A 72,089-nucleotide genomic window follows, 5' to 3' on the forward strand; every position below is an offset into this window, starting at 1 on the left:
GGGATGCCCTAATAGCTCGAAGGTTCAGTTAGTTACCCACACTGGACCAAAGTAACTATCACATCCCCCGGCCCCTCCCACTCCCCCTCCCCCCACTGACACAAAGCATTCCTCTAATCAACCATCACCCATTGCGCATCCCCAAATTTGTCCCATCAATTCATGTCTTTATGTTCATCACCAACCAACTGAAAAGGCGATTTGATACCCGACACGCAAGATTGGGCAACCCGGGGAAGTGGTGCAAATTAATACATTTTATGTGAGGTCATATAAAAAGGAACGTAATGGCAATGTAAAAATGTTGCCACTCAGCTTAATTACGCTTATCATATTTCACTCGTTGCTAAAATCATGTCAACATGATTCAGTCTTGTATGTGATGCAAGTTAGAGATATTTAATTCTGACACCAGGCAGCTGCGAAGTCCCAGTCTTTCATCCCTCGTGCAGGCAATTGGGACTAGCTTAGTGGTATAAACTGGGCGACATGGACATGTTGGGCCGAAGGGCCTGTTTCCATGTTGTAACTTCTATGATGTCACTGATCTCCATGGCTTCTTCCTCTGCTGATGTCAGGTGCACTATCTGTAGCGGGCCACCTTCAGTCCTCTCCCTCTCTCTTGTATTTTGTGCTTGCTTCTCCTGAAACAGGGGAACAACAAACCTATGAGTGCCTGTAAGGCATGTGTTCACCCGACGGATGCAGTGCCTTCGGTGAGGATGACTATCCGGCAAATGCATTACATTGCATAAGGATTGGAGTGAGTGGCAGCAGTGGATGGATAAATGGGGATGTGCAGAATTGCATAGAAAGCGAGCGATGGGTGCTCTTGAAACTTAAATGGATGTAAGGAGTGATGTGATGGATTACGCTTGACAAGACAGAGTGAGAGGGGGTGGGGGCTGCACTAAATGATGTAGGTGAATCTTCAACTGTACTCGCTTTTCTTGACCCGGTTAGGTCATTAAACCACTTCCTGCACTGGATCCAGGTACGGGGACAATACTCCTGCTGCTGACCTCCTCAGCCATCTCTAACCACATCTTCTTGGTGACACCAGCAGGTTTCTTTTTCCCGTTGCTGGGGAAGATTACCCTTTTGTCTCCAGTATAATAATGGCTGTGCAACTATTTTTATAGCCAGTGATGTGTCGTTAAAGCGGGGTGCAGCCTTTGTGCATCCTGAGTCCATCTGTAAAGATTGCTTTATCTTTACAGAACCTCCCAATTCCTCCAAATTCCATCTTTGAATTGACCCTTTTAATAGTCAGGTACGCATCACGCCTGCTGACATGCACTGGAGACACAAAACCCAGAAGTAAAATGATAATGAGGTATCCATGTTGACATTGGACTTTCTGACGCGCCAAATCTTCCTCCGAGCTTCGCTATCGACCCTCCTCCGCAACCCCCCACCCCCGCTCAGGACCCGCTGCTGTATTATTATCGGTCCCTTTGTGTTCAAAAGCTTTTTATTCCTTTAGTAAAAGTATACCAAATTCAGTGAACACGCTCATAGTAGCTCCAGAGTTGTGGTTTATAACGTCTTATGTGACAAAACTTGGAAGAATACACCGAGCCCATTTGGAAAGGGTTTATTAAGCTACCCCATGACCTCCAGGCTCGGCTATTCCAATTCTCTTCTGGCCGGCCTCCCACCTTGCATCCTCCGTAAACTTGATCTAATCCAAAACTCTGCTGCCCTTATCCTAACTCGGACCAAGTCCCGTTCACATGTCACCCCTGTGCTCGCTGACCTATATTGGCTCCTGGTCCAGCAACACCTCGATTTTAAAATTCCCATCCTTGTTTTCAAATCCCTCCATGGCCTCACCCATTCCATATCTCTATAACCTCCTCCAACCCTACAACCCTCCAACATCTCTGCGCTCCTCCAAATCTGGTCTCTTGCGTATCCCTAATTTTAATTGCTCCATTGGCAGCCATGCCTTCAGCTGTCAAGGCCCTAAGCTCTGGAATTCCTTCCCTAAACCTCTCCACCTCTCTACATCTCTCCTCCTTTAAGACACTCCTTAAAACCTACCTCTTTGACCAAGCTTTTGGTCAACTGTCCTCATATCTCCTGATGTGGCTCAGTGTCAAATTTTGTTTGATAACGTTCCTACGAAGCTCCTTGAGACATTTTACTACATTAAAGGTGCTATATGAATGCAAGTTGTTGTTATTGAATCCACAACAGTAACATAACGCACAATATTTTATATTTTCAGTCGCTATCTAAGCTATCCCTGTACTTTTTGATTTTCTGTGAAATAAACTTTGAAAAATCTTATAATAAGTTATTAAATGATGAAAATGACAAATACTCATTTCCTAAATTCTATTCGATTATAATCAGTAGCAGATTTTGAAATTGAACTCATTGGCAACAAAGCTCGGCATCAGGGATTGGGTCCCAACGAAGGTGACGTATTGGACAAATTTGGTCAAAAGCTAAAGGAATATTTGAACATTCAGGCTGATTTTCTGAATGCAAACTCCACTGGCAGAGCCTCACCCATTTCAAAAATTGCGAGCATGCTCACCACCATATTCTGTCCATTTGCATGGCTGGAGACTGCATTCGAAAAATTGGCCTATATTATTCAGAATTCCACTTTCTCGTCTCTCTTAGTTGATAGCCAGCAGGGGAAATTTCAACCCTGAGGTGACATTTTAATCTTTACTGCTTTTTTTTCTCAAAACAAAGTGCCCCAGTTTTACATCCACCGCACAAAGGCTTGATTTTTCAAGCTGGGGAAAAATTGCAAGTGCGGCACTCCAGGGATCAGTCTTGGGGCCTGCCATTTATAAAAATAAACAACTTGGATGAGGTTATCAAAAGCAAAATCTCAGTTTAATGAGAGCATAAAACTGGAGGCAGAGTAAACAGTGGGGAACAGTGCAACCATTCCAGAAGGATTTTGACTTTTTGGAAAGCTGGACCACTAGACAAATGTAAAAGGATTGGTGAGGGAATAAGGAATCAGAGCATGTGTTGAATACATCTGGGTTATAGTGGAAAATCATTTAAACCATCAGCCCATCTGCAGTAAAAAAAAGCAAGCAAGGCTTTGTATTTCATTAGCAAAGATCTAGAATATAAATCAAAAGTGGTGTGTACTACTGGTGGATCCCACCCCGAGTATTGTTTGTAGTATTGTGGAGATGCCATCCTCTATTTGCTTTATTTAGTGACGTAATTCTGCGGATTGGTATTTCTAGTATAATCATAAATGTGTTTAAAATGATCAGAGAAAATCCTCACTGGCCATCAGCTGAGATGCTGACTATGGTTAAATAGCTTGCTGACACTTAGGAGCCAATTTTACAAGATTCTGATGGCAGTGGGCAACTTCACTGGCTGGCAGCATGTTTGTGAGACTGGACACACAGACCAATATTCCTCATTTGCAGTGGACCCTACTTTGTGGCGAAGATAAAGGCTGGCAATTTTGAGACTGGATTGAAGGCCAGTGCAAGCTTCATAAAAGCTCCAAATTAAACGTAGATGACTCCCTGCTGGATCTTGTGGCTCTTTTGTTATAATCTCTCCTGCAGGGTTGCCCACCTATTTGAAATGAATTCTGCAGTGTGTGAATGGCTGGCCTTTTAGAGCAAGACTCGCAAAGGTGTCGGTTTGGTTGGCAAATTAGATTTTTTTTTTGCCTATTACATTGTTCTGCCAGCATTTTTACTGTTGCATTAATTTTTGTTGCTGTTTGAGGCTGATTTTTTTTGCATTGCATGATTTTTATTTACAAATCCAGTTCTTACAACCATCTTCTTTCCAGCTGCTGTTTCAGTTAAAGTAACCAAGTTGATCAGAATATGAATTTTATTTTGTTGTCGGGATGTGGGAGACACTGGCGAGGCCAAAGGTTTTGCCCATCCCAAGTTGCCCTGGGAAGGTGGTGGTGAGTCTTCTCCTTGAATTACTGCAGTTCTTATGCTGATGATGTTCCCACAATGGTGTTAGGTTGGACATTCCAGGATATTGATTCAGCAATGACGAAGGAACGGCAAAATATATCCAAGTCAGGATGGTGTGTGACTTTTAGGGGAACATGGAAGTGATATTGTCCTTCACAGTGTTAATGGCCGCAGGAAAAGGAAGTGCTGTTGAAGTTACCTTGGTGAATTGCTGCGGTGCATCATGTAAATAAAATATACTACAGCCGCAGAGGGGTGGGTATTGAGTCCAGTGGCAGGGGTACTCATCAAGTAAATTTAATTATTGGAGGAGTTGTGATTGAAGCTGAACACTATGGAATTGTCAGTGAATAGCCCCACTCCTGACCTGATGAGCGTGATTGATGAAGCAGCTGAAGATGGTTGAGCGTTGGGCTATTCCCTAAGGAACTCCAGCAGTGATGATCTGGGGCTGTGATGAATGGCCTTATATAACCATAACCATTTTCTTTTGTGCAAGGTATGATTTCAAGCCTCTGGAAGGTTTTCCCCTGGACCCCCAGTAACCTCAGTTTTGCTAGGGCTCCTTGGTGCCATATTATGTTGAATGCTGCCTCGATGTTGAGGGAAATTGCTCTCAACTCTCTTTTGAGCTTCAGATCTTGTGTCTATGTCTGGATGAAGGCTTTGATGAGATCTGGAGCTGAGAGGTTCTGCCGGAAACTGAATTGAGCACCAGTGAGCAGGTTAGTGGGAAGTAGGTTTCGCTTGATTCCTTCAATCACTTTATTGATGATTAGGAGAAGGCTGATAGTGCAGTAATTGACTGGGTTAGACATTTCGGGGGAAAAATTCGATAAGGGCCTATTATTGGGCGCGGTTAGCATGATCCGCTATTAACCCACGCTAGATGGCTCCTATCCAGGCAGCATGTGAATTTCGAGCTGCCTGCTATTTACCATGATAGCCCTGTGCAGCCAGTGCTACCCGCACTACTGAGAGGCCGCATGGTGAATGTGGAAGCCCGAAATGGGGCGTGCTCAGCGCACGTCATTGGCAGCCTTTACCTCTTAAAGGTGGAGGTACACGTTTTAAATGGGACATGCACAGTCCTCTGGGAGGAGGGAAAAATGGCCAGAAGGATGGCAGGACCGGCACGAGAGAGGGCCCCCATGATTCTCCGATGATGCACTGGAGGCTCTGGTGGAGGGGGTGGATGAAAGTAGGGCCAACATGTACCCGCAGAGTGGCAGGAGACCCTCCAGACGCCAGCTTCACAGGCATTGGGAGGCTGTGGCCCAGGAAGTTAACTCCAGGAGCATTGCACCACGTACGTGGGTGCAGTGCCGAAAGAAGTTCAACGATTTGACACGAGTGGTCAAGGTGAGTGAATGCAAGTGTCATATGGCACATCCTACCAACTGCACCACTGCTCCATGCAACACGCCCTCCATCACCCATCTACCAACAAACACTGCCCATCCATACGCAATGCTGCACTTGGCATGCTGCATCTCACCCGCACATAGTCCTACACTAACAGGCCACACAATCACCACTCAAGGGTCACACACATTGGCAGCTATTCAACCATGACAGGCACATCACCCATAAATCTTGCAGGATACTTAGTGACACGTTCTGTCTTGCAGTAGATGGTGGCGCATAACAGCCGGCAGCAGGAGAGACCTGAAGGAGGACAGGCATGCCTATACGTCCTTACCCCCTTGGAGGAGACAGTGCTTCGGATCATTGGTCGGGCCGGCGCTGCAGCTGCGATCACATGCCGTGCTGGAAGTCCCAATGAAGGGGGTCTCTGCATATCTAATGCTCCTTCTCATTTCCCACATCTCCCACCACCCATAATCTTTTCTGATTCACCTGCTGCAGATGTTGTCAGCACGCACATCTTACTTGCTCCTCTCCCCGCTCCACAACTCAACCTGTTTTCCTTTGTCATTGCAGATACCAAGAACACATGGCGGCACCGTCCGAGGAGGAGGAGGAGGAGGAGGGGGACACTGAAGGCACACCATCACTCCGTCTGACATTCGCATCCACCAGCTCAGAGACTGACAGGGTGCGTCCTTTAGAGGTTAGGTTAGAGGAGAGATCTGCAAGTGATGAGACACTGGGCACAAGTACGCGGGAGCCGGGGTGGGTGGAAAGGAAACCACAGGTACCAGCTCACCGGAGGGCGAGGCTGCTCACTAGTTCCACTACAGAGGAGTCAGATGAGGACTTTGATGGTCCAGGCTACAGAAGACAGCTGATTGGTGTACACCACCAAAAGTTTGGGGCATTGGAAAGCCGGCGCACAATGTCAAAGGGCATGGAGGAGTCCAGCTCCAACTTGGCACAGGGCTTTGCGCAGAGCTTGGAGCCCATCCTTTCCAGCTTGAAACGGGTGGTCACCTCCATCAGCACACCTGTGGAACCCACCATGATGCAGCGCCTGATGGCCGATGTCACGGTTTCCATTGCAGCACAAACCGATATCATCAAAGGTCTGCAAGCTACGGTTGCAGCTCAGACTGCTGAAATGGAAGCCCAGACTGCTGCTTTAGAAGCTCAGATTGCTGCTATCGTGGCTCTAGGGACCACTGTGGAACGGGGCTTCCAGGGCATCACAGTATTCCAGCAATCCGTTCTCCAGCTGATCACCGGGATTGCTGAGGCGCTGTCCCGGGAGAGTGGCAGTGGCGCCATCGCAGTCGGACCTATTGTCCTCTCTCACGACGACAGCATTCCTGCTCCCACCCCTGCCACTCTGCCAGGGTCCTTGTTGTTGCCTATCAGCCAGCCAGGCCAGACTGTTGCAGCCCATGCTGAGATGGTGCAGTCTGAAGCTGGTCCCTCCAGACCCAGAGCTGCTCGAGGTCATGCTCCAAGGCCAACTACACGCTCCTCCATCGAAGGCCAGCAGCCTCCCACCATTCATACTCCAGCCACTGAGGATGCACCTTGTAGGAGCACTAGGAAAGGTAAAGGTACATGAATGGCAGGCACTGAGGGAATGCACAAGGGTGGATAGTTCTGTTCTGTTTCCATAATTTTATTTGTTAATTGATAAATGTGTCTTTGAATTTGCATTTGGTAGTGGTTTTTATTTGTGCGATGAGTTGAGGGGGAAACCAACGTGTAATCAGATGGAGGGCGATTTGATGGTCATGTGGGAGCGGACAGGTGAGGAGTGTAGGACTGTTGGTGAGTTCAGTGATGCAGTTGACATTATTGATAGCGGGCACAGATCGGGTGAGCACACAAAGCCTTTGCAGGCAAATAGTGTGTTCCCTGTTGCGCCCTTGCATCTTCCTCCTCCTCCTCCTCCTCCTCCTCAGTCTCTTCCTCCCCAGCCTCTTCCTCTTCCTCCTCCACCTTTGGCTCAGGACCTTCTCCGATCATTGGTGGCAAGGGCTGGTCCCTCATGATGGTGAGGTTGTGCAGCATGCAGCATACCACCATGAATCTTCCCACCCACTCTATGGAGTACTGGAGGGCTCCTGGAAGAAATGATAATCAGAGAGTGGCAGGAAGGGACAGAGCTTGCAAACTTAAGAGTGTGCCAGCAGATAAGGCTAGAGGTTGCAAAAATAGTAAAAAGACAGCACTAAAGGCTTTGTATCTGAATGCACGTAGCATTCGTAACAAAATGGATGAATTGACAGCTCAAATAGAAATAAATATGTACGATCTGATAGTCATTACAGAGACATGGCTACAAGATGACAAAGATTGGAACTTGAATATTCAAGGGTACTTGACATTTCAGAAGGACAGGAAGCTAGGAAAAGGTGGAGGGGTAGCTCTGTTAATTAAGGATGACATGAGTATAAGAGAGAGAAATGACCTTATTTCTAAAGACCAAGATGTAGAATCAGTTTGGGTAGAGATATGAAATAGTAAAGGCAAGAAGCCACTTGTGGGAGTAGTTTATAGGTCCCCTAACAGTAACTACACTGTAGGACAGGGTATACAGGAAGAAATAATGAGGCTCGTGAGAAAGGAACAGTGATAATTATGAGTGAATTTAATCTACATACAGATTGGAAGAATCTGATTGGCAAAGGTAGCCTGGAAGATGAGTTCATAGAGTGCTTTCGGGACAGTTTCTTAGAGCAGCATGTTCTAGAGCCAACCAGAGAGCAGGTTATTCTAGATCTGGTAATGTGTAATGAGACAGAATTAATTAATGACCCCATTGTAAAGGAGCCTCTAGGTAGCAGTGATCACAATATGATTGAATTTCACATTCAGTTTGAGGGAGAGAAGAGCAAGTCTAAGACTAGTGTTTTAAACTTAAATAAGGGCAATTATGAGGGCATGAAGATGGAGCTGGCTAAAGTGAGCTGGGAAATTAGGTTAAGGAATAGGTCAGTAGAGATGCAGTGGCAGATATTTAATGAGATATTTCATAACACTCAGCAAAGATACATTCCAGTGAGAAAGAAAGACTTTAGGGGAAGGACGTATTATCCTTGGCTAACTAAGGAAGTTAAAGATAGTATCAAATTGAAAGAAAAAGCATACAATTCTGCGAAGATTAGTGGCAGGGCAGAAGATTGGACAGAATACAAAAAACAACAAAGAATGACTAAAAGAATAATAAGGAGGGAGAAATAAGAATACGAGAGAAAGCTAGCTAGAAATATAAAAACAGATAGTAAAAGTTTCTACAGGTATTTAAAAAGGAGAAGAGTAAGTAAAGTGAGCGTTGGTCCTCGAGAGAGTGAGTCTGAGGAATTAATAATGGAGAATAAGAAAATGGCAGATGAATTGAACAGATATTTTGTGTCCGTCTTCACTGTAAGAGGATACAAATAACATCCCAGAAATAATTGTGAATCAAGAGGTGAAAGGGAGGGAGGAACTTAAAACATTTACAATCACCAGAGTAAGGGTTCTGAAAAAAATATCAGAACTAAAAGCTGACAAGTCCCAGGTCCTGACGGACTTCATCCTAGGGTCTTAAAAGAAGTGGCTGCAGAGATAGTAGATGCGTTGGTATTAATTTTCCAAAATTCCCTAGATTCTGGAAGGGTCCCATCAGATTGGAAAATAACGAATGTAACTCTTCGATTCAAGAAAGGAGGGAGACAGAAAGCAGGAAACTACAGGCCAGTTAGCTTAACATTTGTCATAGGGAAAATGCTAGAATCTATTATTAAGGAGGTAATAGCAGGGCACTTAGAAAATCTCAATGCAATCAGGCAGAGTCAACACGGCTTTTATGAAAGGGAAATCATGTTTGACTAATTTATTAGAGTTCCTTGAGGAAGTAATAAGCAACGTGGATAAAGGGGATCCTATGGATGAGGTGAACTTGGATTTCCAGAAGGCTTTTGACAAGGTGCCACATCAAAGGCTACTACACAAAATAAGAGCTCATGGTGTAGTGGGTAACGTATTAGCATGGATAAAGGATTGGTTAGCTAACAGGAAACAGAGAGTAGGCATAAATGAATCATTTTCAGGTTGGCAAGATGTAACAAGTGGAGTGCCACTGGGATCAGTGCTTGGGCCTCGCTATTTACAATCTATTTCAATGACTTGGATGAAGGGACCGAATGTATGGTTGCTAAATTTGTTGATGACACAAAGGTAGGTAGGAAAGTAAGTTGTGAAGAGGACATAAGGAGTCTGCAAAAGTGAGTGGGCAAAAATTTGGCAGATGGAATATAATGTGAGAAAATGTGAACTTGTCCACTTTGGCAGGAGGAATAGAAAAGCAGTACTTTATTTAAATGGAGAGAGATTGCAGAACTCTGAGGTACAGAGGGATCTGGGTGTCCTAGTACATGAATCACAAAAAGTTAATATGCAGGTACAGCAAGTGGTTAGGAAGGCAAATGGAATGTTGTCATTTATTGCAAGGGGAATGGAATATAAAAGTAGAGATGTTTTGCTACAGTTGTACAGGGCATTGGTGAGATCACATCTAGAATACTGTGTGCAGTTTTGGTCTCCTTATTTAACAAAGGACATAATTGCTTTAGAGGCGGTTCTGAGAAGGTTCACTCGACTGATTCCTGGGATGAGGGGTTTATCTTATGAGGAAAGGTTGGACAAGTTGGGCCTGTATACACTGGAGTTTAGAAGAATGAGAGGTGATTTTATTGAAACATATAAGATCCTGAGGGGACTTGAAGGGGTAGATGCTGAGAGGATGTTTCCCCTTGAGGGAGAGACTAGAACTAGGGACCACAGTTTAAAAATAAGATGTCTCCCATTTAAGATGGAGATGAGGAGAATTTTTTTCTCTCAGAGGGTCGTGAGTCTGTGGAACTCACTTCCCCAGAGAGCGGTGGAGGCAGGGTCATTGAATATTTTTAAGGCTGAGTTGGATAGATTCCTGATTAACAAGGGAGTCAAAGGTTATAGTAGATTGACGGGAAAGTAGGGTTGAGGTCACAATCAGATCAGCCATGATCTTATCAAATGGCAGAGCAGGCTCGAGGGGCCAAATGGCCTACTCCTGCTCTTAATTTATCTGTTCATATGTTCAAATGTCGTCCAAAACGGTCCAGGCAGCAGAAGCATCGCTTCAGGAGGTCTATGGTGTGTTCCACATTGTTGCGTGTGGCAGCATAGCTCTCACTGTAGGCCTGCTGTGCATGTGTGCGTGGGTTCCTGACCAGAGTCATGTGCCACGGTGTGAGGGGATAGCCCTTGTCACCCAGTAGCCAGCCTTTGACTTGCCGAGCTGGATGAAAAATAGCTGGCACATGGGCTGCCGCGTAACAAAGGTGTCGTGACTGCTCCCAGGATAGCGGGCATCGACCTCCATGATTCGATGCATTTGGTCACACACCAGCTGCATGTTCAGGGAGTGGAAACTCTTTCAGTTGACAAATACAGCTGAGTTGATACGCAGGGCATGGAGGGCAATATGCGTGCAATCAACGGCACCCTGCACTGTGGGGAAGCCAGCAATGCAAGCGAACCCCTGTGCTTGCTCATTCTGCTTGTTTCTGTCAAAAGAGGTGATGAACCTGTTCCTCGTGGTACAGTGCGTCTGTGACCTCCCTTATGCAGCATTGCACTGCATACTGCAATATGTTGCACATGTCACCAGCAGAGGCCTGAAATGATCCTGAGCCGAAGAAATTCAGCACCACAGTTACCTTCACAGTGACAAGCAATGCTGTCCTCGCCTTGCTCTGAGGCTGCAGTTGTGGCCACACCAGTTAACAGATCTCAGTCACGGCTTCCTTGGTGAACCCCAGCCATCGGATGCAATGCTCCTCGCTCATGTTGAGGTAAGAGAATTGGTCCTGGAAGGCCCTCATTAGATACGGCCTCCTGCTCAGTGCCCTGCACCTCCTCCACCTCCCCCTCCTCGTAGCTTGATCTGCAGTGCGTGACCTCTCTGCACGCTCCCAGTCGGGCTCAATATCCAGCGGGAGCCCTAGCAGACCACCCATGGTTGCCATGAATGTTGTTCAACTACGGTTGTAACTTTCCGAACCATAAGGCAGTACCTGCCAAACCACTCTCAAATGTACTGTAACAACTCTTAATAAGTATAGGGAGCTTCAAAAAACACTTCCTATTCCATCAGCAGCCTGAAGTAATAATCCAGCAACTAACCCGCAACACTTGCATGGTCCCTTTAAATCATGCTGATCGGGGGTCCTCCAGGCACTCCAAGACATGTTCAGGTGTGCATGGTTAAGGCTGTGTGTTGAGTTGAGCATTAAGATCCAAAATGGTGTCTGTCACTTTAAATCAGCATTGCAAAATGATTGTATTTTCTCCTTACTTTACGTGCTGCCGACATTCGGTATTTGCGCATGCACTAATACCTATACCAAGATGGTGTCCAGCACATGTCATGCTAGAAACGTGCAGGCGCTGCCAAGAAGCCATCTTGGCACCTCAGGAGGCCACTTAGCACCGAATCAACAGGTGCTACACGGCCCAATTTCTAGCCCATCCTGTTTCCGTGACTAGGACATATTTGAACAATTTTCCACATTGTCAGGTAAATGCCAGTGTTACAGTTGTACTGGAATAGCTTGGCTGGTTCTAGTACATAGGTTTTCAGCACTGCAGCTGGGATGTTGTCAGGCCCCATTGCCTTTACTATATCCAATACACTCAGCCATTTCTTAATGTCATGTGGTGCGAGTCAAATAGGCTGAACACTGGTACTGATGATGGTGGGGAAATTGGAAGGCAGCAGAGAAGGATCATCCACTTGGGATTTTTAACTGTCGACATTTGCAAAAACTTTGGTCTTGTCTCTTGCATTAGCGTACTGGGCTGCACCATGGTTCAGGACAAGGATGTTCATGGAGACATCTCCTCCTGTTAGCTGTCTGGCTGTCCACCACCATTCTCGATTGGATGTGGTTACATCGAGTTACATCAAAACTACAGCACAGAAACAGGCCATTCGGCCCAACTGGTCTATGCTGGTGTTTATGCTCCACACGAGCCCTACTGCATGTGGTAGGGCTATAGAGCTTTGCTCTGATCCAGTGATTGTGGGCCTGCTTAGCTCTGTCTATGGCCTGCCATTTTTGGTGTTCTGCATGTAAGTAGCTCTGTGTAGTAGTTTTACCAGGTAGCTGCTTCATTCCTGATGTCTGATGATGCTCCTGGCAGTCTTCTAGAACTGCAACAGGATTGGTCCCCTGTCTTGAAGATGATCAAGGGCTGATGGATGTGCCAGGCCATGAGGTTCCAGATTGTGATAGTGTACAATCCTGCTGCTGATGCCCACAGTACCTTATGGTTGCCCAGGTCTGGCCTGCTAGATCTGTCCTTCGTCTGTCCCACTTAGCATAACATTTGTGTCACATTACATAATAGAGGATGACCTCATGGTGGAGATGAGACCTTGTCTTCACAAGATGGTCATTTCTACCACGTGGATCGCCGTATCTGTGACAGGTTAGTTGGTGAGGACAAGGTCAAATAAGTTACTTCCTCATGTTGTTTCCCTTACCATCTGACGCAAGCCCTGTCTGGTAGCACTCAGCCAGTTGAGTCTTATATCAAGCCACTTTCGGTGGACATTGAAATGCTACATTCAGGGCACATTCTGTGTTTTGCTTCACATTTTATCTCTTTTATCACATTTGGTTCTTTGATCTGTAGAATATTTTTATTATAGCTTCTCAGACTGTTTTATCAGTATGTTATTGAATTTTGAGGTTGGCTGAATAGTTTCAATGATCATGTTACTGGAAGTACTATTCTTTTATCTGATCCCTGGCCTCTCTAGCTGCAATGTTTTGTGTTTCCCCTCCTCCTTCTGGTTCTCCCTCACCTTCATCTAATTCTTCCTCGCAGATGATGCCTCTTCCTGTTGTTTTACCTCCTCCAACTCCAATCCTCTTTGCATTACCAGACTCTGCAGAATACAGCACACTACAATGATGCAGAACAGTTAGTCTGAGCCATATTGTAGGGAGCCTCCAGAGTGAACAAGGCACCTGAATCTTTGCTTCAATATGCCAACAGTGTACTCTGTAATGTTTCTGGTGGTCCCATGGCTGTGATTGTATCTGAGCTTAACAGGCATGGTGGGGTTGCAGTGGAGTGTCATCAGCCATGTGTGTAGAGGATATCCCTTGTCCCTAGTAGCCATCCACTGACGTTCCTCGAGGGTTGGAATAATGGGGGAATGGATTAGTGTTACATGATGAAGGCATCATGGCAGTTTTGTATTATACTCCTGCGATGATCACACTCCAGCTATACATTGATGGAGTGCAAATCTTTCCTGTTCACAAAAGCTGCTGACTCATCTTCTGGTGCCTTGATAGCTACATGAGGGCAGTCTATTATACCCTGGATACGAGGGAAGCAAGCCACTGCTGCAAATCCCAGACATCTTCCATTCTGGCTGCTGATGTCCATGGGGAAGGTAAGTGCATTAGTGACCTGCTTAATGCAGCTGTGTACTGCAGACTGGAGATGCAGGTGATGTCCCCTGTAGAAGCCTGGTAGGAGCCTGAGGTGAAAAAGCTAAGGACGGTACTGACTTTAACAGCCACTGGCAAAGCATGGCCCCCTGGTCCAGCAGGCAGGAGGTCCTGCTGCAACAGGCTGCATAGAGCAGCAACAGCCTTTCTGGTGAAGAGCAGCCTCCTGATGCAGTGCTTCTCACAGATGCCCAGGAAACCGACTCTTGGCTTATAGACCCTCCATGCCTTCTACGAGGTGAACCCCTCATCTGCTGTCTTCTAACAAGCTCATCTGCTGCTCTTCCTGGTTGCTGGGGCTGCTGCTGCTCCAACTATTCATCCATCCAAAGCAAAGCAGCATAATTGGCAGCCATGAAAAGCAGGGTATGTAAGGCAGATCCCTATGATCTGAATGGTTGCAGTCCAGTGCCACTCATGTCAGTCAGTTTGTGAAGCCAATCTAATTATAACATTGGACCTCGATTTGCATTTATTAATGAGGCACCCATCTGTTTCCAACAGGTGAGTTTGTTACCAATTGCTGTTTTCCTGAGTGAAAATGGAGGTTGGTAGTTTCCTGTGGGAATTGGGCAGTAAGTTGATTTTCCACATTTTAATGGCCCGCCTTCCCCGTTTCAGTTGGGTGGTTAGGTTAAAATTGACACAACCCCCATGGTTTCTGTATTACTAAATGGAAAAGTTAAGAATCACTTTATTAATATTTTCCAGTAAGAGACAAATCAGTCAGTATATTGTAAGTGTATCTTGTATGAACTTTTGAAAAATAAACTTCAAATCATGCGTCTTTATTACTCAGATGATTGATATCCTCCTGCTTCTAGTGAAATAACACATCTGACATTAAATTATTTATAAACTCTACAGCAGCTTCCTTTACCATCTATCAGTCAGCTGATCATATTATAAAGACACTTCCAGACAGCTGAAAGTACCCAGGCTTCAAACTGCAGCTTTATGACAGAGACCTCTGGGGAACTAATGAACTATTTATTCAAATTCATTTCATTTGAAACTTCTGTACATATTTATTTTATATCTTTTTAATAGGGATATAGGTACAGATCGAGATGATCAAGTATCACATGTACACAATGGTTCCTGTAGTAGTGGGAGAAATGTTTATCTGGAGAACACCAGGCCAGGGTTGAATAGTGGAGATTTTGCTAGTCTTGTAAAATTGGCGTTTTACTGTCAAGGCTAATGCATAAATTATGGACACTTGAGCATGGTACTGGAACGTGTCTGATATCCATAGAGTCATGCCCCAGGAAAGAGGATGGATCACCACCGGATTTGCATGATAGCCTTCGAGAATCAAGGAATATTGATGCTGAACTTTCCCTCAGCACATAAAATGATGGCCTAAAGTCCAAAGTAGATCATAGGCATTCTGTAGGGGGAGCAGGTTTGATGGACTGAGCGGTTTTATGATTTTGTACATTTCCTATATTCTTAACTCTTAACCATAATAGATCTTAAAAGACCAGTGCCTGATTCTAAATTGGCTATACTTGTTTAACACCTCTCATTAAAATTGGTGCTATAGTGCATTAGCTGCTCTTAATAAGTAATTCAATTAGCTTCAAGTCCAGTACCCCTAAAACCATCTTGTCCTCAGAATGCATACACTTACTAGCTATTGGACCAGCTCTGCAATAAACTCATTGGCGTATAGCTGTTTGCTGTCAATCAGGTGCGGCCAAGAAACCGCCGTTGTGGCTGTGAACACAATGTACTTGACATCCCTTTGGCAAAATTCTCAATCAGTGAACAGATTTTAATGGAGAAACAACCTGGACATGAATAAATCATGAAATACTACTGATGTATGAGCACTCTATGGATTAGGTTGCAGATTTTCCAAAAACTATTTGCTTGTTTTAATTATGTGATGCAGCTGCATCTTGTGATTGGATGTAGAGAAAATCATGGGGGCTAAATTGAGCTGCGTAGCACCCGTTATGTAGGTGCTACGCAGACTCCTAAGGACCAAAAATGGTATCCAAGATGTGCACGTACACCGTACACTTACGACGTGATGTTCGCAGGACGCCATATTGGTAAAGGCATTTGCGCACGCGCACTTAACGAACGCCAGCAGCTTGTAAAGAAGGGAGAATATGTTGTAGATCAGTGTGCAATGCTGATTTAAAGGGACAGATTTGATTTTGGAACTCCACACTGCAGCCAACGCACTGTCTTAACCTCACAACAGCTGAACAGGCTTTAAACGGCATGGAGGAACCCCCTCCCCCCCAACAGCGCTATTTAAAGGGAACATTCAGTAGATACAGGTTCGTTGCTGGATTATTGCTTCTGGCTGCTGATGCATTTGTACCTGTTTTTGAAGGCATCCTGTACTTGAATACCAGGATGAGGGGACATTGCCTAAAAATTAGAGCCAGGAGTGAAGTTAGGAAATGTTTCTACACACAAAGGATGGTGGAAGTTTGTAACTCTCTTCCACAAATGACAGTTGATGCTAGCTCAATTGTTCATTTCAAATCTGAGATTGATAGATTTTTGTTAACCAAAGGGATTAAGGGATACAGGGCTAAGGTGGACATATGGAGTTAGGTTATAGATCAGCCATGATCTCAGTGAATGGCGGAACAGGCTTGAGTAGCTAAATGGCCTACTCCTGTTCCTATAATAAAGTTTTAATACTCTACAGGGAGTGGGTGGCTAGCAAGGGCACTGGTGGAGTGGCAGGGATGGGACAGGAATGCTGTCATCCTGAGAGAGGACAGCAGGTACATGTTCCATGGAGCCACTGCCACTTGCTGCTTTCTGTTATGTTCCACCTTCTCCTGCAAGAAAGCAGGAAGTGTGTTGATGAGTGTCCTGCAAGATGTTTGGGTGATGTGGCTGACATGGTTAAATAACTGCCAGTGTGTGTGACCTGTGAGTTGTGGGTGTGCAACTTGCAACAGTGATAATGTGTGAGGGTGAGATGAAGCATCTGATTGGAAGAGTTGGGTACTGATTGAAAGAGGTTGTTGATAGGTGGGTGATGGGGGGGTGTAGTATTCAATGTTTTGAAGGTACTCAACAGTTTGTAAATATAAGTATCTGTGCTTTCTGATCTCCGTTCAGACCCATATCTTATATTTTGAAAATATAAGAGTCCTGCAAACTTTGAGCAAACAAGTTGTTGCTCATTAAAAATTCCAGAGTTCCCATCATCACCATGCTTCACTATATTGCAACACAGATTCATTTCACCATTGACTTCTACCACTTCCTGCAGCCATAGTGCACCTTCCCTTTAAGAGGTGCAGGCTGCCTTTAAGTGGTGCTCGCCACTCCTGATATTGGGGCCCCCTGCTGGTGAGCAGCCACTCAGCAGTACAGGAAGGGCTGGCTGCATGCAAAAATCATGTAAAACAGCAGGCAGCGTGAATGTTACATGCTGCCTGCATCTCAACGACGGGGTGCGGGTTAATCACGCACCATGATCCCCGTGCCCATTTTCGGGGGTTAACCAATTTAACCACCGCCCCCCCCCATAACTATAACTCTCTGTACAAGGCAAATCACCGGCTGGGGACAGGGCCGTGCGTAGGGACTCCTGAAGTGGCAGCTACTGCTGCTGAGCCTCAATTGGATGAGACACTTCAGTGGCGGCTGGTAAGGTCTGGACCCCCAAAGAGTACAATTTTTAGAAAAATTGCTTCCTGGATCAGCCTCCTTGCTCGATGGCTGATTGAACCCATGGCCTGGGCTGGGGGAAATGGACGGATGGAGTAACCTCCCTCCCAACAGGCACATTTTCCTAGTATATGGGGACAGACGGATGCCAAAAGAGTACCCTGAGTCACATTTCTGTAAAGTGCTCTTCCATTGATCCCATAACCTCTGGAAGACATCACTGTTGGAGGACACTGGTGGGCTTGGAATGGTAGTCCATGGAATTTCAAGGCCAAGGCGTTTAGGAAAAAGATATAGACTAGTGCCAAATATTATAAGGGGCAATTGATGCTGGACTTCATCTCATTGAAAAGTGATGGTACCTTGCCCCACTCAAAGACTTAGCAGGAACTGAGCTAGACAGATCAAAAAAGTCCAAGGTTTGATCCCTAATCTTGATGTGCAAGCTGATCTCAGCCAGGGTAAGAAGTGGAATGAAATCTATCATAGCTTTCGCTCTGGATTACTATCCAGCAATCAGTGCTGGAATGCATGTGGATATCAGATGAAGACGGGGACCAGATTCAGCTGTGATGTCGCTGCACTCACTGGGGGAGACATTAAACTGCTGGCTGCTCATTTTGCGCCTGGAACACTGGTGACCGTGAGTTGAAAATCTGCTTTGTGCATCCATTTGTCTGCCTGAATCAACTTTCAGGTTAGCCTTTAAATGGGTGTCCAGCACTCTTGCCCAAAACAGGCAGGAGGCTATTTAAATATGCAAATCGGGGCCCTAAACCTCTTGTAAGACCTCAATTGCAACATTCAAGGAAAAATGGGTGAAGCATATGCAGTGCATGCCAGTACCACTCACTCCAGATGTTGAGAGGCTGAATTGGTGGTCTTTAAAGGGTCCACTGGATACATCGCTGCAATGGTAAGTTTTTTTCGTTTTTATTAAGATTTTTGAACTCCTGCTCCTGCTGGCCCCATAAAAATCTTCTGACCCACTGCTGACCCTTCCTTCCCTCCGTTCCCCCCCATTCCCCCAGCAGGCCTTATCTGTCAACTAGCTGCGTGCAGTAGCCAGCCGATTTTTCTCCTCAACAGGCCAGCGAGTGGCAGCAGGGTGCCCGAGAAATTTTAATGAGGTTCGAACCTGAAAGTGGTTGTCGCCTCCTAACTGCCACCTTGGGCGGATGTGACGGGCGCACCACTGATATCGTGTCCATTCAGCATGCAACCCAAAGGTCTCCACCGTTGTCTAACTCATACATGAACATTAGCCAGAGAAAATCCCAAATTTGAGAAAGGTGGAATAGTTTTTGCATCACATGTTGAGATGGTTGCACTTTTATTAATAATTGATTGGACACAATGCCTGATCACATCCATACCACTCAGCTGAAACAAAACATAAACAATTTGGATTCGGGAATCGGAAGTACAATTTCAAAATTTGCGGACGACACCAAATTGGGGGGTATAATTAATACTGAGGAGGCTGCGGCAAAATACAGGAAGACATTAATAAACTTGCAGAATGGGCATGTAAGTGGCAAATGAATTTCAATATAGATAAGTGTGAGGTATTACGTTTTGGTAGGAAGAATAAGGAGGCCACATACTGCTTGGATAATAAGAGTCTAAATGGGGTAGAGGAGCAGAGGGATCTGGGGGTACAGATACACAAATCAGGTTAATAAGGCCATAAAACAAGCAAACCAAGCACAAGGGTTCATTTCTAGAGGAATAGAATTGAAAAGCTGTGAAGTTATGATAAACTTGTGTAGAACCTTGGTTAGGCTACACTTGGAGTACTGTGAATAGTTCTGGTCTACATATTATAAAAAAGATATAAAGGCACCGGAGAAGGTGCAAAAATAATTTACTAGGCTGATCCCAGAACTGAGAGGTTATACCTATCAGGAAAGATTGAGCAGCTTGGGGCTCATTTCTTTAGAAAAGAGAAGACTGAGGGGTGACCTGATAGAGGTCTTTAAGATTATTAAAGGGTTTGGTAGGGTAGAGATGAAGAAAATGTTTCCACTTGCAGGGGAGACCAGAACTAGGAGCCATAAATATAAGGTAGTCACTAATAAATCCAATAGGGAATTCAGGAGAAATTTCTTTACTCAGAGAGTGGTTAGAATGTGGAACTCGCTACCACAAGGAATAGTTGAGGTGACTAGCATAGATGCATTTAAGGGGAAGCTAGATAAACACATGAGGGAGAAAGGAATAGAAGGATATGCTGATAGGGTTAGTTGAAGTAGGGAGGGTGGAGTCTCCTGTGGAGCATAAACACCAGCATGGAACTGTTGGGCCGAATGGCCTTTTTCTGTGCTGTATATTCTATGTAATGTAACACACATTTTAGGGACTGAAAATGCATCGAATGTGCAAATCTGTTTTATTTTTGAGATGTGCCACAAAAGTTCACTTAGAAAATCAGGTGTTAAGTCCTAAAAGCTTCTCATGAGATAATCACACTTGTCTTCACTGCTGTATGTATCATGGGTTATAGTCTTGCAGTTATGATTGTTACAGCTGCTTTTCTGTATACTTCACAGAAAGGAAATCATAACATCACAGATGTTGTACCTTAGTCATTTGAAATAGGTGGACAGGAAATCGAGATTAATTTGTTTCCCCAAAGCAGAACATAAATAATTAATGGGGGCAAATTTCATAAGAAATATGATGCTGTCTAGGAATAGCTATGACCACATCTAAGTTCCTGTCTTATCATTGACTAGTCACACATTGCACTAAAGGACTCCTCAATAATAGTCTTACCCTTTCCTTGTGGAGTGATTTTGCCTCCTATGTGCTGTACATTGCTTCGACTTAAAGCAGTTCTGTAATACACTGGATTTCCCAGTGTTCTAGAATCCACCCCATTTATAACAAGAGTAGATTTCACAATGCGAGCATTAAGGGAGATGCCAGGGAAGATGCAGTTATATTGCAAATGGTCCATGTGGCCTAACATCACTACAGAGAATCGGAATAGCATTCCGTTTCTGAAATTTAACAGCAGCAGACGCTTCTTTTGCCAGTGCCAAGTGAAAACTGCACGGCACCAATGTATGTGTTCACTTTAGCCTACCTATTAATATTTATTTTATTCTCTCTTTGGTATTCATTTCTTCTGTTTATATTACAAATAAAAATCTAATGTGAGTGAAAATTTAATTCAGGCAAGTTAAAAAAAAATCCTACTCAGCACTTTGAAAACATTTGGCAGCCTGACTTCTGAATGCTGAAGCACACACTATTTTAAGCTTTCTGCAGTGTTTCTGATTTTTTTTTCTTAATGCTCTAGGCTGGCAATAGATCTTGAGAGCATTCCAAGTCCTGACAGCCATCTCCCTCCTTCCCCCCGTCACAAGAAACTTTCTTATGACAAAGTGACCTTCAGAAGCTAGAAAGCAAAGAATTTTTAATTTGGAGTGCCTGAATTGCTTTCCAGTTCAATGCACAGCAGAACCCATAAAAAAAAATCAGTCTATGTGGAGGAGGAACACATCTCACCTCTCACATCCCAAGCTTTATGTGAAGCACAGTCCTGTACTTTGTATTCCAACATTTCTGCTTAGGCTTTACAGACACCTCCATTTTAACCTGTGGCTGATTCCGACTTCCTGACAAGAATGAAACAAGGAACTGTTTTATAATATATGATTTTGGCCGTTGGTCACAATCCTAGCGGTACCCACATTTGGTAAACCAGCCTGACCAGTTAATTTGTAGACCATGTAGTGTAATAAAATTGCATATTTTCAAACATACTTCCAAGCTAAAAGGAAATATATATTTTATTATAATATCCTGACTATGCTATTTGTTTAGCTAATCTACTAAGAACCCATTGATAGTGGTTTTCAACTGCATTACATTTACATCATCCTTCAAATGGCACCTATAGTCACACCACAAAGCCCAAGAATAACATACCACATAAATCAAATATAGTTATGCCAAAATGACTAACAGAGTCAATGGAGGGAATTTTAATTTTAATATGTGTTCCTCCTCCACATAGATTGAAGCCGGTGGGCTCCTTCTTTAAATATGCAGATCGAGCTGTGAGGATGTCATCGGATCCGGCCCGACTGCATTATTAACCTGAGGCCTGAGTGGGGAAGCAGCAGTGGCTTCCCGCCAGGCCAAAGCTTTTGGGATCCGCATCCAGGGCCAGATGAGGCTCAGGTAAATGTAAACTTTTTAAGTATTTTAAGATGTCCTTGTGGGCCAGAAGGATCAGGAGTTCTGCTCCAAGCCACACAAGGAAACCACGGGTCTCCCCTGCCCTAACCCCTCCCCTAATCTCTCTGGGCACCCTTCGGCGTGCGAGATTACCACTCAATCCGCCCCCCCCCTCCCCCACCACCACACACCGATTCCACCTCCTGTTAAATCGACCCCAACGTTTCCGCAGTAGTTGTCTGAAATGTAAAAAGCAAAGTTCTGAGAAAAACAATTGTAAACAATTTTACAACACCAAGTTATAGTCCAGCAATTTTATTTTAAATTCACAAGCTTTCGGAGATTTTCTCCTTCCTCAGGCCTGAGGAAGGAGAAAATCTCCGAAAGCTTGTGAATTTAAAATAAAATTGCTGGACTATAACTTGGTGTTGTAAAATTGTTTACAATTGTCAACCCCAGTCCATCACCGGCATCTCCACATCCTGAGAAAAACAGAGGAAGTCAAACCAAGAGTCAAAGTTAGATTTCTATGTTTGTAATTAAAATGTCAGCATGTTGCAGCTGGTTCAGTAAATGCTTGAATAATGTATAAAAATCACAATCAAGAAACTGTTTCAGGAAGTCTCTTGGCCTGCTTCTGTCTCAGAGCTAACAGTCATGGATTAATCCTCTATTTCTCTGAGAACAGCAGCTGATTTTAGAAAAAGTTCCATTTGTAAGTTATTACTAACGTGTAGGTAGCCATATTGGATACTTTGTTTTCCTATTTCTTTCTCTTTTTCCTTCGTTTTATGTTGAAGCTGGTGACTCATGCTGGGTACAGTGACAAGGGTGCTGACAGTCTTCTGGTACTTTGCCCAAGTGGCCAATCTTCCTGTACAAACCTAAATAATGAGTGTTGACAGGTTATTTTATTATAGGGCAGTCACAGCCAAGCACATTCTTGTGCCCACCCAGAACAGCAACCATTGAATAGATTCCACGATTTAAATACGACAGGCATGATTTTAGCCTGGAAAAACGAGTGGGTTGGGGGGGGGGTGGGCAGTGAAAATTGCAAAAATCTAAAATCCACCCCTAACCCGCCTCCAACCTGCCCATTTCTGGTTTCACGGGGGCAGGACGAGGGTGGGTAAACAACCCGCTCTCAGGAGTCGGGTCAGGCATTAAAAGCTTTTAAGGAAGCTGCAGGCCTCCATTTTCAAAGCTTTTTCATTTTAGCCCCTGGGGGCCGGGATTCCCGGGCCTTCTCCTTCACACCAGGTGAGAGGAGGTGCGAAGGTCAGAGGCTGGGTATTCTGTGGCGAGTGACTCACCTCCTGACTCCCCATAGCCTTTCCACCATCTGCAAGACACAAGTCAGGAGTGTGATGGAATACTCTCCACTTGCCTGGATGAGTGCAGCTCCAACTATACTCAAGAAGCTCGACACCATCCAGGATAAAGCAGCCTGCTTGATTGGCACCCCATCCACCACCCTAAACATTCACTCTCTCCACCACTAGCGCACTGTGGCTGCAGTGTGCACCATCCACAGGATGCACTGCAGCAACTCGCCAAGGCTTCTTCGACAGCACCTCCCAAACCCGCGACTTCTACCACCTAAAAGGACAAGAGCAGCAGGCACATGGGAACAACACCACCTGCACGTTCCCCTCCAAGTCACACACCATCCCGACTTGGAAATATATCGCCGTTCCTTCATCGTCGCTGGGTCAAAATCCTGGAACTCCCTACTTAACAGCACTGTGGGAGAACCTTCACCACCTGGACTGCAGCGGTTCAAAAAGACGGCTCACCACCACTTTCGCAAGGGCGATTAGGGATGGACAATAAATGTTGGCCTTGCCAGCAACGTGCACATCCCATGAACGAATTAAAACAAGGCCCGAAACTGCCTTATAGCACAGCTTTTGGACCCAGAGGAGGAGTAGTGCTTCCCCCAGGCCCAACAAGCCTAACTGCAGCGACCCCCCACCAATGATTTCGACACCCCCACCAACGATCGTCGACAACCCCCACCCCATGATTGCCGACCCCCAAAATGACCCCCCGATTCCAACACCCCCTTACCAGCGACCGAGCCCCCTCCCGATGACTGACCCCCAATTCTCCCCACTGACTGACCCCCGATCCTCCCCGTGATGATAAACCCCCCCGTGCCCTCCATGCCCCCCCCCCCCCGATGCCCCCTATGCCCCTCCCATCTAACACTCACCTGAACACGTCGTCTTCCTTCCTCTTCTCCCATTCGACTGAGACCAGTTTGATAAAGTCCTAAGGTTGTCCGGGAAACCCGTACTTCCGGGTTTCCCATCCACAATTCGACCCGCCCACCCCCTTCCCGGCTCCGGGCTAAAATTATGCCCGAATTGTCTATTGACACCACTGTGTCAGCCTATGAGATAGAGGTGGGTGGGACTTATGACATCACTTACAGCAAACAAAGTCTACGCACTCAGACACCAAACAGGTCTATATAAATAGCGCACTACAACAATCTATTTACTCAGCAGTCTATTTTGACAGATGCTCTACGAACTACAACAAACAGAACTCATGACCAAAACGACAGCAAAGTCTCCTAATAAAAGCAAGGCTATTTCTCCAGTAAAATACAGGGAGTGGAGAATAGTTGCATAATAACAATTATATGTGTAAAATCAATCCCAACAACAACAGCAACAACTTGCATTTATATAGCGCCTTTAATGTAGTAAAACATCCCACGGCGCTTCACAGGAGCATTATTAAATAAAATTTGACATCGAGCCACATAAGAAAATATTAGGATGGGTGATCAAAAGCTTGGTCAAAGAGGAAGGCTTTAAGGAGCGTCTTAAAGGAGGAGAGAGAGGTAGAGAGGCGGAGAGGATTAAGGAGGGAATTCCAGAGCTAAGGGCCTAGGCAACTGAAGGCATGGCCTCCAATGGTGGAGCATTTAAAATTGGGGATGCGCAAGAAGCAAGAATTGGAGGAGCACAGAGATCTCGGAGGATTGTAAGGCTGGAGGAGGTTACAGAGATAGGGAGGGGTGAGGCCATGGAGGGATTTGAAAACAAGGATGAGAATTTTAAAATCGAGGCTTTCCCGGACCAGGAGCCAATGTAGGTCAGTGAGCACAGGGGTGATGGGAGAACGGGACTTGGTGCAAGTTCAGATACAGAGTTTTAGATCAGCTCAAGTTTATGGAGGGTGGAAGATGGGAGGCCAGCCAGGAGAGCATTGGAATAATCGAATGGTCGAGTCTAAAGGTAACAAAGGCCTGGATGAGGGTTCAGCAGCAGATGAGCTGAGGCAGGGCGGAGACCGGTGATGTTCCGGACATGGCAGTAGGCGGTCTTGGTGATGGAGCGGATATGTGGTCGGAAGCTCATCTCAGAGTCAAGTAGGATGCCAAAGTTGTGAAGGTTCTGGTTCAGCCTCTGACATTGGCCAGGGAGAGGGATGGTGTCCGTGGCTAGGGCATGGAGTTTGCGGCAGGAATCAAAGACAATGGCTTTGGTCTTCCCAATATTTAGTTGAAGGAAATTTTTACTCACCCAGTACTGGATGTCAAACAAGCAGTGTACCAAATGAGAGACAGTGGAGGGGTCGAGAGAGGTGGTGGTGAGGTAGAGCTGGGTGTCGTCACCGTACATGTGGAACCTGATGTCGTATTTTCGGATGATGTCGCCGAGCGTCAGCACATAGATGAGAAATAGGAGGGGGCCAAGGATAGATCCTTGGAGGACTCCAGAGGTAATGGTGCAGGAGCAGGAAGAGAAGCCATTGCAGGTGATTCTCTGGCTATCACTGGGTAGATGAGTCACTTACAGCAGTGTGGTCTGCAGGTGTGTGATAGGAGAATTACTCAATCATCTCCATTTTGGCCAGGAATAGTGGTGTCACTATATGCAGCCTATTGAAAAATAATTATACATCCATTTCCAAAGCAAATTTAAACTGATACCAGAATTTGGCTTAGCATTTTTTATCAACTGATTGACTACATAACAACATGAAGGTAGGTCATAAAAAGCCTTCATTCAGCGTTCAGTCTCACTCTACACATGGACCAAAACACTTTTCCTCTTTGCACATGAATGTTTTTCCTTCTCATGATGTGTGTCACTTTTCATAATCATGGTCAACAACAAAATTATTTATATTCAGGCAGGAAAAGTACTTTTCAGTATTTTAACATAAGGCAGGCCACCTCCTGGAATATTAATCACTAATAATGGATTGAAACCCAGGTTAACCCTGGCCTAAAATGAAACCGCCAATAATTCTTATTTTCCCTAATCTTTATACAAAAATTCAACAACCTGCTGGGCCTGCACACCATAATAATACTGATTCTCCCCACTCTGTGGCACACCACAAAAGAGGTATTCTGTGATAAATGAGGAAGGGCAGAGCCACCTCATGTAATTGTGTTGGATAAACTGTAAATACATACAAGTTGTAATGCAATTTCATTTTTATCGTGACACAATCAGAACAACCTCTTCTCCATAATGTACGGAATGAGATAGAATGAGACATGAACACATCATCAGATAAATTGCATGAAAGAAGGAAACTGGAAAAAGACAAAGGCACATACTTGACATTCTTACAATTCTATTTTGCCACTCTGATATCCATAAAAAAGAGGTTGTTTAGAAATCTAGACTGGGGAAATGAAAGTAGAAGGGGAGACAAGCTTTGCCGGAGAACACCCTGCTCGTCTTTGATTAGTGCCATTGGATCTTTAGCATTCACCCAAACCAATGAAAAGACCTCAGTCCTTTCACCCAAAGGAAAGGACCTTTGACAAAGCAGCACTCTCTCAGTACTGGACTGGAGTGTCAGTTTAGATTATGTACTGAAGTGCAAGAGTCAACCTGGAGCCCATGACTTTCTGATCCAGAGGTAATAATCCTATAATCATAGAAACATAGAATCAGAGAAGTTTACAACATGGAAACAGGCCCTTCGGCCCAACATGTCCATGTCGCCCAGTTTATACCATTAAGCTAGTCCCAATTGCCTGCACTTGGCCCATATCCCTCTATACCCATCTTACCCATGTAACTGTCCAAATGCTTTTTAAAAGACAAAATTGTACCCGCCTCTACTACTGCCTCTGGCAGCTCGTTCCAGACACTCACCACCCTTTGAGTGAAAAAATTGCCCCTCTGGACCCTTTTGTATCTCTCCCCTCTCACCTTAAATCTATGCCCCCTCGTTATAGACTCCCCTACCTTTGGGAAAAGATTTTGACTATCTAAGATCACCCCTTAACCTCCTACTCTCCAGGGAAAAAAGTCCCAGTCTATCTAACCTTTCCCTATAAGTCAAACCATCAAGTCCCGGTAGCATCCTAGTAAATCTTTACTGCACTCTTTCTAGTTTAATAATATCCTTTCTATAATAGGGTGACCAGAACTGTACACAGTATTCCAAGTGTGGCCTTACTAATGTCTTGTACAACTTCAACAAGACATCCCAACTCCTGTATTCAATGTTCTGACCAATGAAACCAAGCAAGCTGAATGCCTTCTTCACCACCCTATCCACCTGTGACTCCACTTTCAAGGAGCTATGAACCTGTATTCCTAGATCTCTTTGTTCTATAACTCTCCCCAACGCCCTACCATTAACGGAGTAGGTCCTGGCCCGATTCGATCTACCAAAATGCATCACCTCACATTTATCTAAATTAAACTCCATCTGCCATTCATCGGCCCACTGGCCCAATTTATCAAGATCCCGTTGCAATCCTAGATAACCTTCTTCACTGTCCACAATGCCACCAATCTTGGTGTCATCTGCAAACTTACTAACCATGCCTCCTAAATTCTCATCCAAATCATTAATATAAATAACAAATAACAGCGGACCCAGCACCGATCCCTGAGGCACACCGCTAGTCACAGGCCTCCAGTTTGAAAAACAACCCTCTACAACCACCCTCTGTCTTCTGTCGTCAATCCAATTTTGTATCCAATTGGCTACCTCACCTTGGATCCCGTGAGATTTAACCTTATGTAACAATCATAATGATTTAGACACTCTACAGATACCTTTTCTCAAGCCCAGCACAAAGGACCATCTCCAGAAACAAGCTTTGCTACCTATGAACCAACACATGACTTTATGCATAATATAATCTAGTTAGCAGGTCTCAGGCTGTACAATGGACCCTTTTATTAATTTGTTGCATAGTAGAAATGATAAAGATCACTACCATAAACTCCTGGTCATTCTGAGTGATGGACAAATAACACTTTAACAAACAGGATCTATCAAGCTACAGACTACAAATTGGGATTATTAAGAACTAAGATTAAACAGAAGCAAGAGCAAACACAATAAATTCCACTAGCAAACCTATGAACAGAGGTGAAAACAATATCCTTTCAAACAGTAATTACATGGAAGACAGGGTTTGCATATTATATGTGCAGCCAGGTAGAAGCAAACCCTTACAGATAGCAGCAAAAGAAACTATTCCTGAATTTACACAGCCTAACCTGGTAAAGAGTGTATGTGTATGCGTGTGTATATAAAACTAAAATATCCAGGTATATCAAGGTCCTTTTGACTTCAAACAAGGCAGATATCAGTTCCATCACAGTGAAAATGTTATCAACTAAGCCAAGCTCATATTGTAGTGAGTTTGAAACACTAGACAAATCCAAGTCAAATCAGATTGACAGTTCAATTAAACCCCTCCTAAAAAATTTATGGGTATAAATTCACAGGTTTTGGCAAAAAATGAGCACAAAACGATATTGTGGATCAACAAACAAGATTAAATATCCAGTTTGTGTCTGTAACTTCTGCACACAATGAGACTACAATGCGATTACACAAGCCTTGCTATAGCCTGGCGCCAATGTAGTATTGTATTGTTTCAATGCTGCAATATGTCTCATACTTTATTTTCACAGGATTCAAATTTTATGGCTGGTAATGTTATTTTCTTTTCTGCTCTGAAGCTCAATTTGTTACAAACTTTACCACCAGGTTGGAGATGAGGTGGTGGTTGCTACTGGTGTAGCCTAACCAATTGCTCAACGTTGACCAATCCATGGAGCATCTAAGTAAGGAGGAGGAAGAAACTAAATCCACACAAATACAATTTTCGGAGTTTGGGGCAATTGATCAAACAGAATCAGTCTGAGTATTTCCCGACTTCCCTTCAATCTGACAAAACTTTTTTAAACTACGGTTGACAGGTTTGAAATGGTCACTTAATTTGAATTCCTTGGCTGAAAAGGAAGCCAAGCAAATAACTCCCAGGCCTCTGCCAAAGCTATTCTATTAGTTTTTGTCAGGAAGTGCACAAGGGCAGATTAGTTGACTTTGTTTCCTGTTGGGAAAGCTCTGGCTTCAGCTGAGTGCTTCCTCAAAGATCTAGCTGAGATGGGGACTTTCCCAACGGAAAATCACAGAAGTGAACCACCTGCACCCAACACTCTATGGGACAGTACTTTTGTAACAAAGCCAGACTACCCCAGAAGTGGAGGGTTATTAGGACATTTCTTAATGTTTAATAAAAATCTAAGCATCATTGATGAGCATCATTGGAATAACCAGAATCATAACACCAAATTTGCCCAACTGTTTCTATATTAAACCATGATGTGGAGATGCCGGTGATGGACTGGGGTTGACAATTGTAAACAATTTTACAACACCAAGTTATAGTCCAACAATTTTATTTGAAATTCACAAGCTTTTGGAGGCTTCCTCTTCCTCAGGTGAATGTTGTGGGGGGAAAAAAAAAAAAATTTTTCCCACAACATTCACCTGAGGAAGGAGGAAGCCTCCGAAAGCTTGTGAATTTCAAATAAAATTGTTGGACTATAACTTGGTGTTGTAAAATTGTTTACATATATTAAACCAATTATAGACATGTGAAATGCTAAGTAAGGGAGGTAATATTTGTGCTGCTGAATGGGTCAGTGATGTTGTCTGCAGCTTTCATCAGGTCTGAAAATTGTCTGCAGCTTATACCGTCTATAAACATTCAGCATTTTTATTTGTCATAGTGAAAATTCAATGATCTATATAAATAACAAATATTCTGATTCTTACTCTCCGCTTGAGTAATCTCGCTGCTAAGCTCATAACATTTAATAGATTCATTTCTTCATGTGTGAATAATAGCAAATGTGGACATAACTGAGCTTAGTTGAAGAGATAAATATTAAATCAATTTTTTGCTTTGATGCAATTTGCAGACCTGATGAAAGACCTTCAAGCTTCTCGGGGGGCAGGGTTGGGGGGCGGTGCGGTGCGGGTGAGGAGCGGTGCTACACCCTGTCATATTTTACCTAAAGTTAAACTAAGAGACCCAGACTTTCTCCTACTTTGACTACTCATTCACCCGATGTTAGAGAACTACTGTGAAACTTACAATCAAATTTATTAAAAGAATGTCAGTCTACAGACATCAAAACCTATTTCCTCCACTTCTGGAATTGTCTGTAATGTCGTTAATCAGGCAAATAATCAGTGGCTGGTAACATAACCCAGATGTGGATCAAGAGTTAATTTACCTTCCTGTGCTCTTCAGGGTAGCAGCAAAAAAACATCAATATGTGCAGAGGCTATTAGTTACCCATTAAATGCATTAATAGCCTCGATAATTGTGATAAAAGTAGCTGTGATTGCTGAATCGGCTGTGGAGTGAGGATGAATAGGAACAATTATGCCTACCTGTACCAGAAAAGTGCATGTTACTGACCATGTCACATGTATGCCTGTGGATAAAGTGCTAGCTCGCCAGCTGCAAATATTCAGGAAACGAAGGCCCACCAACTTCATGTATGGTAGGAGGTGACACAGCAGCACTGAAATCGCAAGGCTTTACTCTCTGCCTCGTTTGATGGAAATGCAGAGAGGAGAATCGGGCACAGTAGTCATTGCACTCAATTCTTGCCACTCTCTGATCATTCAGCTATTCGTTTAACTGTTACACTGTTAACTGGGCTGCAAACAGAAAGGGTTAATAACATCAGCTATTTAGATCTTCAATATAATATTACTTTAAGTCTTTCTTTTTTTGGATGTGGGAAAGTGGTAGAATCAAACAATAATGGAAACTATGATGCAACATAATTGCCAGACATTTTACAGAGGTTATTCATGGTATTGAATTCAAAGCCAAACCCAAAAATGGTGCTGTGTATTTTACAAGATGACAGTGAGAAAAAAATCCTGAAAATACAGTGATGAATGTTCTCCTAGTATTGGCTATTAAAATAATTGCACAACCTTTATTCTACTGGAGACACAAAAGGGTAATTCTTTCTTTTCACAGGAGAATTGCTGTTCCTCGGGCAGATTCAATAATAACTTTCAAAAGGGAATTAGATAAATACTTGAAGGGAAAAAATTTAAGGGCCACGGGGAAAGAGCAGGGGAGTGGGACTAATTGGATAGCTCTTTCAAAGAGCTGGCACAGGCACGCTGGGCCGAATGGCTTCCTCCTGTGCTGTGATACTATGATAATGAAGAAGAAACAGGGGTGGAGTCCTGTTACATCAGGTCTCTGCTCCAATTGCGCTGCTCGAGGATTTTTTGGAATTTCTATTTCAGCACCATTTCAGTCACCAAAGGAGCACTTTGAAGTTACATCTTGAAGTTTGAGGATGTAACTTGATCAGTGATGGAACCACAGCCCTGGTTTTAACCCAACCTGGGAACAGAGTGAGTGAACAGTTAAAATGGCGAAAATCAACTTACCGCCACATTCCTGCTGGAAACCCGCTGACAGCCATTTTAACTCGGGAGCTGATAGACACGCACACACCCTCTGGCAAGCACACACGAGAATAAAATGGGCAAAATGTGGCCCAATTTTGGGGACCAACGTCCTGCGCCCCAAGGACTCCTGAAAAAGATCCGACCTGAAATTGGTCATTAGGTCCCTTACATATGAAAATGATGGGCCTAATGCCTGTTTTAAGGCCCTCCCCAGAATTGGTCTACCATGAGCGGGGCAGGAGTCAGGCCTGCAACGCTTAGGATTCTTCAGCGGCCACTGTGGCCAAAGCAGTGGTTGCTAACGAAAGGTGGTATAAAAAAAGAATAATAATAATTTAAAAAAACATTTTTTGTGGAGCCAGGAGGAGCAGGAGAGCTCCCCGCCCGCGATCAGTTCCCTTCCCGTTCTATTCTCCCCACTCCCGTGGAACTTAACTGATGGCCACTGCTGCTGGCCTGAAATTCAAACCACCAGAAGGGAGAGATGCCTGTGGAGGCACAATAGACACCGGCTGCCCACCCAGATTATTTAGATGAGGCCTGAGGCTTAATTTTGGGCTGGCTTCGGGCCTTCTGGTTTGAGTGCCCATTGCAGTATCGCTGCCTTCACTACCGTAACCATGCGCTGGCAAATTTCCACCCCTGCGATGGTTTTTGAAAGAAATGGGTGATGGCAGGTTAGATATTTTTATGAACTAAATCCCATTTAGAATGCATAACTTCAGCTGCGATTTTCGAAATCAGTTTATACTGATGTTTCTATGGGAAAAGTGTGCCTTGATACGCTTTATCTTCATTTCCTTAGCCAGTTCAATTGCTTTAATTGTCAGAGAACATTGTTGAAGCTCTCTCCCCTGCCTGATTAAACTGTGCAGATGGCCTCAGGAAGGAACACTGTGATGCCATATATATACTAAACAGCAAAGATTTTGCAAAACCATTTCATAGAATCATACTGCATAGAAGGAGGCCATTCAGCCCTTAGTGCCTGTGCCGGCTCTTTGAAAGAGCAATCCAATTATAATTTTTGTAAGCAGACTGAGGGTCACCTCCCAGTCAAGCCAAGTAATTAAACCATACTTTCAGCAATTCAAATACTGACTGTGTTGATCTATGTTGTTATAAACTGGACAGCCAGGTGGTGAAGGATAAAATACTACAGCCTGATCTTCAGTTGTTTCCAAGCCTTTAATGATAGAGCTCCACATTACCCACTCCACACCCGAGATAAGCTCTCATATAAATGGATACAAGAGAGTCCCCAATTGATACGCTCCAGCTGAATACAATTAACATTAATTGATATAAATCATATGGATACAATTAACATATGTGACCTATTGTATTTGTGCTCTGTAGATGTTAGTGGATTATTTAGTGGAGTTATTGGCCACAGTTTTGCTACATCTAATACTTGTCCATGAATCTATCATAAAACATGGAGACACAATGAATGAGTCATGCATTGAGCTTTGACATATGTATGTGCATTGCAATGATATTCTGAGCATGACAAACCACTTGCATATTCTTGGATCAGAATCATTTCCTATTGAGATAAGAAAAACATTCTGTAAAATTGGATATATCTCAACATTTGCGTATAGATGATTAATGGGTGATCTAATTGAAATGTTGAAGATGATTAATGGAGTTGATAGGGTAGATAGAGAAAAACTATTTCCTCTGATGGGGGAATCCAGAACAAGGGGGTATAACCTGAAAATTAGAGCGAGGCCTTTCAGGGGTGATTTCAGAAAGCAATTCTTCACACAAAGGGTAGTGGAAATCTGGAACTCTCTCCGTCAAAAAGCTGTTGAGGCTAGGTCAATTGAAAATTTCAAAACTGAGATTGATAGATTTTTGTTAGGCAAGGTTAATATAGAACCAAGGCAGGTAGATGGAGATAACGTACAGATCAGCCATGATCTAATTGAATGGCGGAACAGGCTCGAGGGGCTGAATGGCCTAATCCTGTTCCTATTTGCACAGTCAGTGACTCAGAAAACTAACTGTAGCATCATACAATTCTGCTACTATCGTGCTTTCGAAAAGTATGCGTTTTGAGAAGGGGGGGAAGAATGAAGGGGTGAGGGAAGGAAGGAGTAGGGGAAACGATATGAAGGGAAGGATATGGGGTTGAATATTCAAAGGGGAAAAGAGAGGAGATGGGATAATTTTAAATCAAAAGCAAAATGCTGCAGATGCTGGAAATCTGAAATAAAAACAAAAAGTGCTGGAAATACTCAGCAAGTCAGGCAGCAGCTGTGGAGAGAGAAATAGAATTAACGTTTCAGGTTGAGGACCATTCGTCAGAACTGGCGTGATTTTAATATTGCCCATAATTCTCTTCTATCTACCCCATCTTCTCCGTTTCCCTTCCCCTGCTCTCCCCCTCCATTCTTCCCTCCTCTTCTTCTCTGGTCTCTTCTGCCCCATTCCCACTTCCAATTTACTCCTATCCTCTTGCTCTCCTCTGCTTCCCCTCCTCTAATCCCCATCCCTATTTCTCCCCTACCTTCCTCCTCCACACTTCTTCGCCTTGCTCTCCTGCCCTTTCTTCGCCCTCCTCCTCCTCCTCTTCCCATTCTCTCACCTACCTCTCCTCTAATCCCCATTATTTTCTCTCCTCTCCCTCTCCTCTCACCTCTGTCCTCCCCCCCTCCTTTGCACTTCTCTTCTCCTCTTCTACTCACCCTCTCCCCTCCTCACCCTTACTCATTAATCTCCTCCTCTTCATGCCCCTCATTGCCCTCCTGCCCCATACCTCTCTCTTCCCTCATTCCTCTTCTCCACCCCCTCCAATCCTCCTGTCTACCCCCTCCAATTCTCCTCTCCACCTTCCTCATCCCATCCTTCCTCTCTTCCTTTCTTCCCCCTTCCCTCACTCTTGCAAACTCTCTTTGCTATCCCTCTTTCTTTCTTCTGCTTCCCCTTCTCTTTCATTGTTTCCTCCTTCCTCTGCACCCCTCTCCACTTCCCCTACTGCTTCCCTCTTCATCCCTCTCCGGATAGGGAGAATCAGGGCATAGGCCTGGATAATCTATCAGTGGATTGGGAGTTAATGGGATGCATCCAAGAAAAATTGATGGATATGGGGATGTGCCATGGTCAATGGGGTGTGGGTGGTTGGTCCCTATGTATAATAATTTGTTGAGTGGGGGAGGGAGAGGAGGTCAGCGTACAGAATAACTTGCTCAAGGTGGGGAAAAACAGTTGCATAGCTGGGGGGTTGGGACGAGTGGTTGAATCATGCTATTGGAGATGCAGTTGAATGAGGAGGGAAGACAAAGGAGTCCCAATTTGGAAAACATTGCTTGGTGAAGAGGGGGGTGATCCTGAAGTTGGCTTCATGGAATAGGGGTGAAAGTTAAATCTGCCAAAAAATTGTTTGTTTGATTTTTCAGGGACATAAGGCAACATGGTAGTCTATCTTCGGGCAACATTCTTCTGCTGTGTATGACCAGGTACCTGCAGCCAAGAGATTAGCATGCTAATGTTTATTGGTAAGTCCAATGTAATGGTGGCCACAGCTGCAGGGAGAATGGGGGTTCAAAAAATTACTTTACTTGTCCTTAAAAACATTTTTCCAAACATATTCATACTTTTCCTGTGTCATGTATTTTATTCCCTGAATTATTGGACCAATGATTGTACAGACAAAGCAAAGATAGTGGAAAGGGTTCGCGAGGATTTTACTTTTCGATTTCAAAGGTGAGGGACAGGGTGAAGGCCGAAATAATGGCATCAATAATTTTGGTCTGAACTACAATTCGGGCAGGGAGTGGGCGAGACAAACGATCCACCTGCCCAATGATAATGGTAGGCCTCATTTAAATGAACAAACTGTCAGTGCTAATCATCTCGTCTCTTGAGAGGGCAGGAAATCCGGAGGGGCAGATGCTCATCATGGGCCTAAAGCACCATCTGAAAGGGAGGGCTGAAAGCATTGGGGGTTAATCCGGAGCAGCAGATTTCAGTGGCAGGGAAATTTTATGAGCACACACAGCAACAAGGAGATTAACTTATGGAAGCCTTTAAGGCTCAAACTCTCAAGAGACTGAAGAAAAAATGAGTGCCAGACTTGCTTCCAGCTTTCCTCCACTACAGCTAGGTTTCCCTTTAAATGGTGCTGTAGCGGCCTCCTCCCGACCTGTACTGCCCATGGTTTGTGGGTGGGTTGAAGAGGTAGCAGTGTCCAGCCACTAGAAGCACTTTCAAATTGAGTAACTTGTCAAAAACTACAATAAACTGTCAGCAGATTAACTCCCAAACCTTTGCAGTGATTTGAATTACAGCAGGTGAGAATACCTTAAAGTAAATGGACACCTCCCGACCTGTACTGGCCATGGTTTGTGGGCAGCTTGAGGAATTAGCGGTGATAGTGGTGATTGACAGGAAAATCACGCTGTAGTCTCAACTGTGTCTTCTGACCCCTACTTAAATATACTCAGAGGCCTCTGCCTGTTTTCAACGGGAGCACAGATCCGCTCAAATATCGGAATGGGTGACCTCCAGTGGTAAGTTGGCAGCCTTTTTTCTAGCAACTCTACTTCCGCTATGGCCCCATTTACAGGCAGAAACGGGGCGGCAGAGAAACAGAAATTGGGGCCTCTATGTCTCCATGACACAGCGGAGAGAGGAAGAAGACATGGTTGGGGGTGGGGAGGGAGAGAGAGCTGAAGGACAACCTTTCCCCTCTCCTATGCAGAATTAAAAATCTTTAGGCTTTCAAAACAGGCAACATCCTGCATTAATTAAACAGCAAATACCGATGATTAATTAATACAGGGCTTTCCATAACAGGAAGGAAGTGAACTTTGACATGATGGTTTTTTTCATAAACAGAAAGGAAAAAAGAAGGAACTTACAATATCAGACAAAATAATTGATGGTAAGAGATTTCATTTTTCATGTGAATGAAAACAAAACCAAATTTAAAATGCTAACATTGTGATATGAGGACCAGGCTCAGGAGCTCACAGTTACAGTACCTCACACCATAAGTTGCCATTCTCAGACATGCTACAGTGGGGAGGCACTAAAAAGCAACCGGCAGGTCCTCCATGAAAATGAAAAGAAAATATCAGGCACAATCAGCACTAGAAATGTTTCATACGGTCTACAGTAGGTTTGAAAAATGTACGAGCCTGGAAGTAGGTTACCTACTTGTCTGGTTCGAGGAAACGAGAAGAAGGTAGGGGGAGATAAATAGTTTAAAAATGAAAAATGGTTCTATTTCTGAATTATTGCCCCCAAAAGTACCAAAATATAAATGCCTTTGACTGACAATGTGGAACTGACTGTACATTACCCATTGTTTTATGTATCAGCTCAATTTCTATTACTGGTTTATTTTAAAAGTTTAAAAAATGTAAAGAAAAAATGTTAGCCGTTTATAGCCAATTCCATAAAATTTGAACTTGATCTAATGGAACAGAAGCATTATTTTTGGATGGATGTCAATTGCTAGGAGGCTAAAGTGGAATAATGTCTCAAAATGGAGCAGCTGTAAAATCTCATTATAAACATTGTCTCATTGTCTCAAGTAAAGCTCAAGCTAAAGAATTTCTCCATTGTTTAAATCTTGTGACAAATTCAATCTGCTCTGCTCCATTATCCTATTAAGTAGCTATGTGCTATAACATTGTTGGCCCCGATATTTACGGAGAGGTGGGGAGGGTGCGGGGGGAAGCTGAAAGCAACGGAAGAACCTGGTAAGGCTGGGGATGCAGAGATCCTGCTGAAGTTAACGGCAGGATCTCGTTATTATTTTTTTGATCTGTTTCCCGCCAGAAGCCAGCCAAATTGACAGCCTGGCCGGCAGCCGAGACAAAAAACCAAAGGCATGAACCCACAGCCAGGGATCGTCGGGGATGGTCGCAATTGGGAGGGGGAGAGAGGTCGCGATCAGAAAGGCTTGGGGAGTGAGGGAGAATGGTGATCGGGACTGGGAGAGGCCGAAGGCTTCCTTGAGGGGCCGGGGGGAGAACTCCTCCTCCTCCTGGCCCACAAGGAGTGCTGAAAAAGGCACTTACCTTGTGGAGCTGGCCTTTCTTTCACTGCGGGGGTTCCCGATCCCTGGGAAACCAGCGCAACAGCAGTGCATTTTAAATTGGGCTCCCAATTGCATTGTGGGAGCCTGATTTAAATATGTTAATTAAGTGTCCCGCCTGTCCACGGGTGTGTAGACTGTTGGGGGCTCGTTCCCTATATTTAACTGTTTAACCCACCCACGAGCTTCTCCCACCCATTGTGGGGGGTTGTTAATATGTTTAAAACAATTTTAAATAGTGAAAAGACAAAAGTGATATTGTCAAAAGATATCTTTTAAATAATATAAACAAGTATTTTTCGACAAGTTTAATGATAATCCTAAATTTCCAGTTTGAAGATCTGGAATCAGTTCTTTCATCCTATACTGTGACTCCCAAATTCTACTGGACATTTCTAGATTGTTAAGCTTTTCAAAATATTTTCAAGGTGATGTGGCTTAACTGCTTGCAGAATCTGATCTGTGCTACATTTTTTGGTCAAAGAATATTACTAGCTAGAAACAACAGGAGATTGTGCCAGCATCATGTAATATATATAAACCAGGTTCGAGCTCATTCTAGGTCCTGTCCAACACTGCACTTCACAATCTGCATTCAGCCATTCACCCATTCTTCTTAAAGGAGTGAAGAATCTGACATTTCAAAACTCATTTTTACTCACCTAAGTTTTATTACCAGTGTTGCTCACATTGTTTGAGGATATATAGCATGAAATATATTATCATGCCCACTATTTACAGCGATTAAATAAGTCAAATTACATTTTTTGTATTAAGTATTGCAAAAGTATTAGTGTATTCTTTGGGGAAGTCAAGGGGTGTGGAATTACTTCAGGGGGAAGTGCAAAGGTCTAGGAGAGCTGTGAGAGGTTTTGTGGGATGTGGGAACACTGGAAAGAGTGGTTCTAGGGTTTGTGAGCACCAGAAGTGGGTACCAAGGTCGCGTAAGGGTAATGGAAGAGATGTTGGGTTAGAGCAGTATTGGGGGGAGTCCTGGATTGGGGAGGAGTAGGGGATGGGTCCCTGAATGTGGAAGCAATGGGAGGTGGGTGCTGGGTGTGAGAGTGGTGGGAAATTGGATTGGGGTGTAAAATCACTGGGATGGTGGTGGCGGTGTGTGGGAACATTGGGAAGGGGTATTGTTGGTATGGGAGTTGCTAGTAGTGGAGTTAGAGGGTGCTGTTGACAAAAGCATGGTGATAGGGGTTTTCTCAGATGTGGGCCAGCAATGTGGGAAAGCGATGGGTGCTCAGAGTGTGGGGGTCCAGTTGCCATGTAGGTACAGGTAGCAGCAGCTGTTATTCCAGCCCAGGTTGGTGAAAGAGGTTTCTTTAAAGAGTTTTCCGAGGAGTAACTTGGGGAAACCTGTAATTTTAAAATATGGCTGAACATTTATTTTAATTTTTTTTAATTCGTTCATGGGATGTGGACATCGTTGGCGAGGCCAGCATTTATTGCCCATCCGTAATTGCTCTTGAGAAGGTGGTGGTGAGCCGCCTTCTTGAACCGCTGCAGTCCGTGTGGTGACGGTTCTCCCACAGTGCTGTTAGGAAGGGAGTTCCAGGATTTTGACCCAGCGACAATGAAGGAACGGCGATATATTTCCAAGTCTGGATGGTGTGTGACTTGGAGGGGAATGTGCAGGTGGCGTTGTTCCCATGTGCCTGCTGCCCTTGTCCTTCTAAGTGGTAGAGGTCGCGGGTTTGGGAGGTACTGTCGAAGAAGCCTTGGCGAGTTGCTGCAGTGCATACTGTGGATGGTACACATTGCAGCCACTGAGCACCGGTGGTTAAGGGAGTGAATGTTTAGGGTGGTGGAGGGGGTGCCAATCAAGTGGGTTGCTTTGTCCGGGATGGTGTTGAGCTTCTTGAGTGTTGTTGGAGCTGCACTCATCCAGGCAAGTGGAAAGTATTCCATCACACTCCTGACTTGTGCCTTGTAGTTGGTGGAAAGGCTTTGGGGAGTCAGGAGGTGAGTCACTCGCTGCAGCATACCAAGCCTTTGATCTGCTCTTGTAGACACAGTATTTATATGGCTGGTCCAGTTAAGTTTCTGGTCAATGGTGACCCCCAGAATGTTGATGGTGGGGGATTCGGCGATGGTAATGCCGTTGAATGTCAAGGGGAGGTGGTTAGACTCTCTCTTGTTGGAGATGGTCATTGCCTGGCACTTGTCTGGCACGAATGTTACTTGCCACTTGTCAGCCCAAGTCTGGATGTTGTCCAGGTCTTGCTGCATGCGGGCTCGGACTGCATCATTATTTGAGGGGTTGTGAATGGAACTGAACACTGTGCAATCATCAGCGAACATCCCCATTTCTGACCTTATGATGGAGGGAAGGTCATTGATGAAGCAGCTAAAGATGGTTGGGCCTAGGACACTGCCCTGAGGAACTCCTGCAGCAATGCCCTGGGGCTGAGATGATTGGCCTCCAACAACCACTACCATCTTCCTTTGTGCGAGGTATGACTCAAGCCACTGGGAAGTTTTCCCCGATTCCTATTGACTTCAATTTTACTAGGACTCCTTGGTGCCACACTCGGTCAAATGCTGCCTTGATGTCAAGGGCAGTCACTCTCACCTCACCTCTGGAATTCAGCTCTTTTGTCCTTGTTTGGACCAATGAGGCTGTAATGAGGTCTGGAGCCGAGTGGTCCTGGCGGAACCCACACTGAGCATCGGTGAGCAGGCTTTTGGTGAGTAAGTGCTGCTTGATAGCACTGTCGACGACACCTTCCATCACTTTGCTGATGATTGAGAGTAGACTGATGGAGCGGTAATTGGCCGGATTGGATTTGTCCTGCTTTTTGTGGACAGGACATAACTGGGCAATTTTCCACATTGTCTGGTAGATGCCAGTGTTGTAGCTGTACTGGAACAGCTTGGCTGGAGGCGCAGCTAGTTCTGGAGCACAAGTCTTCAGCACTACAGCCAGGATGTTGTCGGGGCCCATAGCCTTTGCTGTATCCAGTGCACTCAGCCGTTTCTTGATATCACGTGGAGTGAATCGAATTGGCTGAAGACTGATATCTGTGATAGTGAGGATATCGGGAGGAGGCCGAGATGGATCATCCACTCGGCACTTCTGGCTGAAGATGGTTGCAAATGCTTCAGCCTTGTCTTTTGCACTCATGTGCTGGACTCCGCCATCATTGAGGATGGGGATGTTTACAGAGCCTCCTCCTGCCATTAGTTGTTTAATTGTCCACCACCATTCATGACTGGATGTGGCAAGACTGCAGAGCTTTGATCTGATCCGTTGGTTGTGGAATCGCTTAGCTCTGTCTATAGCATGTTGCTTCCGCTGTTTAGCATGCATGTAGTCCTGAGTTGTCGCTTCACTAGGTTGGCACCTTATTTTTAGGTACGCGTGGTGCTGCTCCTGGCATGCTCTTCTACACTTCTCATTGAACAAGGGTTGATCCCCTGGCTTGTTGGTAATGGTAGAGTGAGGAATATACCGGGCCATGAGGTTACAGATTGTGCTGGAATACAATTGTGCTGCTGCTGATGGCCCACAGCGCCTCATGGATGCCCAGTTTTGAGCTGCTAGATCTGTTCTGAATCTATCCCATTCAACAAGGTGGTAGTGCCACACAACACATTGGATGGTATCCTCAGTGTGAAGACGGGGACAGTCTCCATGAGGACTGTGCGGTGGTCACTCCTACCAATACTGTCATGGACAGGTGCATTTGCGACAGGTAGATTTGTGAGGACGAGGTCAAGTAATTAATTCCATCGTGTTGGTTCACTCACCACCTGCCGCAGGCCCAGTCTGGCAGTTATGTCCTTCAGGACTCAGCCAGTTCGGTCAGTAGTGGTGCTACCGAGCCACTCTTGATGATGGACATTGAAGTCCCCCACCCAGAGTACATTCTGTGTCCTTGCTACCCTCAGTGCTTCCTCCAAGTGGTGTTCAACATGGAGGAGGACTGATTCATCACCTGTGGGAGGGCGGTAGTTGGTAATCAGCAGGAGGTTTCCTTGCCCATGTTTGACCTGATGCCATGAGATTTCATGGGGTCCGGAGTCAATGTTGAGGACTCCCAGGGCCACTCCCTTCTGACTGTATATCACTGTACTGCCACCTCTGGTCGTTCTGTCCTGCCGGTGGAACAGGACATACCCAGTCCAAATGGGAGAACAGGACTTCTCTTCTCCTTTTCCCCCTACTGCACCTGAGGTAATAAATACTTACATTTCCAACAATAAAATCAGAAAATAAAAATTTGCCTATTTACAGCACTCGCAGTAAACATTAAAAACAGCCGAAGAAAAAGTTGTAAATTTTTTAAAAATTCTGTTCCCAACTGGGAACTGGCTGGCCAGCATTTGTCAATGCCACTGCAACTGGTGCCTGAATGATCCAGGTGACCCTCCTTCTGAACCTCTGTCACAAAACATGTTCCACATCCTTCAACTCCATGACACATTGTATTAGTTAAAACCAGTGTGAGGCACTACCAGATGCCCATCATATTTTAATATAAGCCAGAGTTACACTTATACTGAGCAACCTGAAAATATGTTTCAAATGCTCGTAGGAAAGAAAGGAAAAAACTTGCATTTAGATAGTGCCTTTCTTGTCTTCAGGATATTCCAAAACTCTTTGCAGTACATGGATTCCTTTTTGAAGTGCAGTCACAGCTGTTATGTAGGCATATCCTACATAACAACTTGTGCCACAAACAGAAATGAGATAAATAACTGGTAAAGCAAAGTCTTGGATTAATATTGCTAAGAATGTAAGTTCAAATCCCACCATGGCAATTTGAGAATTTACAATTCAGTTCAAAAATCTGGAAATAAAATGCTAGTATGTGTAAAGTGACCATAAGAAATAGGAACTGGAGTAGGCCATCCGGTCCCTTGAGCCTGCTTTGTCATTCAATAAGATCACGGCTGATCCTCAAACTCAATTCCAATTTCCTGCCCGATCCCCATTTCCCTTAGAGTCCAAAAATCTATCGATCTCAGTCTTGAATATACTCAATGACTGAGCGTCCACAGCCCTCTGGGGTAGAGAATTCCAAATATTTATGACCCTCTGTGTGAAGAAATTCCTTCTCATCTCAGTTGTAAATGTCCAACCCCTTATCCTGAGACTATGTCCCCACTTCTAGACACTCCAGCCAGGGGAAACATCCTCTCAGCATCTACCCTTTCTTAGAATCTTATATGTTTCAATGAGATCACCGCTCATTCTTCTAAACTCCAGAGAGTATAGGCCCATTCTACTCAATCTCTCCTCATAGGACAACACTCTCATCCCAGGAATGAATCTAGTGAACCTTTGTTGCACCACCTCTAAGGCAAGTATATCCTTCCTTAAGTAAGGAGACCAAAACTGTACACAGTACTCCAGGTGTGGTCTCACCAAAGTCCTGTATAATTGCAGCAAGATTTCCTTACTCTTGTACTCCAATTCCCTTGCTGACCATGAAGCTGTCAAATTGTCATAAAACACTGCAAGCTATTGCATCATTAAATAGTGGAGTAATCATCTTGCCCATCCTATCCATGGAAAGACTGAGCCAAACCAGATGCTCCCTACAATAGGGGTATAAACAGTTATACAGAGAGTATTGCCCTGGATTACTCTTGTGTGCCTCTTAGCTGCCAGCTCAAGAGTGGCCGTAACACAACAAGTCATCTCACGCAGTAACTGGTCCATAATGCAGGGATAAAATGATAAATAGAACATTAAACAAAATTCAAAAACCATAAATGACTTTTGCAGACTCCTGGAAATACAAGAGAGTGATGACATTTTCAGAAAATGTTAGGAGAATGGATTGTCTGTGACAGTAAGGCAGTCCTAATTAAAAATTTCATATGCTTCCTGTGTTTCACACTCTTACATTATTCAGCTAAGTGGACAAAATGTCCCAGGCACTGTCTTAAGCATGTGTAAACTGTTCTCTCAGCAATAATCTCATCAACGTAACTTCATCCTCATTGGAGAGGCTGTATATCAGAATGGAACACTTTTGTACAAACATAATTTTATTATAATAACCTGAAAGTAACTGGCAAACTCAAATTCTAAAATGAATGTGATGTTGCTGACTTCAGTTAAAAATCAGCATCAAATTTATTTCCTTGATGATAGGCAAGTACAGCAGGAAAAAGATTTGGAATCAGAATAGAATTATCTTAACATTATATAAATCAATATAAGGCTCTTCAGCCTTTCTGCTTCCAAATACAATATCACCTCGATCTGCTAGCTTGTCATCTTTCTGATCAAGACATACAATTAACACCTTGCAATATATGCCAAATAAATCAGCTGAAAAATCTACATGTAGTATCCTCTTTGCATTCACCAGATCCCTTTTACTGTGGAAATCAAAGTACAATGTAAAGATAATAGTTATAGTTCCATTGTAACTTATACTTCATGGCAGAATCTGATAATACAATGGCACACTTCATGCTGCTTTTTTGAGTAATGTGCTGCTTAGTTCATACAATTCTAACTGGTATTATTTGTGAGGCAATTAAAAGTGATGTAACCCAATACTGAGAAAACCATTTAATAGTTACTCTCTACTTGTTAATATGACATTTTAGCAAACCTAACTTAACTTTTCCCTCCTTAAAAAAAAATGCTATGTGGAGACTAATAGATAACTGGGAGTAAATTACAGGCAGTCATTTTTTTAGATTGTGCTTATCAAAACCAGGTTAGTTAGTATTGGATTGAGACTGACCAATTCAGTGAAACTTCGACTGGAGAGATACAGGCGCTGATATTACTACAAGCTCTGGAAAGCAATGTGGTCCCAAATTTCCTCAGAGGTTCCACTAGACTCCCACTGTAACTGGTAGGATTCCAGCATAACACCCCGGAAAAGGCAAGGATCTGATACACTGGGTGTCTTCCAAGTCCAGGAATTTATGGTCGGCCTTGTAAAGAGTAAAACCTTTGCCCTCCCTTTACAGGGAGCCGGGACAAGGGAGGCCCAAAGAAGCTACAAAAAATTTAAAATAACTTACCTTGCTGGGCTGCGTTTGGCCCTGAATCCTCTTCCCATCAGGTTTGGCCTGGCAGGGAAGCCACCAGGGCTCCCCCATGCAGACCTGGGGTTAAGACTGCAGTCGGGTCACAATGATGTAATTGGATCCCGATCTGCATATTTAAACAAGGACCCCGCTGGCTTTGGGCGAGTGTCCTTGGTGCCTGCAATTTAAAATTGCAGTTGGTAGGATTGGGGCGGGAGGCCAGTAGGTAAGTCTCATGCTTCATGTTAACTGCTGCCTGCCTGGTTTCTGCCAGGCGAAGGGAGTTTAAATTCTCCCTATAATTTCACAAACCCGCTAATAGCGCATTAACAAATTTTCCATTTCTGTGCTCCTGTTGCATGGTAGGTGCACATGTCAGAAATTTGTGCACCCCAAGATGGTGATTATCTATCCATTAGTTTTAAGAAGCAAAACATTTCTCCTTAAATTCATTTAGGGTGCAGGAATGTAAAGACAGGAACCACTGACAATGGTGAAAACATTGGTGGGGGAAGGGATCTGAGGGTCCAAAATGAACTGCGGAAGAGTTGGAGGAGGAGGCTGATGGGTGAGATTGTGGTAGCAAGGTGGCATCTGATGGTCTGAAGGATCTAGGGACAGTTTGGGCGGCCTCCTTCATAAGTCTCTCCTGTAGTACGACTAGATTCCAGAAACCACCCCCCTCCCCCTGCCCCCACCAATAATGACAGACTATGTGACTGTCAATGCTCTAAACCTCTTTCCCCAATCCTGCTGGACACCCTCTCCTCAGACTTTCCACACACCCCAAAGATGCCAGGACTTCCTCTTGGTGCTGACAAACCTCAAGTCCAAATTCCCAGTGCTCCCTAATCCCAGGACAACCCCAATGCTCCTAGACCCTTTGACCTCCTTCCAAAATTCTCCGAGACCCCAGAATCCCTCTCCTAGTGATCTCAAATCCCAGAATCTTCTTAGTGTTCTGAGCATCCCTTTCAAGTGATCCTAGAACCCCATCCCAGTGATCCAGATCATGGGCTCCCTTCCCAGTGCTCCCAGTTACCAGGGCCATCCCACTGCCAATATGTCAATGGCTCTCCTAATACTATGTGACATAGGAACATAGGATCATAGGAATATAGGAACAGGAGAAGGTCATTCAGCCCCTCGAGCCTGCTCCGCCATTTGATAAGATCATGGCTGATCTGTGATCTAATGCCATATACCTGCCTTTGGCCCATATCCCTTAATATCTTTGGTTGCCAAAAAGCTATCTATCTCAAATTTAAATTTAGCAATTGAGCTAGCATCACTTGCCGTTTGCGGAAGAGAGTTCCAAACTTCTACCACCCTTTGTGTGTAGAAATGTTTTCTAATCTCACTCCTGAAAGGTCTGGCTCTAATTTTTAGACTGTGCCCCCTACTCCTAGAATCCCCAACCAGCGGAAATAGTTTCTCTCTATCAACCCTGTCTGTTTCCCTTAATATCTTATAAACTTCGATCAGATCACCCCTTTACCTTCGAAACTCCAGAGAATACAACCCCAATTTGTGTAATCTCGCCTCGTAACTTAACCCTTGAAGTCCAGGTATCATTCTAGTAAACCTACGCTGCACTCCTTCCAAGGCCAATATGTCCTTCCGAAGGTGCGGTGCCCAGAACTGCTCACAGTACTCCAGGTGCGGTCTAACCAGGGTTTTGTATAGCTGCAGCATAACTTCTGCCCCATTGTACTCCAGTCCTCTAGATATAAAGGCCAGCATTTCATTAGCCTTCTTGATTATTTTCTGCACCTGTTCATGATACTTCAATGATCTATGTACCTGAACCCCGAAGTCCCTTTGGACATCCACTGTTTTTAACTTTTTACCATTTAGAAAGTACCCTGTTCTATCCTTTTTTGATCCAAAGTGGATGACCTCACATTTGTCCACATTGATTTCCATTTGCCACAGTTTTGTCCATTCACTTAATCTATCAATATCGCTTTGTAATTTTATGTTTTCATCTCCACTGCTTACAATGCCACCAATCTTTGTGTCATCGGCAAACTTAGATATGAGACTTTCTATGCCTTCATCTAAGTCGTTAATAAATATTGTGAATAATTGAGGCCTCAAGACAGACCCCTGCGGGACTCCACTAGTCACATACTGCCAATGTGAGTACCTACCCATTATCCCTACTCGCTGTTACCTTTCGCTCAGCCAACTTCCTTTTTTTTTTATTCGTTCATGGGATGTGGGCGTCGCTGGCAAGGCCGGCATTTATTGCCCATCCCTAATTGCCCTCGAGAAGGTGGTGGTGAGCCGCCTTCTTGAACCGCTGCAGTCCGTGTGGTGACGGTTCTCCCACAGTGCTGTTAGGAAGGGAGTTCCAGGATGTTGACCCAGCGACAATGAAGGAATGGCGATATATTTCCAAGTCGGGATGGTGTGTGACTTGGAGGGGAACGTGCAGGTGGTGTTGTTCCCATGCGCCTGCTGCCCTTGTCCTTCTAGGTGGTAGAGGTCGCGGGTTTGGGAGGTGCTGTCGAAGAAGCCTTGGCGAGTTGCTGCAGTGCATCCTGTGGGTGGTGCACACTGCAGCCACAGTGCGCCGGTGGTGAAGGGAGTGAATGTTTAGGGTGGTGGATGGGGTGCCAATCAAGCGGGCTGCTTTATCTTGGATGGTGTCGAGCTTCTTGAGTGTTGTTGGAGCTGCACTCATCCAGGCAAGTGGAGAGTATTCCATCACACTCCTGACTTGTGCCTTGTAGATGGTGGAAAGGCTTTGGGGAGTCAGGAGGTGAGTCACTCGCCGCAGAATACCCAGCCTCTGACCTGCTCTCGTAGCCACAGTATTTATATGGCTGGTCCAGTTAAGTTTCTGGTCAATGGTGACCCCCAGGATGTTGATGGTGGGGGATTCGGCGATGGTAATGCCGTTGAATGTCAAGGGGAGGTGGTTAGACTCTCTCTTGTTGGAGATGGTCATTGCCTGGCACTTATCTGGCGCGAATGTTACTTGCCACTTATCAGCCCAAGCCTGGATGTTGTCCAGGTCTTGCTGCATGCAGGCTCGGACTGCTTCATTATCTGAGGGGTTGCGAATGGAACTGAACACTGTGCAGTCATCAGCGAACATCCCCATTTCTGACCTTATGATGGAGGGAAGGTCATTGATGAAGCAGCTGAAGATGGTTGGGCCTAGGACACTGCCCTGAGGAACTCCTGCAGCAATGCCCTGGGGCTGAGATGATTGGCCTCCAACAACCACTACCATCTTCCTTTGTGCTAGGTATGACTCCAGCCACTGGAGAGTTTTCCCCCTGATTCCCATGGACTTCAATTTTACTAGGGCTCCTTGGTGCCACACTCGGTCAAATGCTGCCTTGATGTCAAGGGCAGTCACTCTCACCTCACCTCTGGAATTCAGCTCTTTTGTCCATGTTTGGACCAAGGCTGTAATGAGGTCTGGAGCCGAGTGGTCCTGGCGGAACCCAAACTGAGCATCGGTGAGCAGGTTATTGGTGAGGAAGTGCCGCTTGATAGCACTGTCGACGACACCTTCCATCACTTTGCTGATGATTGAGAGTAGACTGATGGGGCGGTAATTGGCCGGATTGGATTTGTCCTGCTTTTTGTGGACAGGACATACCTGGGCAATTTTCCACATTGTCGGGTGGATGCCAGTGTTGTAGCTGTACTGGAACAGCTTGGCTAGAGGCGCAGCTAGTTCTGGAGCACAAGTCTTCAGCACTACAGCTGGGATGTTGTCAGGGCCCATAGCCTTTGCTGTATCCAGTGCACTCAGCCGTTTCTTGATATCACGTGGAGTGAATCGTATTGGCCGAAGACTGGCTTCCGTGATGGTGGGGATATCGGGAGGAGGCTGAGATGGATTATCCACTCGGCACTTCTGGCTGAAGATGGTTGCAAACGCTTCAGCCTTGTCTTTTGCACTCACGTGCTGGACTCCGCCATCATTGAGAATGGGGATGTTTGCAGAGCCTCCTCCTCCCGTTAGTTGTTTAATTGTCCACCACCATTCACGACTGGATGTGGCAGGACTGCAGAGCTTTGATCTGATCCGTTGGTTGTGGAATCGTTTAGCTCTGTCTATAGCATGTTGCTTCCGCTGTTTAGCATGCATGTAGTCCTGAGTTGTAGCTTCACCAGGTTGGCACCTCATTTTTCGGTACGCCTGGTGCTGCTCCTTGCATGCTCTTCTGCACTCCTCATTGAACCAGGGTTGATCCCCTGGCTTGTTGGTAATGGTAGAGTGAGGAATATGCCGGGCCATGAGGTTACAGATTGTGCTGGAATACAATTCTGCTGCTGCTGATGGCCCACAGCGCCTCATGGATGCCCAGTTTTGAGCTGCTAGATCTGTTCTGAATCTGTCCCATTTAGCACGGTGGTAGTGCCACACAACACGTTGGATGGTGTCCTCAGTGCGAAGACGGGATTTCATCTCCACGAGGACTGTGCGGTGGTCACTCCTACCAATACTGTCATGGACAGATGCATTTGCGACAGGGAGATTGGTGAGGACAAGGTCAAGTAAGTTTTTCCCTCGTGTTGGTTCGCTCACCACCTGCCGCAGGCCCAGTCTGGCAGCTATGTCCTTCAGGACTCGGCCAGTCGTGGTGCCAACGAGCCACTCTTGGTGATGGACATTGAAGTCCCCCACCCAGCGTACATTTTGTGCCCTTGCTACCCTCAGTGCTTCCTCCAAGTGGTGTTCAACATGGAGGAGGACTGATTCATCAGCTGAGGGAGGACGGTAGGTGGTAATCAGCAGGAGGTTTCCTTGCCCATGTTTGACCTGATGCCATGAGATTTCATGGGGTCCAGAGTCAATGTTGAGGACTCCCAGGGCCACTCCCTCCTGTCTGTATATCACTGTACCGCCACCTCTGGTGGGTCTGTCCTGCCGGTGGGACAGGACATACCCAGGGATGGTGATGGAAGAGTCTGGGACGTTGGCTGAAAGATATGATTCTGTGAGTATGGCTGTGTCAGGCTGTTGCTTGACTGGTCTGTGGGACAGCTCTCCCAATTTTGGCACAAGTCCCCAGATGTTTGTAAGGAGGACCTTGCAGGGTCGACTGGGCTTGGTGTTTTCCCGTCGTCGTGTCCGGTGCCTAGTGGTCCGTCCGGTTTTATTCTTATTATGACTTTTCGTAATGAGATTTTACAACTGAGTGGCTTGCTCGGCCATTAAGAATCAACCACATTGCTGTGGGTCTGGAGTCACATATAGGCCAGACCGGGTAAGGGCGGCAGGCTTCCTTCCCTAAAGGACATTAGTGAACCAGATGGGTTTTTACGAAAATCCGGTCGTTTCATGGCCATCATTACTGATACTAGTATTTTAATTCCAGATTTTTTTTTATATTTAATTAATTGAATTTAAATTCACCAGCTGCCGTGGCGGGATTTGAACTCATGACTCTGGATTTTAGTTCAGGCCTCCGGATTACTAGCCCAGTAACATGACCCTATGCTACCGTACCCAAGTCTACCTAACCAAGTCTGTACTTTTCCCTTGATTCCATGGGCTTCTATCTTAGCTAACAGTCTCTTATGTGGGACTTTATCAAATGCCTTCTGGAAGTCCATATAAATAACATCCATTGACATTCCCCTGTCCACTACTTTCGTCACCTCTGCAAAAAATTCAATCAGGTTTGTCAGGCACGACCTACCTTTCACAAATCCATGCTGGCTCTCTCTGATTAACTGAAAATTCTCGAGGTGTTCAGTCACCCTATCCTTAATTATAGACTCCAGCATTTTCCCCACAACAGATGTTTGGCTCACTGGTCTATAATTCCCTGGTTTCCCTCTCTCTCCTTTCTTAAAAAGTGGAGTGACATGTGCAATTTTCCAATCTGGAGGGACAGTTCCTGAATCTAGAGAACTTTGAAAGATTATAGTTAGGGCATCGGCAATGTGCTCACCTACTTCCTTTAAAACCCTGGGTTGGAAACCATCTGGTCCTGAGGATTTGTCACTCTTTAGTGCTATTATTTTCTTCATTACTGTTGCTTTGCTTATGTTAATTTTAGTGAGTCTCTGTCCCCGATTCAATATTAGTTTTTTGGGAATTTCCAGCATGCTGTCCTCTTTTTCTACTGTAAATACTGACGCAAAGTAATTATTCAACATGCCCTGTTTTTAATAAAGCATCTGACTCACCCTGAGCAATGTGACAGTATATTAAAAATGGCTGGAATTTTTTGGGCGACATACTGGTAGCGATCGAGTTAGAGAGTTGGAGGTAGAGAAATATTGGATCTATAGTCACTCCCATGTCTCCATTACCCAATAGGAATGTTTCCAATGCTTATACATCCAGCAGGGATCATTACATGCTGAAACTGTAGGTTGAAGATTGAGTACAACACTGTAGCCCTGATTTTCCAATCCATGCTCCCATTGAGTGAAGCTCTCTGCTGGAGCCCTGGCTCATAAAGTCATCCCTTATATGTAAGCCATCCAAACCCTTACTAAATTAGAGCCAGACGCTCACTCTCAAGTGTCCATTACTCTGTATGTAAACCATCTTAGGTCGTCAATCAGACTGTGGCCTGTAACAGTCTCGGGTATCCATTATTCTGTATATATAAACTATTCAAACTCTTGCATTAGAATCCTGCCTGTAACTCACTCGCAGGTATCTATAGTTCTCTGTGTAGTTGCTGGGAGCACTTATGTGGAATTTCCTCTTTGTATTTTGCAACACTTAGCACATAGAGGAAATATTTCTCCATGGCCGATTGTTCATTTTGGTGGATTTGTGAAGTAATTTTCCATACCAGACAATTTTCTGCCATTGAAACTTTCAATACTTCAGATATATTTATAAGTTTTCCATGTCTTGACCTTGTTTTTTTCAACTCTCATAAAGCATTTTAAATTATCTGCACTAAAAGATTTTTCTTGAATTTATGTTTTAATGCATCGTCATTCTTCGTGACAGGTTTAAGATTGCCTTTGTAGGAATGATTGCTTTCCCTGGCCAGTTACCAGAACCCGAGCTTCCTGAAACCAACTGTAAACAGTCAGTAACAGCGGTTAGCATTTGCTAATGCAATGTTAGTGATAATTGATTAATGAATTCTTCAAAAAAGTACAAATGAGAAACAATAAAGCTGCAAATGCTAATAAGCTAAAATAAAAATAGAAAATGCTGGAACTACACAGCAGGTCAGTCAGTGGAGATAATTCTATGTTTGGGGGATGGTGTAAAATATAGAATTAGCCCCCCATTATACATCACGCCTCATTTTCCTTTTGTTGAAGTCAATGAAAGGAAAAATCGGGCGGTGTTTATAACGGGTGGCCAATTCCATATCGCCCAATTTAAACCATCAGCCAAAGTTGAAATTACCCCCAGTGTCTTTAAAGAGAAAAGATGGGTTATGCCACTTTTGATGTGAGGCTTCCATCAGAATAAATTATCAAAATAGGCTAGTGCCTTCACTGGGTAAGATTGTTTTAAAGGGGATCAGCTAACAGGCAGGCAGTAGTTGTGAGTTTACAACTAGTTTCAATATTTAGTCAGATGAGAACATGAAAGGCACCAAATCCCAAATGACCTACATAATGATAACGATAATGATAACAAAGCACCGATTTTATGCAAGGGTACGAGAAAGATTTTGCATAGCAAGAAATGCAGTATTTAATAGCATTTACTATTTTTGATCTCTAGTAACTGCGGCACACTGTTCCTGATTTATTTTTTCACTCAGTGTAGTCTATGGAAAAATAAAAGAGAAGATTTTCCTGGGTTTTTGCCCAGGCACACTGGACTGCCTGGGTGCAGTGAATATCAGAAAATTGGGCAGTCCAGAGTGTACGTCTGTAAAGGAATCTGCCAGATTTTCTGATATTCATTGCGTCCAGGCAATCCTGGGTGCAGACCCAGGAAAACTTCCTCTGTAGTTTCAAAGTGTTGGTCCGCAGGGGCTAAAATAAAACACTGAAAGAACTCCACCAGTATGAAATCAAAACTATTTTTTAAATGATCTGGATTTGGCATTGGACAGGTGATAATCGGTTTCAAATGTTTTTGTGAATTTTCATTATTGGTTAACTGCCAGATGGAGAATTTGTAATTATCTGGCCACTGGTGCCCTATGTGACAAATCTACTTTGAAACTACTGTATCAGAGAACAGGAAGTTTGCATGAGTGACTCAATGGTGACAGGTAGTAAGGCATAAAATATAGTTTTTTAGCTTTTCTGCTGTAAGTGCGTGTTGAATATGTAGCTGAATGCCAACCAATTGTAAACAGGAATCCATTGCCGTGGCAACGAGAAGAGGCTCCAGCTGAACTCTAGTTCTGCTGTGGCAATCTGAGAGACAGTGCTGCATTGAGGCCAACCTCCAGCTGTTTTTGTCTTTGTCAGCATTTCCTAAAAGGAAAATCAGGTGATGGGTCAGTAGCTGTTGTCCCAATTATTCTAATCTACCCCTTCAGCATGATCTCCCTACCTCTAACTCCATTTCCACATCGTTCACCTGAGGAAGGAGGTCGCCTCCGAAAGCTTGTGAATTTAAAATAAAATTGCTGGACTATAACTTGGTGTTGTAAAATTGTTTACAATTGTCAACCCCAGTCCATCACCGGCATCTCCACATCTAACTCCAGAGGCAAAGGAAATCATTCAATTTCGCACTGGCTGTTCCTACTCGGTTTAAAGAAAACAGGAAAAAAAAAGTTAATTCCTCCAGAGTAAAATTGAAATCATGATCCCTTTAAACACTCACACTAAAACGTTAACATGAGACACATGAGTAGAAGAAAATAGAGAGAGTGAACAGCAGAAACTGATTTTTTTCTCTCTTTTATAGAGAGCACACTTACTAAACTAGTCCAGTGCTATAAAACACTCGAGCAGTAAATAGGCTGATTTCTAACATATGTGTATGTTACACCATTTGTGGAGAAAAAGTACTGATACCACATGTGCGTTTTGCTTAAACCAGTTATGATGGATCATTTATGGGTCCCAGCTGCCACTCCAATTACTACAAATAATTAAATACCATTGAATGTTAAGAGGTGATTTTAACCCTGTCCACAGTGGGAACGGGTGAACGGGCGGTTAAAATCACTGCAGAGTACTTACTGCTCTGTTTCTGATGCGTTCTCGCTGACCACCGTTTTAACTGCGCAGTTTTCAGTGTCAACCAAGGCACCGAATACATGCAAATCGGGGTTCTATGATGCAATTAGGATCCCAACACCATTTTAATGCAAAATCGCGGATGTCCCATCCAGTGCCCAACCCATCAGTAAAACGGGATTGGTCTCTCAGAGCCATTGATGCAGTATTTAAAGGGGCTCTCATCAGGATCTGAATGCCATCGTGCTGTTTGGATTGCCAGAAAAGCTTGCAGCTTTCCAATCACTTCTTTCTTACTTTGCTTGCCTCATTTACCCTCAGTGAACTTTATCTGCTTATCAAAAGCAAAATACTGCGGATGCTGGAAATCTGAAATAAAAACAGAAAATGCTGGAGAAGCTCAGCAAATCAGGCAACATCCGTGGAGAAAGAAACGGAGTTAACGTTTCAGGTTGAAGATCTTTCGTCAGAACTGGAAGATGTTAAGAGAGTTAAAGTTTTTAAGCAAGTACAGAACCAGGGAAAGGGGGGAGGGAGAGGAGGGGAGGAAAGAACAAAAGGGAAGGTCTGTGGTAGGGTGGAGGGCACGAGTGATTAAAACTAAAAGGGATGATGGTGCAAGGCTAGGAAAGTGGTAATGGGACAGGTTAAGAAGCAAAAGATTGATCAGGAGTAGCTGTAAATGGCAGCAGCAGAACCATTACCAGCACTAGCTGACCGAAAAAATGAGAGCAGTGGTTATGATTTGATGTTATTGAAATCAATGTTGAGTCCAGAAGGTTGTAAAATGCCTAAACGAAAGATGCGGTGCTGTTCCTCAAGCTTATGTTGAGCTTCATTGGAACAGTGTAAGAGGCCGAGGACAGAGAGGTCAGAGTGGGAGTGGGAAGGGGAATTAAAATGGCAAGCGAGTGGCACGTCAGGGTCACGTTTGCAGACAGAGCGGAGGTGTTCAGCCAAATGATCACCCAGTCTGACTTTGGTCTCCCCAATGTAGAGGAGTCCGCATTGTGTGCAGCGGATACAGTATACTAAATTGAAAGAAGCACAAGTAATCCGCTATTTCACCTGGAAGGAGCATTTGGGGCCCTGGATGGTGGGAAGGAAGGAGGTGAAGGGCCAGGTGTTGCATCTCCTGCGCTTACACGGGAAGGTGCCATGGGGAGGAGAGCGGGTGTTGGGGGTGGTGATGGAAGAGTGGACCAGGGTGTCATGAAGGGAGCGGTCCCTTTGGAATGCTGAAAGGGGAGGGGAAGGGAAGATGTATTCGGTGGTGGGATCGTACTGTAGATGGCGGAAATGGTGGAGGATGATACATTGAATGTAGAGGCTGGTGGGATGGAAGGTGAGGACAAGGGGGACTCTATCATGGTTCTGAGAGGGAAGGGAAGGGGTGAGGGCAGAAGTACGGGAAATAGGACGGACATGATCGAGGGACTTGTCAACTACAGTGGAGGGGAATCCTCGGTTGAGGAAAAAGGAAGACATATCGGAAGCACTGGTGCGGAAGGTGATATCGTCAGAATAGAGAAACTGGGAGAAGGGAATAGAGTCCTTACAGGAACCGGGGTGGGAGAAAGTGTAATCAAGGTAGCTGTGGGAGTCAGTGGCTTATAATAGATATTGGTTGACAGCTTATCCCCAGAAATGGAGATAGAGAAGTCGAGGAAGGGAAGGGAGGAGTCGGAGGTGGATCATGTGAAGGCGAAGGAAAGGTGGAAATTGGAAGTAAAGTTGATGAAATTTTCCAGTTCGGGGAGAAAGCAGGAAACAGAACCGATACAGTCATCAATGTACCGGAAAAAGAGGTGAGGGAGGGGACCTGAGTAGGACTGGAGCAAGGGATGTTCCATGCATCTCACAAAAAGGCAGGCAGAGCTGGGACCCATACGGGTTCCCATAGCGACACCTTTTATTTGGAGGAAGTGAATGGAGTCAAAGGAGAAGTTGTTCAATGTAAGAACAAGGTCAGCCAGGTGGAGGAGGGTGGTGGTGGATGGGGACTGGTTGGGCCTCTGTTCAAGGAAGAAGCGGAGGACCCGCAGGCTGTCCTGGTGGGGGAAGGAGGTGTTGAGGGACTGGACGCCCATGGTGAATAGGAGACTGTTAGGACTGAGGAGCTGGAAACTGTTAAAGTGGAGAGGGGCGTCAGAAGAGTCGCGGATGTAGGTTGGAAGAGACCAGACAAGGGGAGAAAAAATAGAGTCAAGATAGGAGAAAATAAGTTCCGTGGGGCAAGAACAGGCTGAAACGATCGGTCTCCCATGGCAGTCTTATTTGTGGATCTTGGGAAGGTGGTAGAAGCGGGCTCTGTGGGGTTGGGGGACTATGAGTTTGGAGGCCGTGGAGGGAAGATCTCCAGAGGAGATGAGGTCAGTGACGGTCTGGGAAACTGTGGCTTGATATTTGGCGGTGGGGTCATGGTCCAGGGGGAGGCAGGAGGAGGCGTCGGAGAGTTGGCATTCAGCCTCCGCGAGGTCGAGGTCCGTTCACCACACAACAACAGCACCACCCTGGTCAGCAGGTTTAAAGACAATGTCAGGGTTGGACCTGAGAGAACGGAGTGCTGCGAGTTCAGAGGGAGGTAGGTTAAAGTGAGTGAGGGGAGTAGAGAAATTGGGAGGGCTGATGTCATGCCGGCATTCGCAATGAAAAGATCAAAAGAGGGTAAGAGGCCAGAGGGAGAGGTCCAGGTGGAACGAGAATTCTGAAGATGGGGGAAAGGGAGAAGACTCTTGACCAAAGAAGTGGGCATGGAGGCGAAAAGCTCAGCATCATGTCGAGCTCGAAATTCATTTGGGGGGGGGGCGTGAAGAGATGAAGCTAATGCCTTTGCTGAGAACTTATCGTTCTGGGTCAGAGGGGGGGAAGATCAGAGGGGATAGTGAAAACTCGACAAAGGGTGTGATTGGAGGGAGGGATGGGGTCAGAGGAAAGTGAAGGGGAAGAAAGATCAAGAAGATCAAGAGGGGCTTATCTGCTTATCATGGGTTCTATTATTGCCAGTTTCATTTGGATGGAGGAACAGGAACAGCAGTAGCAGCAGCAGGCTCAGAAACCAGCACCAGTGGCAGCCAGGTGTGTACAGGCCAAGAGTCACTTGAATCTATCTGAAGTTGCAGTGCATCTCCAAGTAGGCTGTTGCAGACCTCCGCAGCCTCCTGCAACAGGATCTGCTGCCTGCTAGACTATGGGCCCATGCTTTGCCAGTGACTGTCAAAGACACCACAGCCCTTAACTTCTTTGCCAATGGCTGCTTCCGGTCTGCTACAGAGGACATCACCCGTATTTTCCAGTCTGCAATACACGGCTGTATTAAGCAGGTAACCAATGCCCTGTTTGCCAGAGCTAACCAGTCAATCACCTTCCCCAGTGACCTCAACAGTTAACAGGAGAGAACTTGAGGATTTGCAGCAGTGGCTGGCTTCCCTCGCTTTCAGGGAGTCATTGACTGCAGATATATTGCCATCAGGGAACCAGAGCTACCACTATTAATGCCAAGGTAGTGTCTGATCACAAAAACAGGGCTGAGAAGACTGAAGCACTAATCCATTAAACCAGCCATCTCAATGTGTGCTTAAAATGGAGGCTACTTACATCACAACATGCATCAAACAGGTTTTATGTTATGTAAAACTACTGGACGAAGTGTAATATGGAGAAGAATAAATCAGCTAATGGAATGGTAGTGAACTACTATGCATGATTCACTCCCCTGATGGCTCAGGTTGTCTATCTAGCAAGTAGCTGAGCCATACAATCCAGGAAGGCCCAGTTAACTAATTTCGGCCAAGATGGCTGAGATGCATAACAATTAGCCTCAGTGTCCTGGTTTAGGGAAAGATTTGGAATCAACGTTTTCCCCACGTAGATAGAATTCTAATTCAACTGCCCCTTGAAGAATTGGAGATGGACCCAATCAGCTAAAGCTGATTTTAAAGAATAATAAGGCTCCAGATTGAATTGAAAAATAAAACAAGGACTACTTGCACCCCCTTCTGGTATAAAGCTATAATTTAGGACTTTACTCCAATATTATGCTACATAAAGCTGTCAGAGAGAAACATGAGGAAGTGTGCAGAAATAGTTCAGTGCAAACTTGTTATTCCATGTTTTGTTCACATAGTTTATTCAGTGCAGGGATTGAGGATATTTTTTTGACCAGTCCCTGCATCAACCACGGACACAGCACCACAAACATTAGATTGTAATTACTTTCCTGAGACAATTTATGGTCTTGGCTTAATGACTTAATGCCCCACAAACATTGCAGGTAAGTTTTTCCAATGATTTTTGTGAGGCCAGGAGGAGCATAAATGCTCTTTTCATCTCTTGCCGGTCCCTATGTGCCCCTCCCCAGGATTGCCTCTCTCCCTTTAAGGACCTACTTTCAGCTCAGTTTCATGGAGGAGCTGCCAGATTTCCCATCTCCCCCGATCGGCGAGCTGCTTGTCAGTGCTCCTTCAGCAATTGGTAGTTCGCTGAAAGTATTCAAATACAGCCCAACCATGAAAATGGTTCAGGACTCTCGCTGGCACTGTTGGGTGTGCAGTGCAATGGCTCTGCCCACTGCCTACTTGATCTGCACCCAAAATTAAAATGGCCCCCCTTATGTTTTGTGACATAATTTAAAGGAACAGCCACCAAGCCAAAGTAAGATAGACAGTACTACATTTTTATCACACTGCCCAACACGGAATGAATTTATGGATTTCATATTTTCAATGCAGCAAATGAAAACTGTCCACTAGTTCAAAGTATCTGAAATATTAAAAATCTTACAAACATTTCTGCAGCCTCATGAGTTCAGTGAACAGTTTTCCCCAGCAGGCAAAGTCACAACACCATACGCTAGCAAGAATTCCTTTTCAAATCTGAGCTTCTATGTTAATTTCTTTTAATGTAAATCATGTTTATCCAAATTAACCCAATATATTTGGCTATAAGAAGTAAATTTATTCAATGAATGATGTAGGGTGTTACCCAGTCTTGTTAAACCAGATTTAATGACTTTTTAAATACCTTTCCCATTCTTTGGAACTTCTTTCATGAAGGCAAAAAAAATCAATTCATTCAAACTAAAAACATCTGTTGTAAAGGTATGTTTCAGATGAGAGTAAAGTAAAGCAAAACAGCCCTAAACATTGGTTACAGCTGGAACATTTCAGTTTTAACTTGGAATTACAGTTTGGGGGGAAGTACTTTATATTAAAAGAGGCTTCTGCAGAGTGCTTTTATGAAATATCGGTAAATAGATCTAGTGATGAAATTAATACATTATTATTCGCAAAATACACAAGCAGCCTCAGGAAAACGCATGGTCCAAAAGGACCCACACAGATGACGTATCTGATGATGTGTCTCTGACGAGCTGCCCTCGAGCTGAGCAGGGGTCAGTATCCATGTCTCAGATGCTAATCCCCGTGCTGGATTGCTCAGTACTGAAAGATTCAGTATCATTTTGGGCTTAATCCCAGACAGTTCTCACTACCTCAAGGTTGTGACTCATGCTGGGGTATGATGTTACAGATCTCCAATACCTCACCAACCTTTCTTCATTTGAACCTAGGTATGAGGAGGTTGTTTGACCATGAAAGAACACCATATCAAAATTCAATCCTGTCCCCATTTTATATTAACCTACATGCTTTCCTGTAGGTTTCATAGAACAGTGAGCACAGAGGGAAACCCTGGCAATTTTCGTCTCCAGAGCTTGAGAAAATTGAAGCCAATTGTAGCACTACTTCTGTCTGAGATTAGTGGCCTTGGCACAGACTAGGGATTCGAACTAGGGACTCTCTTGGTCTCTATAATTCACTACCACACTAGGCAGCCCATTCACATCGGAGCTGTCAGCAATCACTCCATCTCTATTAACATTTTAACATGAAAGAAATATAGGGCTAGAAATTGGGTTGTCTAGCGCCCGTTGTATCGGCGCTACGCGGCCTTCCGAGGACCAAAGATGCCATCTTGGATGCGTATGCCACTTCTAGCGTGAAGTGCGCCGGATGCCATCTTGGAAAATGGTTTAGTGCATGTGCAAATAATGAATGCCGGCAGCATGTAAAGTAAGGAGAAAATGTGTTTGATCAGTGTGCAACGCTGATTTAAAGTGATAGACACCATTTTGGGACTTGATGCACCACTCAATACACAATCTTAACCAAGACCATCTGAACATATCTTAGAGTGCCTGGAGGACCCCACACCAATGCTATTTAAAGGGACCATGCAGGATTTACAGGTTAGTTGCTGGATTATTGCTTCTGGCTACTGATGCATTTGTAACTATTTTTGGAGGTCTCCTATACTTGAATACTAGGACGAGGGGACATAGCCTAACATTTAGAGCCAGGACGTCCAGGAGTGAAGTTAGGAAATGCTTCTACATGCAAAGGGTGGGAGAAGTTTGGAACGCTCGTCTGCCAACGGCAGTTGATGCTAGCTGAATTGTGAATTTTAAATCTGAGATTGATAGATTTCTGTGAACCAAGGGTATTAAGAGATATTGGAATAAGGTGGGTATATGGAGTTAGGTCACACATTAACCATGATCTCATTGAATGTTGGTACAGGCTCATGGGGCTAAATGCCACTGTCACTTGCTGCCTCTTGTTATGCACCATCTTCTCCTGCAAGAAAGCGGGATGTGTGTCTGGGTGATGTGCCTGTCATGGTTGAATAGCTGCTAGAGTGTGTGGCCTGTGAGTTGTGGCTGTGCGGCTTGCAACAGCGGTAATGTGTAAGGGTGAGAGGAAGCATCTGATTGGAAGAGTTTGTTGGTAGGTGTGTGAAGGGGGGTGTAGTGCACGGAGCAGTGGATGCAGCTAATGGTGCAGTTGGTAGGTGATGCCACTTGACAATTGACCTCCCTCACCTTGACCACTCGCGTCAAAGCATTGAACTTCTTCCTGCACTGCATCCATGTTCGTGGTGCTATGCGCCTGACATTGACTCCCCTCATGCCTCCCACTGCCTGTTGAGCATATGACCCCCACCTTCCCCCTTCCCTGCCCCACCCCCTTGCGGATATAGGATGCCCCTCCTTCTGTCCACCTCTTGCACACCACTAAATCCCACATCCGCCAATCTGCATGCCAGACCTCACCAATCTGCCGGCCCAAGTTGGTACCAGGCCTGCGAGAGAGCGTGCACCAAGGTTCTCTGCTGATGCACGCTGATGCAGATTGGAGGATGTGGGATTTAGTGGTGCGCAACCTTTATTCAATGTTTTAATATAACTCAACAGTTTGTAAACATAGGGACGGAACCTGCAACTGTGTTTTACGTGTGCAATGTCTGATCTCCGTTCAGACTCCGTGCAGACAGCAGACTGTTATTTTTAGCAAATAACAGGTACCGGCTACCTTTAAGAGATTTTGGCAGGCTGTCAGAGAGACATTGAGATTGGGGCTCCCCCTGCTGGTGAAAAGTGTGAGTGTCCTTGAATCCTCATGGCAACGCTGATTTGGACCATTGCTTTCAGGTGAGAACTGAAGCAGGACGAATGTCTCATCCTGCCTGCGATGGAAGCACTGGGCGCAGGTTAATCGCGGATTGCAATACCCATGCCCGGTTTCGGGCCCTATTCAACTTAACACCCATAGTGTTACTATAGTATTCTATGAAGAGGCAAGTTGTTTCAGAAGGCAGGAACATGGATGAGATTGATTGCTGTACTTACTAGGCCTCACACGATTGATTGTATGTTCATTTTTATCCCACTCCTTCTTGGAAATGATCTGTAACATTCTGCATTTGTCATGAACAAAAAGAAAAATCTACTTAAGGAAGGACAGTTACTAACTTTATTTTGTTTGTACAATACTTGATCAACACTCCTTGTTCTATACATCCTTGATTTGTCAGTTTGTAACATTTGTTATTTTATATAATTATTTATCCTCTCATTTTCTCCAGTGTTTGGTGTTCCATTTAATTGTAATTCTTGATACTGGCAATTTAAAGAGATATTTTGTCCTCCTAGTGCTACTCCTCTTCCTTCTCCTTAATGTTTACCAAACAATTCTGCCCGTTTTCCGATTCTCATCAAGTTTCCGTAGTTCTCAAACTAACTTCACCCTTTCCCTCTGACAGCCGATCAATGAGAGTAATGTTTATTTTGGGCGCGGATGGAAAACATGGCAGTTGCAGATCATCCACCCGTTATACTCTTCCCCCTCCCACCCCCCCCAATTATAAAATCGGGGTGGGGGTTGCCCATAACAGGCGGCCAATCCACTACTGTCAGTTTTCCACCACTATCGAAAGTGAAAACTGGCCCTGATTTTCACCCGGCCAAATCGGTGGTGTGGTAACAGCCTCAAATTGGGCCCAGAGCAAGTGAGATGCCCATCGAGGGCATACAGCTTGCCAGAGAGATTTAAATGAAGCCTGAGTTCAAAATGGCTGGGGTTTTCCTCGCCCACTTGACGGATGGATGGCTGGCACACTTCACTGGGCGGACGTCCAAAAGTGGAAATCAGCCCCAAAAGCTGTAAAGACAGGGCCCAGAATTTGCTGGAGTGGGGCATCTCGCAGCTTGCCCCCTTAGTTAGACATATTTCTACACCCTTCAGCTCAAACAAATGATAGCCCTTTAAGTTGCTGGAAGTGCCAATGATAATGGAGTGGGATCTTGGTTTCATGACAGGACCAACAGTGGATCTCCTTAACGAATGAGATTAAAGGATTGAGAAATAAACAGAGGAAGGACTGAGAAGGAGGGTGAATTAGAGTGGGTGAATTCAATGTCAAATCAGGTGCAGAAAGAGAAATAAAGAGAGGGAAAGAAAGATTGGATTAAGAGAGAGAGAAAAAAGAGACAGAAAGGAAAAGTAAGGGAAATAAAATGAAAACTTAAAATTTGAAAAAACTCCAACAATTCACTACCTGAAGGAATGAAACTCCACATTTTCAATTGTTTACTTTCTCAGCAAGAGAGGTTGATTGGCAGTTATTAACAATTATCACATTGTTAAAGGTACATACGCTGTTAATTACTAGACTTAACTTTCTGTGGCGAGTTTAATGAGCAATTAATGTGCAAATGTAGCAACTTCATAAAACTCACGGGGAGGTTAAGGGTGCGAAGCCCATTTCGCGAAGCTAATGTCTGGGTCACAAATTATCCAGCAACTTGTGGCGATTCGCAATTCAGGGGGGATCTCTTCCTTGCCACAAGTTGCTGACCAATTTGCATATTATTAACGGATTGCTTCATTCACATGCCGTTATTTTTTCTGCGAATTCTGGCCTAATGATCACTAGAATCAGACTCAACTGTTTGATCCATTGTTTATCCAGACTTGAAGGCAAAGTGGCACTGTGTCTTTGAGTGATTCTCTGCTCAGAGTAACAGCACTTAGTTTTCTCCATTATGCTGCAAGTGTCCAGCCTCAATGTACATTTGATAATACAATTCCTCACTGGGGAGGAAGAGGAGCTGCACATCAGTTTCTGTTATGGCAACATTCTGCAAAAGTAATTCCAAAAGCAGAATGATGTGTTTCAACATGAATGAAGTTAACATAGCATATTTAGCAAAGCTGGTAGGGGAGAGTGTCCTGGGTCTGTGCCCAGGTCCTTTGGATCACTTGGGCACAATGAATATTGGAAAATCAGGTGGTCGGAACACACACCTGTAAAGGAATCTGTCTAATTTTCCTCTATTAATTGTAAATGGAGGAAAATCAGACGGATTCCCTGACAGATACATGCTCTAACCCACCTGATTTTCTGATATACACAGAAGTATTGGATGAAGAAAGAAAACAAAATTATTCTCAACGATTAGTCAGAATCAAAGTTATGGTAATTTAAATATCTTATGAAAGTTCTCTTTAAATAGAATTAGACAGGCCAAATATTGTTGAACAACTATTACATACTGAAATTCCTAGTGATGGGCAGGCCAGAGGTGGTAATGGTGGCAAATCAGTTAGCTGTTGTCATGACAGTATTTAAATGCTATTTATATATGGCAGATAATATTTGGGATAGCCCAAGGAATTCAAGGGTGTGCCTCACCAACCCATTTCCCTCTTCCGACTGCCCTGAAACCGCCTGAAATTGGGCAGTAATGCAGAGGGAAATTCAGCCCATTGTGTTCTCATGGAACAACAGTTCAATCAAAGAGGAATAAAGCAAATACATATGCAGAGAAAACTTCAGTACAAAACAAATAACCTTTGGAATTATTTTATTGAAGAAATTACACTCGTGCTTGGGAGGAATTATCATTATAGAAAACAATTGGGACTATAATAAATTGATGCTGTTTCTTCCTAGTGGTTCTAGTCATTACCCATTTCTGTAGTATAGGTCAGTTTATAGGATCAAATACAAAGGGATTTATATAAATTAAGTAAAAGCTACATTTAAAAAATATTAATTTGCTTTAAGAGCCCATCAGTAATAGAAAGTTTAATTTGAATAATGTTTCCAATTGCTCATAGTACAAAATAAATAAAACACCTAGCAGAGGGAATAAACTTCCTTAACAGAAGCAAGTCAGACATGCACAGTGCACTAAATGTAAATATAACAACCTGTTTGCACCAAGTTTAAATCTTGACTGAAAAGAGCAAGGATCGAATCTTGTCTGCTTAGAATTTGACATAATATCTGTCTCTGAAGTGGTTGCTGCTGAGTCATAATTTGCACTGTTAATTACAAGTTTAATGATTTCCCATACAAGTATTAAATCATTAGTTAAACAAATCAATTGTTACAACCTGACTAAAATACGTCAACCAGTCACTTTGAATCACTCTGTGAACTAAGCGTGTGCATTATAAAGTTCATCTCAAGCAGGGCTAATGCCTTCCCTAAATGCTCAGTCACAAATTTACCAGATGCATTCTGCTAATGCTGTAATTTACAGAATTATTACAATTCGTTATCATTGACTAGGATGCAATCAGAGGAGTTTCAGGGATTTTATTCTGTTTTTTGTATAAACTTGCTAGAATGATTAAATTATTATGCAGTTTAATTAATGGGCAACAAGCAAGACATGAATGGGAATACTGTTCTGTCTAACCAATGAGATATTGGGGTAATTTTCAACTTTGCCATCAGGCTGGTAACCTGGCGGAATGAATCATCCGCCCATTGTAGAACCCAATTCACTTGGATGAAGGAATAGAGAGTTGTACATCCAAGTTTGCAGATGACACTGTTAGAAGGCACAGTAAGTTGTGTAGATCGGAGCAGAAAAATCAAAGGGACATACACATATTAAGTAAGTGGGCAAAACTGTGGCAGATAGAGTTCAATGTGGGGAAGTGTGAGGTCATCACTTTGGAGCCAAGAAAGACAAATCAAAATATTTTCTAAATGGCGAGAGACTAGAAACTGTGGAGGAGCAACGGGATTTTGGTGTTTAGATACTCAAATCGCTAAAAGCTATTGCACAGGTACAAAAAGTAATCAAATAGGCTAATGGAATGTTGGCTTTTATCTCAAGTGGGCTGGAATTCCTCCTCATCTCAGTCTTAAATGGCCGACCCCTTATCCTGAGACTATGCCCCCTAGTTCTAGACTCTCAGCATCTACCCTGTCAAGCCCTCTCGAAATCTTGTATGTTTCAATGAGATCAGCTCTCATTCTTCTAAACTCCACTCAATCTCTCCTCTTAGGACAACCCTCTCATCCCAGGAATCAATCTAGTGAACCTTCGCTGACCGCCTCTAAGGCAAGTATATTCTTCCTTAGATAATTAAGGAGACCAAAACTGTACACAGTACTCCAGATAAGGTCTCACCAAAGCCTTGTACAATTGTAGTAAGACTTCCTTACTCTTGTACTTCAACCCCCTTGCAATAAAGGCCAACATGTCATTGGCTTTCCTTGTTGCTTGCTGTATCTGCATGCTAACTTTTTGTGTTTCTTGTCATATCAGATCAGCCACCCATTATACACCTCTCCCGCTTTTCCTTTCCACTGAGACCGCTGCCTCAGCTTATCTGCTGCTGCAACCCTCATCCATGCCTTTTTTACCTCTAGACTTGACTATTCCAATGCTCTCCTGCTACCCGTATCCTAACTCACACCAAGTTCTGATCATCCATCACCCCTGTGCTTGCTGACCTACATTGGCTCCCGGTCCGGGAACACCTCGATTTTAAACATCACAGCCTTTTTTTCAAATCCCTACATGACTTTGCCCCTCCCAATCCCTATAACCTACTCCAGCCCGACAACCTTCCGGGATCTCTGTGCTCCTCTAATTCTGGCCTCTTGCACATTCCCAACTTTCATTGCTCCACCAGTGGTGGCAGTGCCTTCAGCTGCCTAGGTCATAAGCTGTGGAATTCCCTCCCTAAACCTGTCCACCTCTCTATCTCTCTCTCCTCCTTTAAGACGCTCCTTAAAACCTACCTCTTTGACCAAGCTTTTGGATACCTGTCCTAATATCTCCTTATGTGGTTCAGTGTCAAATTTTGTTTGATAACGCTCCTGTGAACAGCCTTGGGACAATTTACTGTGTTAAAGGTGCTATGTAAGTGCAAGTTGTTGTTGTAAATGAAAAGGAAAATCGGGAGAGGTGTATAACGGGCGGCCAATTCGATATGCCTGTTTTACACTATTGTCAAAAGACTTTATGCCCATTCCACTAATCTGTCTATGTCTTCCTGAAGTCTTTTACTGAATGGCAGTTTGGTATCAATTAATGTTTTCATACTTTAAGAAGAAGTTGAGTTTAAACAGTACAGACAGGAGCAAATCATATCCAAAAAGTACAACGCAGGAGGAATTCCTACAAATCATTCTTACTTAAAATAACTTGTTTGGAGTGGTGCATTAAACCATCTGTATATTTGAGTTTGAAGCCCATTGAAACATCTTGACACTTGAAGTTCCTCCGGGGACAGGTTCTCCAGATTTGATCAGATCCTGATCAGATCAGGAGGGAAATAGGTCACATGGCCTGCTCAAGTACATTCCGTCATTGTTTGATCAAGAATAGCCATGGAGATGGATGTGAATGTGAGCATCTCATGCTTTCAATAAAGGTGAACGGCATGTATGCAGGGGGCCAGCACAGGTACAGAAGAAAGTTAAGGTGGGGAGGAGAGATGAAATGTTTTTTTTAAAGTTGAACTTCAAAGTTCTTTTTGGATTCCTCAAGGTTTGTTTGTCTTTTTGGTTAGGGTATTTTAAATTGATTTAACATCTGATGATCAGGCACGTTGAAACAACATACATCTTTAAATTAATGAAATCCTCACAAATGCTGAGGTTCTTATCACTATTTCCAAGAAGACAATAACCTGCTCGTTAATGATGTCTTTGTTGGTCTTGAGGAATTGTTGGGGGAAGATTGTGGTTAGTAATTACATCTTGGTGTGGTCTGCACATAAGTAGTGCATCACATCTATGAGATCCATAAATGAAATGTTGAGTCAGCCTGAGTTGTGCTCTAACTGAATTGGACAGCATATTACAAAGCAGAGCTGAATGGACTTAATAGAGCATTACTGAAAGGAATTCTATAAAACTGCATAATAGAGAGAATCAAGAATTAAGCAATTCAGCAGAATTATTCAAAAAAAGGGAAATACAACTTCACCCATTTCAGGAAATAATCTTACAGAATGAAAGTAGACAGAAAAAAAGATTGAAGATTATTCTTAAACACCAGTGCCTAATTGTCTATTTTTTTTTAGAAAAGCAATGTCAGCCTGTTTTCCCAACACAGCTCCTGGCTCCTCATACTGCATATGTGATATGTGGGTGTCAGCTGCTGTTTATCATAAAGAATTGTACAAATGAAAGCTTCTCGGACCATTGAGCTTTGTATTCGTTCTCTTATGAATCCCAACATTCCTCTTAAAGTTTGTTCTGTTTAGAGGAATAATGTTTTCAACATCAACTTAATGCAAGTGAGAGTGGCTGGTGAGTCATATGGTGATGTATAATTGTGATAAAATGAGACACAGCTCCTTTCAGTATGAGACCAGTGAATTATTAAGTACGTATAAAGTGGCAAAATACTAAATAGAAACAAATCACAAGAGACCTTAAATCTTCATCAGCCAGAGGAAAGGAACAATTCAACTCATAAATGCTAACTGTCAACTTTTTAAGCTGACATCAGCTTCTCATCCCATGTATCAGCTTGACAGCTTTTTCACTGGCATTGGAGATTGTCAGTATTGATTAATAAGATCATTTGGAAGGTGGGACTGGAGTCTCTCAAAATGAGATAGATTGGAAGGTAGAGCTGGAATCAATCAGAAGTTGCTTTTTTTCCCACACAAACTTGTACACAAATTTGAGACAAAAAAATAGAATTGAGTTGTTGATTTCTGAGAGTTCCAGTGTTTATTTACTGTCTCTTCCCAAAGAAGTTATAAATAGCAAATAAGCCGTCAAAATGCAGCTTCTAAAATCTTTTTTATATTCCTGAAAAGGAACTTTCTGGGGCATGCCTGTCTGTTGTCTTGCATGAAGTATATTTGCTTCAATACTGGTTAGAGTTGTTTTTCAAGTTGAAGTGAATGTTCCTTTATGTGACTGCATTAACTGGTTTTATTTGACAATTGCTGTCACTGTACTTATGAAATTGAAAAGGTTTGGTAAAAATTAAGGAGTGGGTTTGGACTGATGATGTATTTTACTTAATTAAAAAAATACATTGAAATTCATACTATAAATTATAGTAGGCTCCAATTTGTTTGTATATATTGTTCTCAGGGTGTGGATGGTGCTGGCAAAACATACTTATTGCCTATCAATGCACCAAATAAGACAGGTGTGATGTTTGACTTTGCAGCTCTCCTTTGTGGCAGAAGAGAAGAGAAGACGGAAATTTGTCTTTGTTGCGGGCACCTCATCCCCAGCTAAGAAGTAGCCAGGGACCAGTTGGTGCCTCCACCTTCACGGAAGCACAGACTGCAGCTCTGGAGACAATAGGGCACACATTGGAGTGCAACATCAATTGTGGCTTCCAGACCTTGGTGACCACTATGTCTCAGAGTTTTCAGCATCTGATACCTACCATTTGACCAGTCATGCCACTAATTATTGGAGCCACAGATCCAGGGCCCAATTCAATGGCGATGGCTGTAGTCCACTTCTCAGGACAGCAGTACATGCTAGACCTCTGGACACATATCTCACATGCCAGTGGAACGTAGGATGCGAGACCAGGCTGCCCAGGAGCATGTTCCATACATGCATCCAGTAGTGCTTCCCTGCCAGGAGCAAGATGCCAAGAGATGAGGGCCACCTCAATCCCATGACCCTTTTGTAGAGTATAAGCAGCCAACTATTTCTCACAAACCTGGCCCTCAGGTAGCACCTAGAAGAAGTACAAGAATAAGTTTTTAAAAAGGCACATGTAGCCACCCAGGAGAAGCACGGTGTTAAGGAAAAGTAGGCTAATTGTGTGCACTTTGGAGTTCACTGTAATATTAAAATAGAATGTGCACTGACATGGCGCTTTGTTATTAATGAGGATTAGAGTCATAAATGAAAGGGTGCACTAATGTGGTGCTGACATCTTCACTCAGGTGATGATAATTGACACAGTCATGTAGGAGTAAAGAGGGCTGATGTGTTATTGTGTGGTAGGATCGGTAGTGGTTTGAGGGACCGTTGCTTTATTTGAAAGTGGTGGAGAAGAAAGTAAGGCTGTGGTATCAAAGGTAGACTTTGTTCCGCAGAAGACTTCAGTGCTGACGTGTACTGTGATGCCTCTTGAAGTATCTGCTGCTTGAGTCTCCTTTGGTCCATCCTGCGAAGCTCCTCCTCTTCCATGGTAATGGCGACAACACTATGCCCATCGGGAACACCATACCTGCTCCTCATGACTGTGGGTGGTGGGTGGGGGGGTTTGGAAATCTGCGGTGGACTCACCCTAAGCAAGTCTAGGTTTCTGTAGGCAGAATGGCAAAAAAAAACTTCCTTTAAAAAGTGTTTTCCAGCTGCAAAAAATTATATTCGAAATCTGCAGATACTTCTACGTGAGGACTACCTCACTTCCACCTGTATCAACTGATCCCGGCAGATGGTGTGTATCATAAATCTCAGTCTAACATACTCAGAGTGCATCAGCAGTGCAAACTCAGGAAACTCGTAGCTACTACGCTAATGGCTCCCACTCGGACATGTGGAAAGGAAGCCAGTGGGGACTCGGTGGGCAGATCGCAGGAAGGTTCAGAAAGTGTGAGGAACTCAGGGGGGAGGTTTTTTAGGCGCGCAACAACAGAAACGACCACCACCCGAATTTCCTTGTTAAAAAAAATCCAAGGCATTTATACTATAGTGCTGAAAATAGTGAGGAAATTCACTCCCCCTCCTCTCACCCCTAGAGTGGCTTATTCATTTCAATGGGAGCCTGCATTTCAGACTAGTCTGGAAGTCTATCTGGAGACATTCAATTCCAGAAAACCACTGATATACAACATTGGACTGCCTTGGGAAGGGATTGAAGACCTGAAATGGTTGACCCTTAAAATATTCTTCAAAAATGATAATTTCACTAAAAAGTAGCAAAAATTGTTATATACTTTAAGATAAAGGTGGGAAAATACTTAGAATTCTATTTAACATATAATACTTCAAAAGTAAAATATATCTCAACTTTTGGTGTAGTGGATCTATGCTTTAAACATGCACAATCGACCTGAGTATATTTCATCCATCTCCTGTAAGAATCTGAATGTGTAACGGGTTTTGTTTCTGGGGCTTATTGTAGGTCAGCCAGTTATGTTTTCCTGGGCTGCCCTGCCCGCTGTGCGGTTTCGAATCGCTTTCCCCTTCCTGATTCTGAGCTCAGGACTTATCGAGCGGTAATAAGGACAGACGAACAGACCAGTGGATTGGTGCAAGGAAAACCAATGTTTATTAATAAGATGGTAAACAGTATTATACAGAAGATAAAAGGAATCGCTATGGATGCAATACAGTCTTACACTTAACAGGGTGGAAGAAACGGACACATCGAGGGAAAATTCTAAAATCACAATTTTAGCAATACCCCTTTAACTCCCACCCTTACACCTAGCTAGGTTGTCTTGTGACGGCCAGAAAAAAAATAATGCTCACCGATGAAACAGATGAAAAGGCCAGGCCCCTGTGTCCTGCTGCTGCCGTTGACACGTGGTTGCAATGTTTACTGGACGGCCTTCCTTCTTGGTTGCTAGCAGGTAAGCAGGATGCTGGACCGAGGCAAAGAGAAAGAGAGAGAGAGGTTCTGGGATGCCCCAGTTATACCCTCCCGGTAATAGGTTATTTTCGCGCCTCATTAGTTTGCTCCATTGTTCGATTTGGGCGCGAAAACGTAAGACAATAGTGCCCCGATCTTGGCCCATTTACATTAATGGCCGGTACCTGTACTGATCTGTTCCATAACTGCTTTCCATTGTTCCGAATGTTCCTTAATGGGTCACCTTAGTCCTGGGATTATTCCTGCTCAAATTTTGATTGTGTAGGCCGGCAACGTTGATGGCTTGCCTCAGGGCGTGAATGCAACTGCATTGTTCAAACAGCCCTATCTGAAACACGGAGCCTGCCCAGCTGTCAGAAAATCCAATTTCAAATGCTGCAGGCCTTTGGCCATGTGGCTGACCGCAGCCATTTTGAGAGACCTGGATTTTTAAAAACACAGTCACACCAGGGTTTCTTTAATAACTCCAATAAATCTTCGTGGGGGGGGGGGGTGGGGGGGACATGTGAAATTTTGCGAATCCCTTCAAATGTTCAATCAAACCAAGTTAAATGCAATTTAAGTGCAGAAATGCTCAGCTAAATTGACCTGCTTTTCACATCCAATTATTACTTTGTTAAAACTTGCTACTTCAATTACTCAATGGTTATTAAACTCTGTCACTAGAATTTATAGGTCTCATACCATCTCTTGGCCCTGTCACTTAATTTAAAACATGACTGCATATCATGCCTTCACTACTGGTATAGCAGCATGTTGTGTGATGAAACAGATTAAGAGATAAGGGGATAAACTGTTAGTAAAGGCCCAATTTTAACTCAGGACGTATTCGGGGTGGGCAGGGTGTGGGCAGGTAGGAAACCCCCGCGGGCAGGTCTTTTCATGCCCTCCCCCACAAAAATTCTCTCCCTTCAATCACAAGGGCACACGCAACACCTTTCTTTCTCATTTCAGGCACACCCACCTCTTCCTTTCCCCTCTTCACACCACACGCTGACACCATTCTCTTCTCACATACTGCCACTTGCACAACCACCAACTCCTCCCACCACTCCTTCCTTAGTTCACATTACGCACACTTGGCTTTACATTCAGCACCTCCCTCATAATAATGTGTGGATTCATTTCGAAATAGCATTTGTTTGTTGGAAACCTGCATTATTTTCACTTCTAACTTTTTGCTAATATTAGTACCTGACAAAAATATGGCCCATTCCCCAGTAAATGGTCTTAAAGACAGTACACTTGCTGGACAAATTGTTCAATGACTTGTACTCCTCTCCCCCTTAGTTCCA

The 72,089-nt window shown here is 44.1% G+C and overlaps 1 long non-coding RNA gene across 1 annotated transcript; it reads right to left on the reverse strand.

Moving 5' to 3' along the window:
• Positions 1-420: 420 nt before the first annotated feature.
• On the reverse strand, positions 421-37,560 carry LOC137332105 (uncharacterized). The gene is made up of 3 exons (XR_010965583.1): positions 37,480-37,560; positions 31,421-31,568; positions 421-644 (listed from the first exon to the last, which is right to left on the reverse strand). It is a non-coding gene; the product is annotated as an uncharacterized lncRNA (long non-coding RNA).
• Between the last annotated feature and the right edge of the window lie 34,529 nt (positions 37,561-72,089).

Source organism: Heptranchias perlo, chromosome 14, assembly GCF_035084215.1.
Source record: "Heptranchias perlo isolate sHepPer1 chromosome 14, sHepPer1.hap1, whole genome shotgun sequence".
NCBI lineage: Eukaryota > Metazoa > Chordata > Chondrichthyes > Hexanchiformes > Hexanchidae > Heptranchias > Heptranchias perlo.